Here is a 71709-nt window from a genome sequence, read left to right as displayed (position 1 = left end):
GTGTGTGATTGGTGTTTGTATTACAGTAAACAAGAAAGGAAGCGACTGAGAAAGGAAAAGTGACCAAATAACTCAAGGGGGTGTTTTGTTTTTGAATCTACAGACGAAGTTTGGTGGTTCTACCTTAAAAGATGAAGGAGCAGTAAAATCAGTGCTTGCTATGGAAGGACAGAAGGATGTGTGAAAGAATGGAAAGGTCAGATACATGAGTGCCATCCATACGAACAGCAATTAAGTGCTGCACTTTTACAGTTGAACCCATACACCAAGTTTCGTGACTCTACCTTAAAAGATGTAGGAGCAGTAAAATCAATGGGTTCTAATGGGATGGAGGGATGAGAAAAAAAGAGGAGCAGAGAAAATATTGTACTGTATTGTATTGTAAGGTACCACAACCTAACGACATTTACCAATTTCAATCATCCTAACTTGTAATCTCTACAAGTAGTTAGGCCTTGAATAATGAATGGAAGCCAATGGGACAAAAATCAATAGATGAAAAAAGCAGGAGTGAGAAAGGTATAAAAAGAGTTGGACAAGTCTAGTAAGCTTGGAGGTCTCATTTAGAAAATTATCTGTATGGGAGCAGTTTGAAACATTTCCCATTCAAAGCTAAATGAGAAAAAATGGACGGATAGCAGGATAAAAAAGACAGATATAAAAAAGAAAAAGAGAAGCATACTTCAATGGGCCAGACATGTTCCAGTTGGAATGAAGTTTCGAGCGCAAAACCTGTAGGAAGTGTGTGCTGTAAACAGCAAACAGCAATCAGGCACTTACTGGGGACACAATGGGCTAATGGTTAGAGAAGCAGCTTTGGGACCAAAAGGTCTCCAGTTCAGTTCCTAGGACCAGCTGAAGTGCCCTTCAGCAAGGCACCTAACCCCCAACTGCTGCTCTGGGTATGTTGCTCTAGATAAGCTTGTCTGCTAAATGTGATTGTTGGTACGTTTTCTTTATATTTTAGGGGGAAATGTGATGGTCCAAATATGAAGGTCCAAAGTCCAAAACTCTCTAAACAGGTGAGAACTATGGATGAAGAACTAAAGTGTCAACTCTGTTCTGTGTCAAGAGCACAACCCCAAAAATCACTGTTACACCATTTAATCTGGACCAAACCAGTTAAAGAACCGACAGCAAATCAGCTCTCTGGAGTTTGTGTTTTGTTTTCTTTTTGTCCTCCACTTTCAACAAAAAGTCCTACCATTACAGAAAAACCACATGAACTTCACATGTGATTTCTCACATGAAAGAGAACTGGGTTCTCTTTATCTACTTTTAGGACTTGTGTGAAAATCTGATGATGTTTTAGGCCATATTTATGCAGAAATATAGAAAATTCTAAAGGGTTCACAAACTTTCAAGCACCACTGTATATGCGTCATTTCTTGCTGATTAAGTCTCATCTCATCTCATTATCTGTAGCCGCTTTATCCTGTTCTAGAGGGTCGCAGGCAAGCTGGAGCCTATCCCAGCTGACTACGGGTGAAAGGCGGGGTACACCCTGGACAAGTCGCCAGGTCATCACAGGGCTGACACATAGACACAGACAACCATTCACACTCACATTCACACCTACGCTCAATTTAGAGTCACCAGTTAACCTAACCTGCATGTCTTTGGACTGTGGGGGAAACCGGAGCACCCGGAGGAAACCCACGTGGACACGGGGAGAACATGCAAACTCCGCACAGAAAGGCATTCGCCGGCCACGGGGCTCGAACCCGGACCTTCTTGCTGTGAGGCAACAGCGCTAACCACTACACCACCGTGCCGCCCAGGTCAATGATACATATTAATGATATTCAAAAGATAACGGAGAAACACCACATGAACCGAGAGTCAAACAGTCGATTCACAGACAGGAGGTAAATTTAATTTAAGTGACTTAATCAGCGGGACGGCACGGTGGTGTAGTGGTTAGCGCTGTTGCCTCACAGCAAGAAGGCCCGGGTTCGAGCCCCGTGGCCAGCAAGGGCCTTTCTGTGCGGAGTTTGCATGTACTCCCTGTGTTCGCGTGGGTTTCCTCCAGGTGCTCCGGTTTCCCCCACAGTCCAAAGACATGCAGGTTAGGCTAACTGGTGACTCTAAATTGAACGTAGGTGTGAATGTGAGTGTGAGTGGTTGTCTGTGTCTATGTGTCAGCCCTGTGATGACCTGGCGACTTGTCCAGGGTGTACCCCGCCTTTCACCCGTAGTCAGCTGGGATAGGCTCCAGCTTGCCTGCGACCCTGTAGAACAGGATAAAGTGGCTACAGGAGATGAGATGAGACTTAATCAGCAAGAAATGACGCATATACAGTGGTGCTTGAAAGTTTGTGAACCCTTTAGAATTTTCTATATTTCTGCATAAATATGGCCTAAAACATCATCAGATTTTCACACAAGTCCTAAAAGTAGATAAAGAGAACCCAGTTAAACCAACGAGACAAAAATATTATACTTGGTCATTTATTTATTGAGGAAAATGATCCAATATTACATATCTGTGAGTGGCAAAAGTATGTGAACCTTTGCTTTCAGTATCTGGTGTGACCCCTTTGTGCAGCAATAACTGCAACTAAACATTTGCGGTAACTGTTGATCAGTCCTGCACACCGGCTTGGAGGAATTTTAGCCCGTTCCTCCGTACAGAACAGCTTCAACTCTGGGATGTTGGTGGGTTTCCTCACATGAACTGCTCGCTTCAGGTCCTTCCACAACATTTCCATTGGATTAATGTCAGGACTTTGACATGGCCATTCCAAAACATTAACTTTATTCTTCTTTAACAATTCTTTGGTAGAATTACTTGTGTGCTTAGGGTCGTTGTCTTGCTGCATGACCCACCTTCTCTTGAGATTCAGTTCATGGACAGATGTCCTGACATTTTCCTTTAGAATTCACTGGTATAATTCAGAATTCATTGTTCCATCAATGATGGCAAGCCGTCCTGGCCCAGATGCAGCAAAACAGGCCCAAACCATGATACTACCACCACCATGTTTCACAGATGGGATAAGGTTCTTATGCTGGAATGCAGTGTTTTCCTTTCTCCAAACATAACGCTTCTCATTTAAACCAAAAAGTTCTATTTTGGTCTCATCCGTCCACAAACATTTTTCCAATAGCCTTCTGGCTTGTCCACGTGATCTTTAGCAAACTGGAGACGAGCAGCAATGTTCTTTTTGGAGAGCAGTGGCTTTCTCCTTGCAACCCTGCCATGCACACCATTGCTGTTCAGTGTTCTCCTGATGGTGGACTCATGAACATTAACATTAGCCAATGTGAGAGAGGCCTTCAGTTGCTTAGAAGTTATCCTGGGGTCCTTTGTGACCTCATCAACTATTACACACCTTGCTCTTGGAGTGATCTTTGTTGGTCGACCACTCCTGGGGAGGGTAACAATGGTCTTGAATTTCCTCCATTTGTACACAATCTGTCTGACTGTGGATTGGTGGAGTCCAAACTCTTTAGAGATGGTTTTGTAGCCTTTTCCAGCCTGATGAGCATCAACAACGCTTTTTCTGAGGTCCTCAGAAATCTCCTTTGTTGGTGCCATGATACACTTCCACAAACATGTGTTGTGAAGATCAGACTTTGCTAGATCTCTGTTCTTTAAATAAAACAGGGTGCCCACTCACACCTGATTGTCATCCCATTGATTGAAAACACCTGACTCTAATTTCACCTTCAAATTAACTGCTAATCCTAGAGGTTCACATACTTTTGCCACTCACAGATATGTAATATTGGATCATTTTCCTCAATAAATAAATGACCAAGTATAGTATTTTGTCTCATTTGTTTAACTGGGTTCTCTTTATCTACTTTTAGGACTTGTGTGAAAATCTGATGATGTTTTAGATCATATTTATGCAGAAATATAGAAAATTCTAAAGGGTTCACAAACTTTCAAGCACCACTGTATGTGATATTGTTACTTCCTTTTTAACTTCCCTGTGTTAATTAATAAATGTTCAAGATTTTCTAATCATCTTTCTGTGTTCCTCAATAATGCTGGAATTCAGAAATGTTTTTTTTTTTCTCCCTTTCTATCAGCTCTTAGTTGACAAAGTGCCGAAGTGCTGGGAACCAGTTTGAACAGCTTGAGCTGTGTTTGGACTGACTGGTACAGCAGATCAGCCCTGCAGTGCGAGAACAGTTCAACTAGTAATAAAGGAAATTAAAATGCAACACTGAGAATGTTTAGGTGGTGTGTGAGCAGGCGAGGACTTGTGAAAGTAAAAGGTATTTAAAAAAGGTTAGATTTGGATGTGCTGTTATTTTTAAAAAATTCTGAGGTTATGTTTAGGTGAAAGTCAAAATGAAGTGTGTTCCCGTTATCAGCTGAAAGATTTTTGTGGAATTCGTGTGAAGTTGGTTTACGGTTCTCACTTCTCTCAACCTCAGCAATGTGAACGCTTCCTCCCCCTCCCCCTTTACTCAGGAAACTAATGCTGACTTCAGCGTGCTGGTGTCACACAAAAAGGATGAATCAGAAGGGAATCTTGGGTCTTTTTGTGTGGTCTGTTACACTGCAAAAATTTTTTTTTAGAGCTTTGCACAACAACAGCAGCAGCAACAACAACAACAAATCTTTGTATTAATTTTCCCTTTTTTGTTTGTTTCCTCAACATCTGTAAATAATTAGCTATACTTTGATATTTGTTCAGTACTGAAAAATACTTACTTGAGCTACATAAGAATTGTTGGAGTAGAAAGTGCAATTACTGTAATTTCGAGTTAAGTTCTTCAAGTTGTACTATTTTTAAAAAAATAGCATTATATTTATATAACCATTACAATATTCATTGCTTAGCAACACTTTCAGAAGGTGAGTTAGCAAAAATGTCATTGGAAATATTTATTTTTGTCATGAATATGTTATGCAACATACCATAGCAACATGTTAGCAACCACTTGATGTAACATAACTTTTCAACTGGATTATATATATATATATATATATATATATATATATATATATATATATAATTTTTTTTCACCTTTAAACATTTGTAATATATATCTATTTAACCATTATAACTTTTTAGCATAGGCAGCATGGTGGTGTAGTGGTTAGCGCTGTCGCCTCACAGCAAGAAGGTCCGGGTTCGAGCCCCGTGGCCAGCGAGGGCCTTTCTGTGTGGAGTTTGCATGTTGTCCGCATGGGTTTCCTCTGGGTGCTCCGGTTTCCCCCACAGTCCAAAGACATGCAGGTTAGGTTAACTGGTGACTCTAAATTGACTGTAGGTGTGAATGGTTGTCTATGTGTCAGCCCTGTGATGACCTGGCGACTTGTCCAGGGTGTACCCCGCCTTTTGCCCGTAGTCAGCTGGGATAGGCTCCAGCTTGCCTGCGACCCTGGAGAACAGGATAAAGCGGCTGGAGATAATGAGATGAGAACTTTTTAGCATTTCAACCATCGTGAACATTTTAACAGTTTAATTTCAGTAACAATGTTACAGTGGTAATAGTGTTTTAACTCTTTCAGCATATTTAGAGTCCTCTGTCAAGTTCACTACAAACTTTAGCCCTCTAGTTGAGAAAATATTACTCATATTAATAATAATAATGATAATCATAATAATGGTGTCAATATAGCCTCAATTCTTCCTGCTATGGATTCCACAAGCTGTTTGAAACATTCCTTTGAGATTCTGCTCCAAGTTGATATGATTGCATGATGCAGTTCCTGCAGGTATTTCAGGTGAACATTCATGCCGTGAATCTCCCGTTCTACTACATCCTCAAGGTTATTGGTTTCAGATCCTGGGAAGGCCACTGAAGAACACTGAACTCATTGTCATGTTGATAGAACCAGTTTGTGATGACTTCTTCTTTGTGACATGGTGCATCATCATCATCAGCAGCAGCAGCAGCAGCAGCAGCAGCTGTTAGAAGATGATGAATTGTGGACTCGAAGGGATGCACATGATCAGCAAGAGTAGTCAAGCCCACTGTCAAAAAGCAGCTTTAGATAAAAAAATACACATTTTAAACATGAATTTATCCCAAAATACCCAAATATACTCAGGCTGTGGCATTCCATCAGTGATTGATTAGTATTAAAGTGTGTCAAGAAAATATTCCCCACACCATCCCAGCACCTCCACCAGCCTGGACTGTTGACACAAGGCAGGTTGGGTCCATGGACTCATGCTCTTGGCACTAAATTCTGACCCTACTGTCTGTGTGCCTCAGTAGAAATTGAAATTCATCAGGCTACACTTTTCCAATCTTCAGTCTTCAGCTCTCCAGGTTTGGTGAGCCTGTGCCCAGTGAAGCCTCAGTGATACCTGATGTGGTGTTTTTTCTCCATTCTGATGGTTGGTGTGAACATTATATGATTATATGAAGCTGTTGGTCCATATCTGTGTGATATTATATGAATTGCACTGCTGCCAAATGACTGGCTGAGTAGATAATTGCATGAATGATTAGGTGTACGGTTGTTCCTAATAAAGTGCTCTGTGTGTATATCAGGAGAATATCATATATATTGTATCATGAATATCATATACCTGATTGTAATGCTTTAAAAAAAAAAAAAAACATGAGTGTTGTTTGAGTCAGTATTGAATCACAAGACTTGTGAGGGTTATTGCTCCTGAAATGAAACTTAAGTGTGGAAATTGAACTGTAATCAGGAAGTGATGTCAATGTGATGCACAGTTTCAAATCTACATCTGGATCAGAGGAAAATTTAAGAATAAAAAGCTCACATGGCTCAAATTAAAGATCATGATAGAATGTGTTTCGCCTCGTTCTTAATATTAATACATCTATAATGTGATCATAATGGGGGAGGGGGTATTCTTGGAAATTATTTTACTCTGGAAACAGTCCCTGGATGCAGGAAGTTTGAGAACCCCTGCTTTAGGGAACTAAAAATAGTTCTTCCGTGGAATCGAATGACAATAAAGATGCTTTTGGACATTATTTTTAAGACTGACTTGTAGGTTAGATTAGATAACATTAAATTAGACCTGTTGTCAGTTCATCCCCCCCCCAAAAAAAAAACATTTATTAAATCTACATCAGTTCCTATATTTAAAAAAAATGTGTAGCATTTCAGTCAGCAGTAAATGGGGGGGGGGGACACTTTATAATAATGTACATATATTTAAGTTATTCCACAAAATCGAGTTGTACATGAGCTGATAGGCGATGAGGCGCGTAGCACTGAGTTGTCTATTAGCCATGTACGATGAGATTGAGTGGAATAACTGTTTTATTCTATCCACATTCACTGGATTTTGAGAAACAGAGCATTTTTATTTTTATTTTTCGCAAATTCGGTAAATAAAAACTTTCTCCAAAATGTCAGACAAAATAATTTCCGATCAGAATGTAAACAAACCGGTGAAATAACAGGAGCAATTTGTGAAAAATGTGAAAATAATAATAATTCTTGAAAAATAATTCAAAAAAAGATACATTCTTACCATCAAATGTTTTCATTCCATATTTTGTTGCATTTTTTGTGGTTTTGTTTTTGAGTAGAGTTTTTATTTCGTCCTCGGTTGGTTCAGCAACACGCTCCGCCATTTTGTTTTTCTCTACTCACAGTATATGAGCTGATAGTAGTAGAGTAGCCAATCAGAGCGCACGATTGTTCGTATCCGGTGAATGTGGATAGAATAAAAATATTTATATAAATACATTTATGTAAAAGTAACACATTTCAATTAGTCAGGTGTAATAACGATGTTAATTAAATCAGATAGATAGATAGATAGATAGATAGATAGATAGATAGATAGATAGATAGATAGATAGATAGATAGACACAGCTTCTGATTGGTCTTGGTGAGTTTGTAGTGGATTTGTCTCTGGGGTAGGCCATCATTTGTACCTTTAGTTTGTATATTTTACAAAAAAATAAAAAATAAAATAAAAAAGAAGCCCTCAGTGTTGCACTAACGCTTTAAATAGGTGACCTGAAATCCTTTAAAAGGTACATTAAAGGGTTTAATACGGTACTAAAGGCTTTTGTATATGGGGGGTGTTAGGGTGTGCTGTGATTTTAATCAGCATATATGTGACATGCACTATGACATCACACACAAACGATAGTCAAAGAGATTATGTGTCAATCAATCAATCAATCAATCAATCAATCAATCAATCAATCAATCAATCTTGACTAATTTCCTATAACAGCATCAATCTGAATGTTCACAACTGAAACACAGACAACAGGTTTGGTTCTCATAATCAGTGATGTGGTGAAGTTTTCAGTGAGGAAATGTTGTTTCAACATGGAAACAGTACCAAGTGTCAGCACTCTGTAAAAGTCAATAAGTTTCCCAGCACTAGGGTTTCCGTTCCATGGACTTACATTAGATCTACAGCAGCTATAGTCACTGGCATATTGACATTTACATTTATAGCATTGGGCAGATGCCTTTATCCACAGTGAGTTACATTTATCTCAGATTATTCTATCCAGCTGATCAGGTGAGGGTTAAGGCCCTTTCTTAAGAGTTCAGCACTGGCAGCTTGGCCACTAATTTCTTTGTTGAGTGTGTCTTGGGTTCGAGTCTCAGCTTGGGTGACTGTCTGTGTGAGGGTTAGACGTCCTTCCTATTTATCATTTCAGTGACATATAGTTGACATAAAAAAAAACCTTTAAGTTTCTCATCAACACATGATTTCATTGCTTAAACATAATTTAAACAAGTTTCTAATTAGCCGATGTAGAGTGAGATTTCAAACCTTTATAAAATCTTACGAGGATGTTGGAATGAGAAAAAGACAGGAATGAATAACTCTAGTATTAAATGATGATAATACAGTGTATGTAGGAAGAGTGCAGTGGAAACATCATGGCCTTTACGGCATGGCAGGGATGCAGGTTCACATCTCAGCTCCGGTAAGAGCTCTGGGTTCGACAGGGTTTTGATTTCTGAAGGCCTCTCTCACATTGGCTAATGTTAATGTTCATGAGTCCACCATCAGGAGAACACTGAACAACAATGGTGTGCATGACAGGGTTGCAAGGAGAAAGCCACTGCTCTCCAAAAAGAACATTGCTGCTCATCTGCAGTTTGCTAAAGATCACGTGGACAAGCCAGAAGGCTATTGAAAAAATGTTTTATGGACAGATGAGACCAAAATAGAACTTTCTGGTTTCAATGAGAAGCGTTATGTTTGGAGAAAGGAAAACACTGCATTCCAGCATAAGAACCTTATCCCATCTGTGAAACATGGTGGTGGTAGTATCATGGTTTGGGCCTGTTTTGCTGCATCTGGGCCAGGACGGCTTACCATCATTGATGGAACAATGAATTCTGAATTATACCAGCGAATTCTAAAGGAAAATATCAGGACATCTGTCCATGAACTGAATCTCAAGAGAAGGTGGGTCATGCAGCAAGACAACGACCCTAAGCACACAAGTCGTTCTACCAAAGAATGGTTAAAGAAGAATAAAGTTAATGTTTTGGAATGGCCAAGTCAAAGAGTTGAAGCTGTTCTGTACGGAGGAACGGGCTAAAATTCCTCCAAGCCGGTGTGCAGGACTGATCAACAGTTACCGGAGATGTTTAGTTGCAGTTATTGCTGCACAAGGGGGTCACACCAGATACTGAAAGCAAAGGTTCACATACAGTACTTTTGCCACTCACAGATATGTAATACTGGATCATTTTCCTCAATAAATAAATGACCAAGTATCATATTTTTGTCTCATTTGTTTAACTGGGTTCTCTTTATCTACTTTTAGGACTTGTGTGAAAATCTGATGATGTTTTAGGTCATATTTATGCAGAAATATAGAAAATTCTAAAGGGTTCACAAACTTTCAAGCACCACTGTACCACTTGGGAAAGATAGTCCTGGCCAGCTCGGCCTATGGTTTGACAACGGGAGTAGGTTAGATTGAGGTTTTTTTGTTTGTTTGTTTTTTTGTTTGTTTTTTGATGCAGTATTGTAGATGATCATGATCTTTGTCATACAGCTAAATATAGAAGAACACATACCTGAAGAGGCCTGGTCAAATTTCTCAAAAGCATCACAGCATCAAGATCAGTGTTAAATGGTAGACCGAGCATTACACTGAACTCTCTCGTACTCTCTCATTTGCTCTCTCTCAGGTAAAATGATCTTAAGTTTCTGCGCTTTTGTGAATTTAGGCCCTGGTACCATGTATAATCCACGGGAACCAGTCTGGTTCATGGTCCAGCTTTGATTCCCCCAGTAAATCAAAATCTTCATGAGATGACACAACTTCCCCTGTCGGAAAAAGTTGCATTAAACTGTCCCGTTCCTTGTCTCTGTGGTGAACCATCAAGGGGTGTAGCTTTCACATGAGAATCAGGGTTGGAAATTAACTTTTTTTTAATCCACCTGCCACTGTGGCTGGTGGATTCCAAAATCTACCAGCCACTAATTTTATTTATTTATTTATTTATTTATTTATTTTTAACCAGCCACTGTTTTTGTTTTAACTGGCAGTGTGTAACTGCATGTGAAAAATAATACAGCAATAGCTATAATATTCAAACATGATTATTTAGGTAAATGAGCTATTTTATTTCATAAGTTAAATATTTAAAAACAAGGAAAATGCTGACATATTTTCTCTCTCATACACACAGCTGTGAACTGATGGAAGTTACATTTGATGAGTGTTAATACAGTTGATGTGTTACAGAATACATGTACATACAGGCATTAAGCAGACACTCTTATCCAGTGGGCCGTTGGGTTAGGTCCCTTAAGGGCACTTCAGCCATTCCTGCTGGTCCAGGGAATCAAACCAATGAGCTTTTGGTCCCAAAGCCTTCTCTAACCTTTTGGCCATATCTTTCACATGTGATAGGTAGGATACCTTTAAAACTATTTAATGTAACATTGAGCCTTAAGCACCACTCTTGTGTCTTTAATTAGCTTATGGTCATGAGCTTTGGGTAGTGACCGAAAGGATGAGATCACAGATACAAGCAGCTGAAATGAGCTTTCTCCGGAGGGTGGCTGGGCTCACCCTTAGAGACACGGTGAGGAGCTCAGTCATCCGGAGGGATCTCGGAGTCGAGCCGCTGCTCCTTCATGTCGAAAGGAGTCAGCTGAGGTGGTTCGGGAATCTGATTAAGATGCCTCCTGGACACCTTCCTTTGGAGGTTTTCTGGGCACGTCCAACTGGGAGGAGACCTTGGGGTAGACCTAAAACATGCTGAAGAGATTATATATTTCATTTGGCCTGGGAGTGGCTTGGGATCCCCCAGGAGGAACTGGAAAGCATTGCTGGGGAGAGGGACACCTGGGATACCCTGCTGAGCCTGCTGCCACCATGATAAGCAGAAGAAAATGGATGGATGGATGTTTTGTGCATCACTATAATAATAATAATAATAATAATAAAAAAACGGGCGGCACGGTGGTGTAGTGGTTAGCGCTGTCGCCTCACAGCAAGAAGGTCCTGGGTTCGAGCCCCGGGGCCGGCGAGGGCCTTTCTGTGTGGAGTTTGCATGTTCTCCCCGTGTCCGCGTGGGTTTCCTCCGGGTGCTCCGGTTTCCCCCACAGTCCAAAGACATGCAGGTTAGGTTAACTGGTGACTCTAAATTGAGCATAGGTGTGAATGTGAGTGTGAATGGTTGTCTGTGTCTATGTGTCGGCCCTGTGATGACCTGGCGACTTGTCCAGGGTGTACCCCGCCTTTCGCCCGTAGTTCAGCTGGGATAGGCTCCAGCTTGCCTGCGACCCTGTAGAAGGATAAAGCGGCTAGAGATAATGAGATGAGATGAGATAATAAAAAACCTCAGGTGCTACGGTGGTGTAGTGGTTAGCACTGTAACCTCACAACAAGAAGGTTCTGGGTTCGAGCCCAGAGGCCGACAAGGGCCTTTCTGTGCGGAGTTTGCATGTTCTCCCCGTGTCCGCGTGGGTTTCCTCCGGGTGCTCCGGTTTCCCCCACAGTCCAAAGACATGCAGGTTAGGTTAACTGGTGACTCTAAATTGAGCGTAGGTGTGAATGTGAGTGTGAATGGTTGTCTGTGTCTATGTGTCAGCCCTGTGATGACCTGGCGACTTGTCCAGGGTGTACCCCGCCTTTCGCCCGTAGTCAGCTGGGATAGGCTCCAGCTCGCCTGCGACCCTGTACAGGATAAGCGGCTACAGATAATGAATGGATAGATAATAAACCTCCTCGAAAACAACAGGAAAAACTTTCCAAGTATAAAGACCTAGAAATAGAAATAGAGAGAATGTGGGGGATGAGAACCACAACAATGCCAGTTGTCATAGGTGCTCTTGGGCTCATCAAGAAGAGGATGGAAAAGTCCACCTGCAAAATCCCTGGTAACATCAGAATGGAAGAACTTCAGAAGAAAACTGCTCACATACTCAGCAGGACCTGATTCATCAAATAATCCATCATACTCTCGTGATTGCCCCAAGTTCAAGGGCTGAACTCGGCTCCATCAGAGAAAAGATAATAATAATAATAATAATATTTTTTAAACTTTGCTATTTTCAGAAAAAAAGTCTTTATGGTTTTATATATCTAAACTGTGGGTGGTAAAAGAGAGCAACTGGACTTGCTTGAAGATTCTTGAAGACGTTTCACCTCTCATCCGAAAGGCTTCTTCAGTTCTGTCTGACTGGTAGGGAGCATCAGGTATTTATCCTCTCATGGATGAAAAGCTCATCTCAGATGTCATTGAGACATCCTATTGGTGTGGGTCACTGAGGGCTGGTTGTGAACGGCCTCGAGAGTCATTAGGATGATCAATGGATTGCCCGTTAGGATGATCAATGGAATGCTGATTCTCTCTGTCCTCCTGTGAGTCACTGAAAACAGCTGGGTTTTGGTGTGCGTTCAGTTGTCTGGGAAGTGTGCCAAGGACTGCATTGTAGGTGGCTGATAAATGATGTCTTAGACCCCCAAGATCTTCATCTTAACAACAAAGGACACTCATTTCAGGATTGCAACGTACGCATTTTAGCCAGAGATGATTGTTGGTATGAGCGAGGAGTTAAAGAAGCCATTTTTGTCAACCTGAAACGGCCATCACTGAACAGAGGTGGTGGTCTAAGGCTACGTTTACATTAGATCGTATCTGTCTCATTTTCTTCGCGGATGCACTGTCCGTTTACATTAAACCGCCTGGAAACACCGGGAAACGGGAATCCGCCAGCGTCCACGTATTCAATCCAGATCGTGTCAGCTCCGGTGCTGTGTAAACATTCAGAATACGCGGATACGCTGTGCTGAGCTCTAGCTGGCGTCTCATTGGACAACGTCACTGTGACATCCACCTTCCTGATTCGCTGGCGTTGGTCATGTGACGCGACTGCTGAAAAATGGCGCGGACTTCCGCCTTGTATCACCTTTCATTAAAGAGTGTAAAAGTATGAAAATACTGCAAATACTGATGCAAATACTGCCCATTGTGTAGTTATGATTGTCTTTAGGCTTGCCATCCTTCCACTTGCAAGTAGTAAGTGATATGCGCTGGGATCACACACACAGCGGCTCAGTCCCGAATCACTGCTTGTTCACTTCACTCGCGTGCTGTGTGAGCTGCGCAGGGCCGGAGTGCGCACTCTCCAGAGGGCACTCGCTGTTCAGGGCGGAGTGATTTGGAGCGCAGGATGCCTGCGGAGCCGAGCGTATCCGTGTATTGGTATTGCTGTGTGCACGCAAATCATGTATTGGTGTTGCTGTGTGCACACTAATCGTTTTAAAAACGTTAATCTGATGATCTGCTGATACGGTCTAATGTAAACATGGGCTAAGACACCATTTATCAGCCACCTACAATGCAGTCCTTGGCACACTTCCCAGACAACTGAATGCACACCAAAACCCAGCTGTTTTCAGTGACTCAAGGGCTCTGCATGCTCTTGCGACAAGGCTTTCGCAGATAGCTTTTTGCAGACAGTTGTAATTTATCGTTGAGCGGGGAGTAATAGGCGTGCGCGATGTTATTCACCACCACAACGCAAGGGGGCACAACGTCGCGAAATCGCTAAGAGTAGTTGGTGGGTGTGGTTAGTAGAGTGTTTATCCTCCGGTTACTTATAATGACTAGAACTGGAGTCGTATAGATGTACATACTTCCTCACTTCCTCGATCAACCGTTCTTCGTGCTGCTCCATCTTCGCTCGTGTTTTTAAGAATGGCGGTCGTGAAAACAAACCAAACCGGGAACGTAGGGAAGCGGAAGTGCGTGTACAGCAGATGTAGAGTGGACCAATCAGAGCCCTCTTGTCTGTGACGCTGTCTGCGAGGCTGTCTGCGGTGGTCACAATTTTTGGGAGGTGCACGCAGAGCGTCTGTGAAGGGGGGGGGCTTCGCAGACACCATCTGCGACGTCATCTGCGAGGACTGGGTTGTCAGCATAAATTGGCCTTCACAGGAGCACTGTAAACCCGAATAAGTTGAGTTTACTTAAAAAAAATTGAGGAAAGTGGTTGCCTTAAAAAAAATAAGTAATTATTAATGATTGAATTGAGTACCTTAAACTTACCAGAAGATTGTAAGTTTAAGGTACTCAATTCAATCATTAATAATTACTTATTTTTTTAAGGCAACCACTTTCCTCAATTTTTTTAAGTAAACTCAACTTATTCGGGTTTACAGTGAGGACAGAGAGAATCAGCAATCCATTGATCACCCTAACGACTCTCGAGGCCGTTCACAACCAGCCCCCAGTGACCCACACCAACAGGATGACTCAATGACATCTGAGATGAGCTTTTCATCCATGAGAGGATAAATACCTGATGCTCCCTACCAGTCAGACAGAACTGAAGAAGCCTTTCGGATGAGAGGTGAAACGTCTTCAAGAATCTTCAAGCAAGTCCAGTTGCTCTCTTTTACCACCCACAGTTACTATGACCTGGATGACTGAGAATCTTCACAGACTTTTATATATCTAAATTTCCTCGATAGGTAATTCTGTGAGTGAGTGAGTGAGTGAGTGAGTGAGTGAGTGAGTGAGTGAGTGAGTGAGTGAGTAAATTTCCCATTTAGTCCCAATGATGTAAAGATCATACAGAATTCTAACACTTCATGCAGGTAAAAGATCCACACTAAAGGTCCAAAAGATGTGATGGCATCACCATAGCAACAAGACAAGGTCAAGTTTATTACTTTATTGTTCTGAGATTACAGATGCTCATTCAGCACTGTGGGTTTTGACGTGTTTCTGTCTAATTCTCTCAGATTTGATCTGATAGGGTGATAGATCAGATCCCATGCAGTAAGAGCACGTGATCCCTTGTGTTTGGACAGTTTTGATTCCACGGTATCACGTTGGAATCACCCCTCCTGACGAGCCCGAAGCCATGATTGACATGGGAACGAGTTCAAAAAGAAAGTAAATCCAGTTTCCAGAGAATACAGATGTGTTTAACCTTTCGATCCTGGCGCGAATGTGAAAGAGCTGAGAAAGCGCTTCGCCTTTTCACTTTTCAGTGGCTCTGCTATAAAAGAACATTAAAACCAGGCCTGACTACACTTGAAGGTCCCAGAGACCGTGTGCTGATCATTCTGCGATCTATCCCCCTGCGTGGCTCAGTGTGATGGCAGTGTTAAAGGTGTGGGGTTTCATTCTGCTCTCTCTCAGCTCCTGGAGCTGCGCAGCTGGATGCACCTGGATGAAGACGCAGAACAGAGCATCTCTGAGCAGCTTCCAGGTTTTAAGCAACAGCTCGATTTCTCATCTCGAGCAGGCGGTGAGTAAAGACAGAAGGATCAAGGGCTGTGCAGGAGTCGCGGTGTAGAACCGATGCGCTTCTGCACTCATTAAACCCACAGTTTATTTATTTATTTATTTATTTATCTATTTATCTATCTGTGTTGTGTTGGACCTCTGAGACAGCAGCAACCTCCTGGTGATATAACTCATCACTCTGACGTGATCTGTGTCTTTCTTTTTTTTTTTTCTTTTTTCTTTTTTTTTTCTTTTCTTTGTCTTAGTGCACAAATTCTGCTCCGACCACCGCTACCGCCACCGCCAAGCTCAGCGTGGAGTTTCCGCACAAACACTACAACCGCATGTTTCAGCTCCAGGTAAAGTACAGCTTCAGATGTGCTTACTCTTTAATAACAGTGTGGTTTAAAACTGTTATGATATGATAAAAAGAAATGCACCAGTCAGGGAGGAAATATAGACCTTCAAAAGGTTATACGGTACGTTCATTCGGACATTTACAGAACACCATTAAAAACAATTACATGAAAATAATCACAATGGCACCAGAATGTTAAGTTCAAATCCCAGGACAGGTAGTGACAATTACATCGAAAATTAATAAATAATATAAATATAAATAAGCGGGTGGTATCTTGTCAGTAAACTGTGTACCAATCAGAATAAGTTCAAATCCCACGACAGGTTGCATCTATAATTAACAAATAATATAAATATAAATAAGCAAAATAAGTGGGTGGTGTCTCGTCAATAAATGTTTTGTACTAATCAGAAGGTTACAAGTTAAAATCCCATGATAGGTAGTGACACATCTCATCTCATTATCTCTAGCCGCTTTATCCTTCTACAGGGTCGCAGGCAAGCTGGAGCCTATCCCAGCTGACTACGGGTGAAAGGCGGGGTACACCCTGGACAAGTCGCCAGGTCATCACAGGGCTGACACATAGACACAGACAACCATTCACACTCACATTCACACCTACGCTCAATTTAGAGTCACCAGTTAACCTAACCTGCATGTCTTTGGACTGTGGGGGAAACCGGAGCACCCGGGGGAAACCCACGTGGACACGGGGAGAACATGCAAACTCCACACAGAAAGGCCCTCGCCGGCCCCGGGGCTCGAACCCGGACCTTCTTGCTGTGAGGCGACAGCGCTAACCACTACACCCTAGGTGTAGTGGTTACCGCCCTAGGTAGTGACAATTACATAAAAAAAGTAATAAATAATATAAATATACGCAATAAGTGGGTAGTATCTTGTCAATAAATGTTTTGTGCGAATCAGAAGGTTATAAGTTCAAACTGCATGATAGGTAGTGATAATTACATCTATAATTAATAAATAATAGAAATAGAAATAAACAAAATAAGCTGGTGGTATCTCGTCAATAAATGTTTTGTGCTAATCAGAAGGTTATACATTCAAATCCCAAGATAGGTAATGACAAAATATAAATATAAATAAATGCAATAAGCAGGTAGTATCTTGTCAGTATATATATATTGCTAATCAGAAGGTTATAAGTTCAAATTGCATGACAGGTAGTGATAATTATATCTATCGTTAATTAATAATATAAATATAAATATAAATAAGTGGGTGGTATCTCATCAATAAATTGATTTGTGCCAATCAGAAGGTTATAAGTTCAAATCCCATGACAGATAGTGCTCCACTGTTGGGCGCTACAGCAAGAAGATTATAACTTGAAAATCCCAAGAAGTGAATTATTGTAGACAGAAAAATAATTTAAAGAAAAAATGAAAAAAGGAGATGTGACTCAAAATAAAGTGATGATTAAGGCGATTCAAAACACCTGGACGTGTTACTTCTGTTCACCAGGCACAGGATCACATACTGTTCATTTTGCGGACTCTAAAGAGCATCATGAGGCTCTACAGTGGGAAATATGAGAAGCTGGACTGCAACCAGCATCAGCTGCAGATCTTCCTGCTTGATGTGCATCGCCAGATTTTGGAGCTGGAGCAATGTGTGAGTCAACGTCATTCATCAGCATGAAGTGAAAACAGCAGGTTTATTTACAATGAATAAAATTTAATTTAAAATGTTTCCCTTATTTTCAATGAAGGCAAAAAATATCATCGCCACTGAAGAACAGAAGAAAATATCGAAAAAGATCGAAATGCATTTCAGAAGTCTGGTTTCTCACCTTAAAACCACGGTAAGCTTCCTGCAGCTCCTGATCCTGTCTCGGACCAGAAGAGTTCCTCAGTGTGTTTGTGTTTCCTTTACGGTGCTTTCTGATGAGATCTTTCTCCTGGCAGGATTACAGTCCACAAGGCTGGGATGAGATCACAGAAGTGGTGCTGAAACACCTCAGAAGACTCGACCTTCTGGCCAGCAAAACTAAAATAGACCTTCAGGATTAAAGGCTCTCCAAAAACCTGATTAGATGAATCTAAATACACAAAATTCTGCACCACAGCCCTGCAGTTCCCTTTCATAATTTATATTTAATTTATTTTGTCATTTTTAAAGTCCATTCTGTCAGTATTAATTGTTTTTATGTATTTCTTTTTTCATAGTGTAGTGTGTGTGTGTGTGTGTGTGTGTGTGTGTGTGTGTGTGTGTGTGTGTGTGTGTGTGTGTGTGTGATTGTTAGCATGTCTGTCAACACAATCATGAGGGATGTGTATTTTTTTAACTGCCACATTTTTTAAATAAAAAAGAACTTTTGTAATTAATATTTATTTATGTATTTATTTCTTTATAACAATGTTTATACAGAGGGTCTCGAGAGGTCCTGCACACATATAATCCTATTCATCTAATAAACAAATAATATAAATGCAAATTCTACAAATAAAAACCAATAGAGAAATATTTCTGAAATAATACAAAATATATGTAATATATAAATGTATATGTATGAATAAAATTAAATTAATCTTAGAAATGCTTTGAGGTCATTAAGGTGAGATACCTGTCTTACAGTAAGATCTAAATTATTCCAGTCATTTACTGATTAAATGTGTAATGCATTCAATACAACACACATCCAATAATGTCTCACTGATAATAGACGTCACTTGGTTAAATCTAAGTTCATATCTCTGTTAGACACTGACTTTAAGATAAGATAAGATAAGATAAGATAAGATAAGATAAGATAAGATAAGATAAGATAAGATAAGATAAACTTTATTAATCCCTCGGTGGGGAACTGTACGTGTTCCCCATCGAGGGATTATAGAATGCAATAAAAGTACAGAATATAATGATAAAATAAAGTAAAATAAATGAAAAAAGTAAAAACACAGGCCATGTATGTAATGTACACAGTAAAATAAGAATGGAACTTCAGTAAGAGTGGTACAGGACTTCACCTGAAATAGTAATACTGAACTCATAAAATACTGGCAACTGAAATAGGAATAGAAATATTGTACTAGATAGTGAATGTTATTGCACAGCAGAATATAACTAACAAGAAAAAAACAGGCTATGGACATTATTATTATTATTATTATTATTATTATTATTATTATTATTATTATTATTATTATTATCTCATCTCTCATCTAATTATCTCTAGCCGCTTTATCCTGTTCTACAGGGTCGCAGGCAAGCTGGAGCATTATTATTATTATTATTATTATTATTATTATTATTATTATTATTATTATTATTATCGGTATGGTAGTATCCAGTCCGGTGGAATGACGCGGTGTGATGTTTAAATATGTGTAAACGTTGTTCATTTCTCTGCCCAGTTTATTGTCATTAATTATAAAAGTTTCAAATAAAATGAGCATTTGTGGGAAAAACAAGTGTGCATTTTGTGTTCATTCATCTTTTTAATAGTTTCTGCTGCCCTTGTTTTAAAGACTTTCTCATATTATCAAGCATCAACTGACAATTAAAAAAAATGTGAAAATAATTGTCCATAGTTTTGCCATTTGTTGACTCCCATACCGTACAGGCCACGCCTTCCGACAGAGATCGGCGCATGCGTCCTTCCACCGGACATTAACGCTAATATCGTTAATATTTTTTTTCTATTTTTCTTCGTGAACATCTGCACAAATAAAGACCCACCGAGGACAGAATAAACTGGGAGTGGAAAGCTGAAGGGCATCGATCCACCGGATATATAATGTGTAGTAGACACGTTATATTTTACCAGCCACTCGTACCCAGATCAATCGGTGCCTTACTCAAGCACCTACTCCTACTGATTCAAGGACTCGAACCAGCAACCTTTTGATCCCAAAGCTCCTTCCTAACCATTAAGCCATGACTTCCCTATGAAGAGGATTAATGAGTCCAGTAGTGTCATGTGAGATGAAACTGAAGGTCTTGGGGAATGTTATTAGATTTGTCTTTATAAAACTTTTCCGAGTGATCCTTCAGCGTTTCAGCTTCATTTTGGGGCTAAAATTAGTTTTCGAGCTGTAGATGACGGCCCTATCATCTGCTGTGCTGCTAAAATACACCAACATCTGGCAGGAGTTTGACCCCCACAGTGGGACTGGGACAGGAAAGTAGGACCTGATGACCATTTTACAGGTGCTACAATTTTGAGAAAAATTGAATGGTGCCAAAATATTTTGTTCTGACCTCATTTTAATCAAACCTTTAGTGAAAACATAATTCTAAAGATATATGTATATAAATAGGCTATCAGAGAACAGCCTGGCCCGGTCGGACTGATCTGATCTGATCTGATCTGATCTGATCTTCAGTATTTGATTTGGGGAAACAAGTCAAAGCTCTTTAAACTGACTGCATACTTTAGAATTTTTAAATCTTTATGAAAAGTGAATGGGTTTATTTATTTATTTATTTATTTTTAAATTTGAGTACAGTATAATAACAGAGGTTTTAATGAGGTAACCCTTTCTATACACACTGACTCAGAAACGGGTCAAACAGGTCCAGTCGGCTTCATTAGGACTGGAGGGGGAAAAAAAGACACCCTGCTGGATGACGAAAGAAAATTTCACACACCCGAGTCACTACACAGGAATTATTTACCTAAGCTAAAGCTTCACTACATCATCAAGGTTTTCGAAAATGAAAGTCTCTCTCTCTCTCGGGATCCCTGCTGGATGAAGGAAACTCGGTCCAAAAGCTGAAGCATGAACTCATCGTGGGTGTAAAGGAAAGCATGACCTTTAAAGAGAGATGAACAAGTCTATGGTTTAGTCGGGCTTTCCCTCTGCTCGGGCCATGCACATATAAAACCTCCTGCAGGTAGGAGCTCTGTTCACTGCTCAGCCGAGTCACTCCTGAGAAGACAAGCTCAGATCAGACAGACAGATCAGACAGACAGGATGGTGAGGGCTCTGAGGTGTGTGTTTCTGTGGCTGCTGATTTGCCCGGCTGTGTTTAAACGAACCTCTGAAGATCTAGAGACTCAAAGAAAACGCGAAATCATCCAGAAACTCTGCAGCCTGGTAAGAGTTCACACACACACACACACACACACACTCTCTCTCTCTCTCTCTCTCTCTCTCTGTGTATGAATTAATAAGTGATCGCTAATATAATGACTAATTACTTAAACTAGTCCATGTTAATTTAAATATGTGTTAGAATATTAATTAATAACAGCATAAAGGATTATATTTGTTCTTATTCTTGCACTGATTGTAATAATGAACAGATAATTCTCTAATTAATTTAACTTCAACAAACCATGATCCAGTGCTTAAATATTTATCATCACATTAATTTAAATATGTATGATTATAGTAATTAATAACAGAATAAATGATGATATTTGTTCTTATTTTTTCTGTTGTTTTGTTTTTTCTCTCCACAGGGTGAAATGCGACCGGTGAGATGTAAGACAGAGGCAGAAAATATGAAGATCCAAAGCCCCAAATTCCCCAAACAGGTGATGAGTGTGAAGGTTTAATCTCATTCTGTAACCCGAACAGGAGTGTGTTAAACACATCACACTCACCTGAGTGACAGATCGCACATGGACAGTGTGGAGCTCACACTCATTCACACACTTTCAGCTGTACACATTTAGAACAATAAAATGTGGAACGATAAAACATTTAGAGCAGGAGGAAGGAAAGGAAGGGAAAGAACCCCAGGCAGCCCTGCCCTAATGGTTAGAGAAGCATCTTTGCGACCAGTCCCTCTCTGGTTCGGTTCCCGAGACCAGCAAGCCTGAAGGACCTTAATCAAGGCGCCTAACCCCGCACTGTTCCGGCAAGAACGAACAAGGAAAAATAAATAAATAAATAAATAAAATAACTGATGGTCTGGTTGTCAGTTCGGTTGGTACCCGGCCAAAGCAAACACTGTAATGGGTCGCAGCTTCATGACTTTCCTTGGGGATGAAGATTCTGTACTTTTAAATCTATTTCTGCATTAATCAGTGAACTAATGAAATCTGTTAAACGGGTAAATAATTGATTCATTCAAACATCATCGTGTGTGTGTGTGTGTGTGTGTGTGTGTGCAGGAGGAGAGCAGACTGTCAGTGTTGGAAATGTCATTTCGGATTGTGTCTGATCTGATGAAGAACGCGTCCACCGAGTGGGATTCCAGTGAACTGCAGCAGTTACACAATTTACTGGAACACCAGAAACAATTCTACACACCACTGGTAAATCTAACCTCCCTCTGTACACCTGTCTAACCTCCCTCTGTACACCTGTCTAACCTCCCTCTGTACACCTGTCTAACCTCCCTCTGTACACCTGTCTAACCTCTGTCTGTACACCTGTCTAACCTCCCTCTGTACACCTGTCTAACCTCCCTCTGTACACCTGTCTAACCTCCCTCTGTACACCTGTCTAAACTCCCTCTGTACACCTGTCTAACCTCCCTCTGTACACCTGTCTAACCTCCGTCTGTACATCTGTCTAACCTCCCTCTGTACACCTGTCTAACCTCCGTCTGTACACCTGTCTAACCTCCTTCTGTACACCTGTCTAACCTCCCTCTGGACACCTGCCTAATCTCAGCTCTGGTGTTGTTCTGTGCTCCTGGAGTTATCCAGAAGAAGAACAATAAACTCCGACTTCACTCTTTTGCTTTCCAGAGAAGCTCTTTGGGTTTGTTTGTTTGTTTGTTTGTTTGTTTGTGTCCGATCTCCTCTTTGACTCTGGTCAGTGAGGTGCTGATGAGCTCGGCTGTGTTGTGAGTTTCAGTAAAGCTGTGTGATGATGAAGCTCATGGATGTTTGGTGTGTGTGTGTGTGTGTGTGTGTGTTGCTGCTCCAGGTTCTGGTCTCCATCTCTGCTCAGGCTGAAGTGGAACCCTGGAGCGATTTCTGGAGAAATCTGGCTCATTTTCTTTCGCAGAAGGTGAGAGGGTCGCTGCGGCTGCACTTCGCCACATTTCACTCGCCATGTTCACCATCAGTGCTTTAACCTTTTCTCGATGCGGGTTTTTGTTTTTCTTCCCGCAGAGTTTCAGCTCGTGTGCGTGGGAAAGCGCGCGCCCCATCATTCTACAGGTCATGCGCAGTTTCTACAGATCCACTACAAAACCACCCAGACAAGTCAGGAGCTGCTGACCTCCACTGGGACCCACTGACTATTTATTTATTTATTTATTTATTTAGATAAGTAGAATTAAATTGCAGTGAGTTATATTCTCAACTCAACTCCATTTTAAGTTTTTGATCTTTAATTTTAATATTATGCCTATTATTAGACCTTCTTGATATAATGATGGATTTGATGTTTACCTGTTACAGTAGTTTAAAATTTGGGTTTTGTAAAAAAATATATATATTTTCAGTTTAGATCTCTTATTAGTTGTTACGAGTCTTTGACTCATTGTACATATCGACGATAAATAAAGCTATTATTTATTTATTTATTTATTTATTTATTTTTCTCAGCTATCTATCTGTTTGCTTATTTATTTTCTAATTGATTGATCAATTGACTTTCTCCGTTGTTTTTTTATCTATCTATCTATCTATCTATCTATCTATCTATCTATCTATCTATCTATCTATCTATCTATCTATCTATCTATCTATCTATCTATCTTATTATTTATTTTCTCATTTATTTTGTTCATTTATGTATGCATTCATGGTACAGAATCAGTCTGATGTACAGTATGATAATCATCATCCTGTGAACGCTAATAAACGCTTTTCCACTCGAGGCTGTGAGCGGTGTTTTGACTCTGTGCTCTGTTTCAGTGGAGGCTTTCCCTTTTCTCCTCTGCTCTGCTTCTCAGTGAGTTATGACCCTCCCTGTGGAACTCAATAAGCCAAAGCATCCTGAAGCTCAATTAAATTTATCGGACTATTTAATCAGCACATTTGTGACATTTAGATAGATAGATAGATAGATAGATAGATAGATAGATAGATAGATAGATAGATAGATAGATAGATAGATAGAGTACTTTACTGATCCCTGAGAGAAATGATCCTGGTGCAGAAGTACAATAAACCACAGAAATTAAAGGACACTGATGACGCACAGAGAACAAAATTACAACAATCACAGTTAGTAAACTAATTAATTAAGAATAAAATAAGATTAATCAGATGGTCAGTAGCAACAAAAGCAAGTAAAGTGGTTGTAGTGCTAGTGTCAACAATAACAACAACAAATAATAATAATAATAATAATTATTACGGGCGGCACGGTGGTGTAGTGGTTAGCGCTGTCGCCTCACAGCAAGAAGGTCCTGGGTTCGAGCCCCGGGGCCGGCGAGGGCCTTTCTGTGTGGAGTTTGCATGTTCTCCCACGTGGGTCCCCTCCGGGTCCCCTCCGGGTGCTCCGGTTTCCCCCACAGTCCAAAGACATGCAGGTTAGGTTAACTGGTGACTCTAAATTGACCGTAGGTGTGAATGTGAGTGTGAATGGTTGTCTGTGTCTATGTGTCAGCCCTGTGATGACCTGGCGACTTGTCCAGGGTGTACCCCGCCTTTCGCCCGTAGTCAGCTGGGATAGGATCCAGCTTGCCTGCGACCCTGTAGAAGGATAAAGTGGCTACAGATAATGAGAATGAGATGAATAATAATTACAGTGCAACGGAATCTCCCTCTGTGTGTGTGTGTGGTGTTGGGGGGAGTTATCTCATCTCATTATCTGTAGCCGCTTTATCCTGTTCTACAGGGTCGCAGGCAAGCTGGAGCCTATCCCAGCTGACTACGGGCGAAAGGCGGGGTACACCCTGGACAAGTCGCCAGGTCATCACAGGGCTGACACATAGACACAGACAACCATTCACACTCACATTCACACCTACGCTCAATTTAGAGTCACCAGTTAACCTAACCTGCATGTCTTTGGACTGTGGGGGAAACCGGAGCACCCGGAGGAAACCCACGGGGAGAACATGCAAACTCCATACAGAAAGGCCCTCGCCGGCCCCGGGGCTCGAACCCAGGACCTTCTTGCTGTGAGGCGACAGCGCTAATCACTACGCTACCGTGCCGCCCCATCATCATCATCATCATAGCAGTAAATAACATAAGTGTAATATACACTGAAAAAAGTAACCTATAGAATTTACCCAATAAATCTGAGGTAACAATTTGCATTGACTTGTTTGGGGTAGATTTAATTCCGAGTATAAAATAACTGAAATAAAAAGCTATGAAATACTTAAATAAATTGGGTAAAATTTACCTCACATTTATGGATCTATTCAACAGCTACTTTCTCATTGGAATTGGGTAAAATTATCTCTTGTTTGCTAGTAGGTAATACCTGATAATTACTAATCAAAGGTAATTAATATCACTTAACCATTACTTATTCGGAGAAGGTAAGATGTACCCCCCAAAAAAGACTTTCAGATGGTTCATCATCTCAATGTTTTTAATCATCAAAAAAAAAAAAACAGAATAAAGTGCAGTACAACAGCTTCACACAACATTTTTAGTAATGAACCTGTTTTATAACTCACTAACTAACAGCCGGAGAGAGGAAGACGGCAGTCCGAGAGTTCCCTGTCCCGCTCACTCAAACGCGCGGTCTGACGCATGCGCAATTTGGAGCACAGGACTCAAGGCTTTGGGGTAGATTTTACCGTATTTTTCCATCTAACGGCTGTAATTGTTAACGAATAGGTAGCATATGTATAATTTACCCATTACTTTATAATTCCTTGGCTGACTGCAATAATCGAGTAAATTGTATCTGGTTTGCATAGATTATCTCCAAAATCACTTCTTACAGTGTACACTATTGACTGCTATGCACTTCTGGTTAGATGCAATCTGCATTTCGTTGCCTTGTACCTGACATGTGCAATGACAATAAAGTTGAATCTAATCTAATCTAATCTAATCTAATCTAATCTAATCTAATCTAATCTAATCTAATCTAATCTAATCTAATCTAATCTAATCATCAGCAGCAGCACCAGCAGCAGCAGCATGCTCGCGTACCAAAAACAACATTAATGAAAAGATTTCCCCAAACAGTAATGAAGGCTCATTAAAACACTGTGACCCTGTGCTGGAGGTCTCGCACTAAACACCATCATGAGTAATTAATCCCGGCTGTTATTCCTGATGATGGACTGGACTCTGTTCCTCATTCATTCACCGTTTTGTTTCAGACCTTTGGAGCACAAGGTTCGGAGAGCTGAAGCACCTGGGCTCTGGGCTTTCACTGACCCTCACAGGAGCCTGGGCTGAAGCCTGAGGAGCTCCTCTGTGGGACTCAGTCACACTCCTTCTGCTCAGGCTTCAGTCCTGGACGCGTTTGGACAGAAGTTCAGCAGTCCGGGTTCGGAAACTAAAGGTTTCACTTTCACTGATCTGCCCAGAAAATTAAAGCTGCTGAGTTTATTTCAGCCACCTGATGAGTGCATCCAGCTGAACTCATCCTGCGGGGCAGAAGAACATGAAGGACACAAATAAAATCAGCGATGACGCAGTGAAAAGGTGCGGCGCTGCAGAGTCTGAAAACCACGTGACTCACAGCTTCGTCACAGGGAGAGGAAAGCGGTGAGACGAGTGTTACACTACACCTGCTGTGGTATTCCGAAAATGAATGTGAGTCACGTGCTTTTCGCGAGCAAAAACACAACACACACAACAGAACACAACATAAAAACACAACACAACACGGCATAACACAACACGGCATAACACAACACAGTATAACACAACATAAAAACACAACACCACACAGCATAACACAACACGGCATAACACAACACAGTATAACACAACACAGCATAACACAACACGGCATAACACAACACAGTATAACACAACACAGCATAACACAACACGGCATAACACAACACAGTATAACACAACACAGCATAACACAACATAAAAACACAACAGCATAACACAACACAGCATAACACAACACAGTATAACACAACACAGCATAACACAACACGGCATAACACAACACAACACAGTATAACACAACACAGCATAACACAACATAAAAACACAACACAGCATAACACAACACGGCATAACACAACACAGTATAACACAACACAGCATAACACAACATAAAAACACAACACAGCATAACACAACACAGTATAACACAACACAGCATAACACAACACGGCATAACACAACACGGCATAACACAACACAGTATAACACAACACAGCATAACACAACACAACACAGCATAACACAACACGGCATAACACAACACAGTATAACACAACACAGCATAACACAACATAAAAACACAACACAGCATAACACAACACGGCATAACACAACACGGCATAACACAACACAGCATAACACAACATAAAAACACAACACAGTATAACACAACACGGCATAACACAACACAGTATAACACAACACAGCATAACACAACACGGCATAACACAACACAGTATAACACAACACAGCATAACACAACATGGCATAACACAACACAGTATAACACAACACGGCATAACACAACACAGTATAACACAACACAGCATAACACAACATAAAAACACAACACAACACAGCATAACACAACACGGCATAACACAACACGGCATAACACAACACGGCATAACACAACACAGCATAACACAACACAACACAGCATAACACAACACAGCATAACACAACACAACACAGCATAACACAACATAAAAACACAACATAACACAACACAGCATAACAACATAAAAACAACACAACACAGCATAACACAACACGGCATAACACAACACAGCATAACACAACACGGCATAACACAACACAGCATAACACAACACAACACAGCATAACACAACATAACACAACACAGCATAACAACATAAAAACAACACAACACAGCATAACACAACACAGCATAACAACATAAAAACAACACAACACAGCATAACACAACACAGCATAACACAACACAGCATAACACAACACAGCATAACACAACACGGCATAACACACAGCATAACACAACACGGCATAACACAACATAAAAACACGACACAGCATAACACAACACAGCATAACACAACACAACACAGCATAACACAACATAAAAACACAACATAACACAACACAGCATAACAACATAAAAACAACACAACACAGCATAACACAACACGGCATAACACAACACAGCATAACACAACACGGCATAACACAACACAGCATAACACAACACAACACAGCATAACACAACATAACACAACACAGCATAACAACATAAAAACAACACAACACAGCATAACACAACACAGCATAACAACATAAAAACAACACAACACAGCATAACACAACACAGCATAACACAGCACGGCATAACACAACACAGCATAACACAACACAGCATAAAAACACAACACAGCATAACACAACACAACAGAACACAGCACAACACAGCATAACACAACACAGCACACCTTTTCATTTCATCATCGTCCAAAGGCGGAAATTCGGCCCAAGTTCCTGCGACATAAACACTTTCACTTCTGATTGAGAGAATGTTTTCAGAGCGCAGAGACTCACATCAACACCATAAACATGACTAAGAGCAAATAATAATAATAATAATAATAATAATAATAATAATAATAATAATAAATAAATAAATAAACTAACGCTACGTTCACACTGCAAGGCTTAATGCTCAATTCCGATTTTTTTGTGAAATCCGATTTTTTGTGAGGTCGTTCACATTAACAAATATATGCGACTTGTATGTGATCCTCAGTATGAACGAAAAGCGACCTAAAAGTGTTCCGCATGCGCATTGCAGGATACGACGACGTCACACGCAGTGAGCATGGCCAGTGTTTACGGAAGTAAAACCGCCCGGTTGCGGTATGACCCATCCAATCTAGCTTGAATAGCTGCATCCCCCCAAATGGAAATCAGCTCCCTAACCTCTGCGTCCTTCCATTGAGAAGATTCAGAACCTTCACAGCCCGAAGCGTCCCTCGCATTGATGTCATGCGCAGGGGCGCAGATACGTTTTTTGAACTGGGGGGGACAAAAAACTGGGGGGGACAAAGCTGCCAGCAAACCAACCCCAACCCCGATATGCCTGTCAAACTTGTGGGTTACCATAGCAACCAAGCTCGAGCTCGCAACTAGAGGTCTGCGCGGGTCGGATTTTTCAGTCCCGCTCCCGCCCGCAAAGAATTATGATTTTCAGTCCCGCTGCCACCCCCGCCCGCGCCCACAAAAAAATTATGATTTTCAGTCCCGCTCGCGAAGAATTATGATTTTCAGTCCCGCTCCCACTCCCGCCCGCGCCCACAAAAAAATTATGATTTTCAATCCCGCTTCCGCCCGCGGCTGCCATATTTTGTCCCGCCCGCAAATCCCGCATGATGCAGACGTTCACGTTATTTCTCAGGAAAGTTCTTGTCTTGTCCCCCTACTTTGAGCGGATTTCAGTATAAATACCTTCAGCATAAATACCTACAGCTCACGTTATTATTTACCTTGTTTTAGAATTCAGCATATACTGTCTCTAATAATAATAATTAGTGCTGTCAAGCAATTAAAACATTTAATCGCGAATCACACATTTCTATCATATGAGAAACCATTGTAACTCACTGATCAGCATAAAAAAGTGAATGGGCTCGCTTTGTACCAATGAGCAGGGTGTGTATGAGATGATTTTTTTTTCTTTTTCTTATTACAAAGCGGAATTAGTAAGAGAAGTGAATTGTTTACTGTTTGAGTTAGTCTACAACTTTAGTCAGAGAGACATGTTACACATTGACGGCAGGCTTGACTCAATGCTATCCCAGAAATCCTTCCTGTAATATGCAAATTTGTCCGCCTCTGATTGGACAGCCAAATTTGCATATTACAGGAAGGATTTCTGGGATAGCATTGAGTCAAGCCTACCGTCACTGTGTAACATGTCTCTCTGACTAAAGTTGTAGACTGACTGCTTCTTTTGCTAGTTGAGTGTAAGCTGTAAATCATTTTACTCATGCTTTTTTTGCTAGTTGGGTGTGAACTGTGAGTCATTACAGTGGATCAAAGTCAATGGCCAGTTTAAGATACCATTCCTCTAGCAATCTAACTCTCTCTATAAATTTAGGCATCTTGAAATGTTTTATTAACGCTAAATAAAATATCCAGCACAAATTATATGTGATGGACATAAATTAATAATTTATGCATTTTATTTCACATTTTTAGTTAGCGGGACTGCAGCTTATCAGCGCTCCCGCGCGCGCAATGAGCTTTCAAAATTTGTCCCGCGCCGCACTGCTTTGCGGCGGGTCCTGCGAGTCCCGCGGGACTCTACTCGCAACCTGTGCAGTCTGCGCAGCTCAACCAACCGAATATCAGTCTTTGTTTTGTTTTATGTGAATTGTTGCAACTATGTATACACTGCTGTGCACCTCAATAAACCGAATGGTAATTAGTCTTTTGATTTTTCCGTGAGGTTTGCCTTATGCAAAGAAAGACAGCATAGACGTTTTTTCCTCCCTATAAGTGGGGGGGGGGACCGAGCGAGGTGAATTTAAATCTGGGTGGGACGAGTCCCACCCTCTGTCTGCGCCCGTGATTATGCGCCATGTTGTTGTAACTTTTTTTGAGAGACCCGCCGCCTACTTCAGCGCAGAATAGTGACGTTTGTGGCTTGTTGATGACGTGTAAGTCGGATGAATGCGACCTGGCGGTTCAGACTGAAGTCGCATATGAAAAGAGCGGATAGGAATCGGAATTAGGACCACATATCCAAACGGCCTGGGCCGGATTTGAAAAAATCGGATCTGTGTCGTTCATATTGTTAATAAAAGATCGGATACAGGCAGGGGCGGTTTTAGGAAATCTGAGGCTCTGGGCAAAGGACAATTTGGAGGCTCCCCTCAACCCCAACCCATACATCTGTAATAATAATGAGATGATGAATCATACGTACTGACGAACAATATTTATTGTGAACACATGGAAATGATTGAAAAAAACCCAATAAAGATCACTGAATATCTGAATATAAGCTGTGTGTGTGTGTGTGTGTCAGTAGAGGAGAGAGTGTGTGTGTGTGTGTGTGTCTGCCTGTCTGTCTATGTGCGCTGCTGTCGGTGTGCCCATCTATCAGTCTCATGGGTGGTGGTGGCTACAGTGGATGAGACCTGCACAGAAAGACAGGGAGAGAGAAAAACCAAACGTGGATTAATATACAGTGTAAGATTTAAATAAATGAAATTATTAGTTATTAATTATTATAATTTTACTTACTGTGTGCTTAAAACTTGATTTTTCTTGCTTTAGCATTGGCAAATGCAGTGATGACATCTTCCATGTCCAGTTTCCTTCTCACGGCTTGCTCAATGGATATCACCGCCAGATCTGACAGTCTCTCCTGACACATGGTGGACCTGAGATATGTCTTGATTAATTTCAAGGCAGAAAAACTCCTTTCCCCAGAAGCCACTGTGACAGGAAGTGTGAGGAGTACTCGAACTGCAATACTTAGATTTGGGTAACAATCCAGCAGGTTTTCTCTGAATATGTAGTTAAGCATGTGTGTTGGAGAGGAAATGCAATCAGGGAAGCCTTTAACTGCAGCCGTTATCTTGTGTGGAAGAAGGTTGTTAATTTCGGTAGCTTTTCAACAAACTGTTCGCTATCCTTTTTCCTCTTCCTTTTCTCACTGCCACTTAGAAATCGTTTCATTCTGATTTGACTTCAACAAAAAATTGTACGAGGGCTCTGCAGCTACAGCTAGATGGCGCTGGTGCATGTATTCAGCCCGCTCGCGTCGTTGCCTAGGTTACTTCAGACACTACGGCTCTGAGAAAGAGCGGAGCCCGATAGCTGTGGGTGACGTCACATACTGGTGATTTTGCTTGTGAAACTACTGTAGCTGTAGGATTACACGTGAATCATGCTTCAATGCTTTTATTATTTTCATAGCAATGTGGTTCATGTCGAGTGGAAAATATGTATAATCACAATGAATTATTACAGAGTAAATGATGTATACTAACATGCAGGAAAACAGGAATACCGTAACGCGACGACGAGGCCCCTGATTGGACGAGGCTCAGGGCAATTGCCCGACTTTGCCCAATGGAAAGACCGCCTATGGATACAGGTCACATATGGGCGAAAAGATCGGATTTGAGTCACTTCAGCCTGCTGTGTGAACGTAGCCTTAGTCACTCAAACACAGTCCTGAAGAAGGGTTCTGTCTGTAATATTTGCCCGTGTCTGTCACTGACTCCAGTGAACTTGCGGGATTTTTCTCAGGACTCCGGAATCCGTCCCGCCAAAACTCCCACTGTCACTCATTCATTCCTCCACACAGCGCTGAGTGTCTGCAGGCTATAAAACCTCCTGCAGGTAGGAGCTCTGTTCACTGCTCACCTCAATCACTGGGGAGAAGACAAGCTCAGATCAGACAGACAGATCAGACAGACAGGATGGTGAGGGCTCTGAGGTGTGTGTTTCTGTGGCTGCTGATTTGCCCGGCTGTGTTTAAACGAACCTCTGAAGATCAATTAGAGACTCAAAGAAAACGCGAAATCATCCAGAAACTCTGCAGCCTGGTAAGAGTTCACACACACACACACACACACACACACACTCTCTCTCTCTCTCTGTGTATGAATTAATAAGTGATCGCTAATATAATGACTAATTACTTAAACTAGTCCATGTTAATTTAAATATGTGTTAGAATATTAATTAATAACAGCATAAAGGATTATACTTGTTCTTATTCTTGCACTGATTGTAATAATGAACAGATAATTCTCTAATTAATTTAACTTCAACAAACCATGATCCAGTGCTTAAATATTTATCATCACATTAATTTGAATATGTATGATCATAGTAATTAATAACAGAATAAATGATGATATTTGTTCTTATTTTTTCTGTCTGTTGTTTTGTTTTTTCTCTCCACAGGGTGAAATGCGACCGGTGAGATGTAAGACAGAGGCAGAAAATATGAAGATCCAAAGCCCCAAATTCCCCAAACAGGTGATGAGTGTGAAGGCAGGCCCGGCGCCATGGGGGGGCGTCGCCCCCTCGTGGCTACAGCCCCGCCCCCTCAACGGAGACTCGGATCACTAAATTGTTTTCTTATGAAAATATAATGTATTATAGACGTATTAATAATTTGCATTTTCAAATACGAAATATTAAGTGGTTGCGCATTGCACAAAAATACATTTCACATAAATCACTACTAAAACTGGCACGGTAGAACAAATCTGATTGGTTGTTATGATTCTTACGTTGCAATCGTAGAATTCAACTGTATTAAGGTAGGATTATTTCAAAAAGCCTGACTTTAATATTAACCCTGTTTTAGACATATGTATCAATCCTAACTACTGGGGACTAGTTATTGTGGGTGTATGTGTGAAATGCTGACAGCCGCGCACACACAGACCTGTGATAAGGACAAGGGGCGGGGTCGTGCGGGCGGGCGGGCGGGGGTTTTACATGCACACTTACAAGTGCACTGTCTCTGCAATATCCTGCACTATGCAGTCAGTTTCCGGGAGTAGTCTTTCCCCCTCCGAATTAAACGAATTCAATCACAATATTGTGAATCCATTTTCTTTCTTTGTAGGCTAAGTTTATCTCCGTTTATGTTGGTGTATGTGTTCATATATGGTCCGCTTTGTGCGCAAATAGCGTAAGAATATGTGTCGTTGACGTCACCCCCCCATGCAGCGGGGGTGAAAATTCATCACTTCAGAGTGTTTAGTCCCCTACACGCCTAAACTGGGATCGCGGATTAAGTGGTTAGCGTTGACTCGGTGCGAGTCAGGAAGGCTATTACTGGTGCAGCCGCGGGGTCTGTTGATTTTTTTAAATTATGATTTTGGCCGCCGAGCCAAGTACCTTAGACTTGCATTGACGTTTTGTTTTCATGCCGCGGAGCTATTTGTATGTATTTTAAATGTAAAGGACTTGCCTGTAGGTTTGTGTGTGTGGTTTTATGTTTGGCATCTTTCCGGTTGTACTGCGTGTCTGTGAGAAAATCGGAGGGGAGGGTTAACAGGTGGGCACGGGGGCTGATAAAGCGCAACTGCCCTGGTAATATGTCACATGATTTTCCCGGACTAAAGCAACCTTCGGGGCCGTGGTTTTGTGGTTGGCGCAGTTAATTGTTTGAAACACGTTGTCAGACCGCCATCACTACTACACACTATATGAAAAAATATTTGCCCCCTTGCGATTTCTAATTGCCCCCTTAGTAAACTGTTCCTTGCGCCAGGCCTGTGTGAAGGTTTAATCTCATTCTGTAACCCGAATAGGAGTGTGTTACACACATCACACTCACCTGAGTGACAGATCGCACAGGAGGGACAGTGTGGAGCTCACACTCATTCACACACTTTCAGCTGTACACATTTAGAACAATAAAATGTGGAACGATAAAACATTTAGAGCAGGAGGAAGGAAAGGAAGGGAAAGAACCCCAGGCAGCCCTGCCCTAATGGTTAGAGAAGCATCTTTGCGACCAGTCCCTCTCTGGTTCGGTTCCCGAGACCAGCAAGCCTGAAGGACCTTAATCAAGGCGCCTAACCCCGCACTGTTCCGGCAAGAACGAACAAGGAAAAAAAAATAAATAAATAAAATAACTGATGGTCTGGTTGTCAGTTCGGTTGGTACCCGGCCAAAGCAAACACTGTAATGGGTCGCAGCTTCATGACTTTCCTTGGGGATGAAGATTCTGTACTTTTAAATCTATTTCTGCATTAATCAGTGAACTAATGAAATCTGTTAAACGGGTAAATAATTGATTCATTCAAACATCATCGTGTGTGTGTGTGTGTGTGTGTGCAGGAGGAGAGCAGACTGTCAGTGTTGGAAATGTCATTTCGGATTGTGTCTGATCTGATGAAGAACGCGTCCACCGAGTGGGATTCCAGTGAACTGCAGCAGTTACACAATTTACTGGAACACCAGAAACAATTCTACACACCACTGGTAAATCTAACCTCCCTCTGTACACCTGTCTAACCTCCCTCTGTACACCTGTCTAACCTCCCTCTGTACACCTGTCTAACCTCCCTCTGTACACCTGTCTAACCTCCCTCTGTACACCTGTCTAACCTCCCTCTGTACACCTGTCTAACCTCCCTCTGTACACCTGTCTAACCTCGCTCTGTACACCTGTCTAACCTCCCTCTGTACACCTGTCTAACCTCCCTCTGTACACCTGTCTAACCTCCCTCTGTACACCTGTCTAACCTCCCTCTGTACACCTGTCTAACCTCCCTCTGTACATCTGTCTAACCTCTGTCTGTACACCTGTCTAACCTCGCTCTGTACACCTGTCTAACCTCCCTCTGGACACCTGTCTAACCTCCCTCTGGACACCTGCCTAATCTCAGCTCTGGTGTTGTTCTGTGCTCCTGGAGTTATCCAGAGGAAGAACAATAAACTCCGACTTCACTCTTTTGCTTTCCAGAGAAGCTCTTTGGTTTTGTTTGTTTGTTTGTTTGTTTGTTTGTTTGTGTCCGATCTCCTCTTTGACTCTGGTCAGTGAGGTGCTGATGAACTCGGCTGTGTTGTGAGTTTCAGTAAAGCTGTGTGATGATGAAGCTCATGGATGTTTGGTGTGTGTGTGTGTGTGTGTGTGTGTGTGTGTGTTGCTGCTCCAGGTTCTGGTCTCCAGCTCTGCTCAGGCTGAAGTGGAACCCTGGAGCGATTTCTGGAGAAATCTGGCTCATTTTCTTTCGCAGAAGGTGAGAGGGTCGCTGCGGCTGCACTTCGCCACATTTCACTCGCCATGTTCACCATCAGTGCTTTAACCTTTTCTCGATGCGGGTTTTTGTTTTTCTTCCCGCAGAGTTTCAGCTCGTGCGCGTGGGAAAGTGCGCGCCCCATCATTCTACAGGTCATGCGCAGTTTCTACAGATCCACTACAAAACCACCCAGACAAGTCAGGAGCTGCTGACATCTATCTATCTATCTATCTATCTATCTATCTATCTATCTATCTATCTATCTATCTATCTATCTATCTATCATTTATTTATTTATTTATTTATGTATTCATGGTGCAGAATTATTCTATTATGATAATAATCCTATGAGCACTAATAAATGCTTTTCCACTCGAGGCTCTGTGTGTGTGTAAGTGTGTGTGTGTGTGTGTGTTTACTCTGTGCTCTGGACGCATTTCCTTTTCTCCTCTGATCTGGTTATCAGTTAGTTATTTCCCTCCCTGTCACAGTCTCATTGTGCAGGACATAAAGTTCTCATCCCAGACCACCAGCTCCCAGAGATGCTTCTGTATGGTGAACTATAAGAGGGTGCACGCTCTCACAGAGGTCAGAGAAAACATTTCAAAGACACAAAAACGTCGCTGAAGACTTTCAGCAACAACCCCCTTTAATGGGAGCAGGCTGCTCAAGACAGAGGACAGTTTCATTCTGTGTTTCACAAAGGGGTGAATTCCTGGGAAGGCAGGAGGATCACTGCAGCTCAGGACCGATGGCAGGCCCGCAAAATCTGAACCACAGATCCCTGATGGCCGACACCATTACAGATCCCAAACAACTGACACCATTACAGATCCCCAGCAACCGACACCATTACAGATCCCAAACAACTGACACCATTACAGATCCCCAGCAACCGACACCATTACAGATCCCCAGCAACCGACACCATTACAGATCCCAAACAACCGACACCATTACAGATCCCCAACAGCCGACACCATTACAGATCCCCAGCAACCGACATCATTACAGATCCCCAGCAACCGACAACATTACAGATCCCCAGCAACCGACACCATGACAGATCCCCAGCAACTGACACCATTACAGATCTCCAACAGCCAATACCATTACAGATCTCCGACAGCCAACACCATTAAAGATCCCCAGCAACTGACACCATTACAGATCTCCAACAGCCAATACCATTACAGATCTCCGACAGCCAACACCATTAAAGATCCCCAGCAACCAACACCATTACAGCTCTCCGACAACTGACACCATTACAGATCTCCAACAGCCAATACCATTACAGATCTCCGACAACCGACACCATTACAGATCCCCAGCAACCGACACCATTGCAGATCTCTGACAGCCGACACCATTACAGATCCCCGATGGCCGACACCATTACAGATCCCCAACAACCGACACCATTACACAGCAAATTCCCCAGTGTTGAATTAACACTTTCAGAGTTAATTTGTGTCCAATTGGACACATATAAACACAGTAGGGTGTTAATTCAACACTGGGGATTTTTCTGTGTACAGATCCCCGGCAGCCGACACCATTACAGATCCCCAGCAACCGACAACATTACAGCTCTCAGACAGCCGACACCATTACAGATCTCCGACAACCGACACCATTACAGGTCCCCAGCAACTGACACCATTACAGATCCCCAGCAACTGACACCATTACAGATCTCCGACAACCGACACCATTACAGATCTCCAACAACCGACACCATTACAGATCCCCGACAACCGACAGCATTACAGATCCCCAGAAACTGACACCATTACAGATCGCCAACAGCCGACACCATTCCCTTTCCTCACTACCAGAAAGATCCCATGCGCGGATTGGCTTGACAAGTCACCTTCACACTCACAGACCCCGCCCCCATGTCTAGGACGACTAGATGGTCTTCCGAAGACGGACGAAACAACAACAACAACAACAACAACCCTCCCTGTGGAAGCGCACGCGCTGTCATTTTACTGGTCACGCGCAGTTTCGACAGACCCGTGACAAAATCTTCCAGACCAATCAGAAGCTGCAAACATCTCCTGTGACTGGGGGTGGGGTGGGGCGCCCCCTTATGGGATGTGTGACTTTGTTGTAAAACAAAAGGTGTAGGGTTGTTTTCCGAATCTGAAAAAAAAAATATCCAAAGTATTTTTTTTTTTGCAGTGGGAGAAAAAGCCCCCCATGCGGGGTAAAATCCCCCCAGCCAAAGCAATTCTCTTCACACATTCATACCAAAATCACAAGATAAGCAATTTTATTAATTACCTAATCATCCATCCATCCATTATCTGTCACTGCTTATCCTGTTCAGGGTCGCGGGCGGGCTGGATCCTATCCCAGCTCACTCTGGCTGAAAGGCGGGGTAAATAATCATTCTTATTTATGTATAATTATAGGCTATTAAATCAGTATATTACTGCAAGTCAGTTTTCCTCGCGAGCCGATAAACTAACTAACTGCCTAACATTAACTAACTTGAGGTAATTTTTCATGTTAAGTTAAAATCTTTTGACCCAACCACCAGAACATGTGAACCACAGTAATTATGACAGTAAGGAATGATGCCCTCTGGGGGTGTTTTACCCCACAGGCTATAGCTCAAAAAAAAAAAAAAAAACGTCATTTTTTTAACATTTAATCATGCTTCCGGTTAATAAGATGAACTCAGACCCGGTCCACTCTCCTGTATCACTGAGGTCACATTTCGGCAGGAATACAGAAAATTCAAAAGGGTTCACAAACTTTCGAGCACCACTGTGTGTGTATGCCGTATTAGTAATATAATGGAACGCATAATAACAATCTGCATGCGTGTAAAAATCAATATTTATTTATTTGAAATGAGACTCTGTGTGTGTGTGTGTGTGTGTGTGTGTGTGTGTGTGTGTGTGTGTGTGTGTGTGTGTGTTGTCCATGCTTCTCCTATGCAAATAATTGAAAATTAAGCTACAGGAAGTCGGGGTTCAATCAGTTTCGGTGATTAAATGTTCAATATATTATTTTTATTTATTTCTCTTCATTTATGTCTTTCTTTTTAATCTATTTAATATAATAGCAGCCAGTGTGTTCACTTTGTGTTTACAAGATTCGTTATATAATTGAAATATAAAGATTAATTTGTAATGTGTCCACATATTGTGTAATAATAATAATAATAATAATAATAATTATTATTATTATTATTATTATTATTATTATAGTGGAAAATGGACTGTTCAGTTCCTCTTCTGGAGAAAGGAATAATTGTTGATAATTAGTATTAATTGATCTGACTTTACCAGCTGGAAAAATTAGCCTTCCGGTAATAAGGTTTATACCCAGTGATCAGTAAAACCCGTGATGCTGTTGCTGTTATAGTTTTGCAGGTTTCACCTCTGGTTTCACTGGATGCTCTGCTCGCTGCTGGTGTCTGTTTCACCAGTAAACGAAAGCACTCAGTTTTCTCTCCTTTCACAGAAAGAGGAAATATGAGAGGCAGGGCAGAGCAAAGCCACAGAGCTTTGATGCGGTGGGTCAGTCAGTAGGGTATGGATCAAACAAACATGTGGTTTTCACACAAAAGCGTCAACAATCAGGTGGAGTTCCGTGCTTTAGCTTCTGGATTAAATTCACTCCTGGAAGCATGTGGCTCAAACCCCAAAATCTATCTCGGGGGGCTGGAATGGAAACAGTTCTGTAGAGTTTAAATGAATTCACTGTATGAAGCTGAAAGTGCTGTAATAAAGTCCGCAGTGTGTGTGTGTGTGTGTGTGTGTGTGTGGTTTGTGCGCGCGCGTGTGCAGGTTGGAAATGGTGTCATAAAGTAAAATAAAGAAGTGAAATTTACTGAAAGAAAGAAACACAAGTTTGAAGTTTGTACTTGTTTTATTTCTGCAATATCAGCAATCAAGTAGATTTAACTTCAGTGTTAGTGTTAATTGAGAAGTAAAAGCACAGAGTTCCCACAGGAATGTTCACTGAAGCTTCTTCACTGGAGCTGCAAACACCAGACATTACCTCTTTCATTTTCCAGTCAGTGTGTTTCACTCAAGACTTTTGTTCTGCTACAATTTACTTTCATAAATATGTCTTACACTATGGAGGAGAAAAATCTACCAAGAGCTCGACAAGGACACTATTAGACTATTAGGGTTTACCAATAAATTACATCCAATCATCATCATCATCATCATCATCATCTGTAGCTCTGCATCAGGGCTTTTTTAGAGACTGAAAACGTTAATAATATTTGGTGGAAATTATATATATAATATACATAATATATTAAACTTACTTTTTTGTCGTCTGTCCTTTGTACATCAAAAAAAAAACTGTGTACAGTCTATTAACCCCGCCCCCAACCCCAGCCCGTCCATATCATGCCAAACGTCATCCTACACGTCATTTCAGCCCAAATGGGCGTGATTTGATTAACCACCTGCACTCGGCTGTCACTGATTGGCTGCATGAATGTCCAGCCAGGGGCTTGTTGTCTGTTCTTATCAATCTGTTTGTTTGTTTGTTTGTTCGTTCTTATTATCACTGGTGGCGCGGTTGCATTTGGTTTCACATAAAAAAAGTCTTCTTCAAAACATTTGTTTACTGTAAAGAAGATGATGTGGATGAAAAACAAACAAACAAGCAAACAAACCTTTATATTGATTATTGAAAGCCAGGGCCTTCTCACTCAAGCTGCTCTTTGATTAGTTTGATGTTTGCATCTGCGACCAAACGATCCCAAACCTTCTCAACAGAATTTTAGACTTAAACAGAAGTATTAATGCAGAAGGAAAGAAAAAAACCATACCCAAAAACAAGAATAATTTCACTGATGTAACCAATAATAGAAAGATTTGAACAGGTTGTGTTTATTCTAACACACTGTAAACCCGAATAAGTTGAGTTTACTTAAAAAAATTGAGGAAAGTGGTTGCCTTAAAAAAATAAGTAATTATTAATGATTGAATTGAGTACCTTAAACTTACCAGAAGATTGTAAGTTTAAGGTACTCAATTCAATCATTAATAATTACTTATTTTTTTTAAGGCAACCACTTTCCTCAATTTTTTTAAGTAAACTCAACTTATTCGGGTTTACAGTGCAGACAGAGACAGGTCCTGCTCTCCAGTTCTCCCTCTCACTCCATATCTGATGGTCCAGCTCTATCTTCATCAGCTCTCAGTGGTGTTTTAGGTTCTCTCACTGGGATTCCAGGCTGTGTCATGTTCCGACAGTAGCTTTATCATCAAACCAGGAAATACCTACATGTTTAAGTTGGCGAAATGTTTCAAGAAGACCAGATTTCATGGAAATTGTACTAATTTTCAGCAAACAGATTTTTTTGTTTGTTTGTTTGTTTGTTTGTTTGTTTGTTTGTTTGAGCAGGACATCATACTTATCGATGACGTGAATAGTTTGGCCAGTGGATAGTGAGTTTATCTTATTAACGGGAAACATAATAATATTTTAAGAATGGCATAAAATTTTTGGAGCCATGGCCTGTGAGGTAAAACGCCCCCAGGGGGCATCATTCCTTCCTATCATAATCACTGTAGTTCACATGTTCTGGCCATCAAATCCATTGTTCTTCATTAAATGCAGACGAACTCAGTGGATGCATTAAAATATTTAAAATTATATGAAGTTAGCATTAGCTAGCTAATGTTAGCTAGTTGGCTACCAGTGATTTATTGATCTAATAGCGATAATCTTGTGATTTTAGTATTAGTGTGTGAAGTGAATTGCTTTGGCTGGAAACCCCACACTGGAGAGGCAAAATGTCCCTTTGGACAAATTCATTTTGTTGTTAAAAAGTTGATTACATATAAACTCTGGACAGTTTTCAGATTTGGTTTATACTTCATCTCATTCAAAATGTCACTCAAAACTAGGATCAGAATCTGACCTACATTTACCTGTTGTTTCACATCAAAGTTACACAGCCCTTAAAGGGGAACTGACGTCATTTTTAAACTTGCTTTATTTCTTAATTAACATGTTATTCAATTATGTTTTCAGTTTTAGTAACCTTATATCGTGACTCGTATTGGCAACTAATTGCAATTAAATATTAGACTTATCGGCCTATTCGGTTTTTAGCCGTGTTGAATTTAGTTTGTTTGGTCCACGGCAGGCGTCGCTTATCCGCGCGAACTTCACGAGACTTGTGCGAGACTTCGAAACGTGAAGTGTCAGCCAGGTGTCAGTGCCGCCATTTTGAAAACTGTTTTCCCAAACGAAGTATTGCACAAAAACGAGTTTAAATGACAATTACTGCCTACTTTTTTCAAACTTTCCTGATTGCTATCAAAACAAACAAAACTTCCGGGTTGATTACGTCAGCATTCGAAAGATGGCGCGCGCGTCTTTTGACAATGTTGGCAGATGTTGGTCACTTTGATTTCCACTGTACGTTTTACTTCCGTCCTACGATGTCTCGCACAGGTCTCAGTGAATCTCGTTTATGGCCATTGCTTTGTCATATGGACTTATATATTACAGAGCATATTTCAAACACTCATAACTTGCTATAGCAGTGACAAAATAGTGATCAAATATGCATTCCTATATTTAATAAAATGAGAGAAATAGAATTTTGATAATAAAAAAATTGCCTTCAGTTCTACTTTAAAGGAGGAGTTTTCCCCCAAACTACCCTACTGTACCCTTCAAGCTAATCAAATGTCCACCACATGCACCTTCTCAGGTACAAGATAAAGGACAGACAACAAAAATAACAAGGAACAGTCCAGTTATCATCTTTCTATCTGTGTGTGAAGAAGCAGAAGAAGCCTTTATTTGTCACATGCACTCTCAAGCACAGTGAAATTCATCCTCTGCATTTAACCCATCTGAAGCAGTGAACACATGCATTCACACACACAAGTGAACAATGAGCACACACACATACTCAGAGCGGTGGGCAGCCATGCTACGGCGCCCGGGGAGCAGTTGGGGGTCAGGTGCCTTGCTTAAGGGCACTTCAGCCCAAGGCTGCCAAAAATTTATTGGATTATATTAAACAAGAACAAGTCAGGTGCAGTGTTAAGGTAATGAAATCAGTCAATTGACCGTTAACCTTCTGCAAGTCACAAGTTGATTTTTCAGCAAAAAGAGGTGTTTAAATCGGGTGGCACAGTGGTGTAGTGGTTTGCACTGTTGCTTCACAGCAAGAAGGTTCTGGGTTCAAGCCCAGCAGCCGATGAGGGCCTTTCTGTGTGGGGTTTGCATGGTGTCCGCGTGGGTTTCCTCTGGGTGCTCTGGTTTCCCCCACAGTCCAAAGACATGCAGGTTAGGATAATCGGAGGCTCTAATCTGACCATATGTGTGTTGAATTGTTCCGCTCCAGATGATTAAACTCAACACATAAAGAATTAATTCAGCACTGTAGTTGTTCATTTAACACAACAACGTTTTAAGTGTTAATTCAACACTGTAAAGGGCGTTTCATTAGCTGTGCTCACAAAGTCCAGAAGGCATTATTTCTGGACCATATGACCTTAATGTACACTAGTTTATAGGATCAAAAGTGAAAGACTAATCATTGTGTACAGGGTGTAGTCTGCTCTTGTGGTGTGTGTGTGTATAGCCTGCAGCTATAAATGACATATCAGTGTACTAAAAAAAGAAACTAGACCAGTAATTCAAATATCCAAAGAACATAGATGGTGTTTACCAACGTGTGCATGTGTGCATATGAGCGCTCCACCTTTTCTCAGTTTACACACACAGGCGAGTAGAGCCGGTTCAAAACACATGACATCTTATTCATCAAACAATTTCTTGATTTACTTTGTGCCTGTGCCTTTCCCTGGCAGTATGATGGCAGTGTTAAACGTGTGGATGTTTATTCTCATCACGCTGAACAGCTGGAAGTGGGCGAGTGGATGCACATGGATGAAGACACACAACGAAGCATTTCTGAGCAACTTCCAGGTTCTAAGCAAAAACTCAATTGTGCATCTTCAGCATGCAGTGAGTACAATGAGAGATTCAATATGCAGATGGTACAAAGAGTACAGAGGATAGGCACAAAGTGTTTTAAGGTGATCTGTGTTTTGTGGTTTATATTGTTTCAGTGCAGAGGTGTGGTGCATGACCATGGACATCTGAACATGGAGTTCCCAAACACACTGTACAACCTCATCACTCAACTACAGGTAAGAACATGTCTTATAAAGTGTACTTTTATATTAAAGGTCCCATGGCATGAAATTTTCACTTTCTGAGGTTTTTTTAACGTTAAAATGAGTTCCTCTGACCTTCTTAAGTCACCCCAGTGGCTAGAAATTTCATAATGTGTAAACCAAACTATGCCCAACATTTGAGAATGGCGCGTCAAAACGGCGCGTTGATAAACTCTTCCCTTTACTACGTCAGCAAGGGAGATGATCCCCCCCCCCGGATTCCCACCCACTGTATGGATTGCCCACCCAGTTGTAGTGAGGAGACCATAGAGGGAGGACACAACAACATGGCATCACCTAAGCGAGCGAAACATGGAAATTGCGCTGTACATGGATGTGACAACACAGAAAAGAGTCTGTTTTTACTACTGACGGGAGAGACCCTGAAGACGCAGTGGCTTAATTTTATTTACTTCAATAATATGCCGTCGAGTCTACCTAAGACGGTGTATGTTTGTCGGAAGCATTTTCCTGAGGAATGTTTCCACAACTTGGGACAGTACAGGGCAGGTTTTGCACATCAACTGTCACTGAAGCCTGGGTCCGTACCAAGAATCCCTGCCGCATCAGCCACAAACACCGAACAAGTAAGTGTATAACTGTTAAGTCGTTATGCCGTGTTTTAAAATCGGTGCGTTTGCAATGGCTACATTAGCTGTGCAGCTAACCGCTTCTTGCAATTAGCCAGGTACTCTGCGCTACCTCTGTTATAATAACCAATCAAAACAGTTTTTACAAAGACACCCACATTCTTTTTTTAAGTCACTCGTTCATTTTATTTGTTTGTTTGTTCAGTAAAAACCCAAACATTTGTTGAATTTATTTTATTTCCTCGCGTCGCACCTTAATGACGTCAGCGCGCGATATTTTTCCCTGATTCTGGGCCGGGGTGTCGTGAGTGGCAGAGCAGCTCCATCGCTGCGATCCATTGAAAGTCAGCCCTAGATCCAATCTTTTGTCGGGAGCCGAGGTCGCGCGGGCAGCCCTCCAGCGGCACCGGCCACCTGTGGAGGCAGCGGTTCTCCCAGGGGCTAGTTGGGGGGAGGAAATGGCAAAGTCCCCACTCCTCCATGGTAAAACTGCTCAGTTTTACCATGGGCCTCAGGCTGAAAAAAACCTGACAAAGTCCCAGTTTTACCATGGGCTCGAGTTGTACCATTTTTTTAGACAGGGCGGACAGACCAGGGCATTCGCCTGCCTGGCCGTGCCCGACGAGGAGCGCTCTCGGCCGGCTTGAGAGGCAGACGGCAGCCCCCCCCCATGGCACACCCCCACCCTCTACCCTTCCCTGCCTCCATGCTTTTCATTAGCAAAATGACGCACTGGGAAAAGGGCTGAAATGGGGCTTTCTTCCAGGAGGCTATATCTACGTTCCGAGGGTTCATTTCGAGAAAGGCTGCGGATATAACATCCGGAAGCCTCCACGATCCCGTTTAAAGCATCAACAAACCACCATGCCATGGGTCCTTTAAATACTTAAAGAAACGAGAGCATCAGTGACGGCTTAGCTCAAGCCGGTCCCTTCTAGTCCAGAAGGCACGATCTAAAGTGGGCCACCTTGCACAATAAATGTTGCAAGCTATATACAGTGGATATTAAAAGTGTACACACACCGTTAAAATGATCGATTTTTCTGATGTAAAAAAATGAGACCATGATAAATCATTTCAAAACTTTTCCCACCTTTAATGCGACCTATAACCTGTACAATTCAATTGAAAAACAAACAAATCTGTTTGGGGAAAAATATAAAAAATAAAAAACGTACAATAATCTGGTTGCATTAGTATGCACACCCTTAAAGTAATACTTTGTTTGAAGCACCTTTTGATTTAATTACAGCATTCAGTCTTTTTGGGTCGGAGTCTATCAGCCTGCCACATCTAGACTTGGCAATATTTGCCCACTCTTCCTTGCAAAAGCGCTCCAATCTTGTGCACAATCCTCTTCAGGTCACCCCACAGATTTTCAATTGGATTTAGGTCTGGGCTCTGGCTGGGCCATTCCAAAACTTTTTTGGGGTCATTGTCGTGCTGAAAGATGAAATTCCTCTTCATCATCAGCTTTCTAGCAGACACCTGAAGGTTTTGGGTCAAAATTGACTGGTATTTAGAACTGTTCATAATTCCCTCCACCTGGACTAAAGCCCCTGTTCCAGCTGAAGAAAAACAACCCCAAAACACAATGCTGCCACCTCCATGCTTCACCGTGGGTATGGTGTCCTTTTGGTGAGGTGCAGTGTTGTTTTTACACCAAACATACCTTTCGGAATTATGGCCAAAAAGTTCAGTCTTGGTTTCCTCAGACCATAACACATTTTCCCACATGCTTTTGGGAGACTTAATGTATTTTTTTGCAAAATTTAGCCGGGCCTGGATGTTTTTCTTTGACCCTACCTCATAGTCCAGACATATGGAGAATATGGGAGATTGTTGTCACATGTTGTACACAACCAGTACTTGGCAGAAATTCCTGCAGCTCCTTCAGTGTTGCTGTCAGCCTCTCGGCAGCCTCCCTGACCAGTTTCCATCTTGTCTTTTCATCAATTTTGGAGGGACGTCCAGTTCTCGGTAATGTCACTGTTCTCCCATATTTTCTCCACTTCTTGATGACGGTCTTCACTGTGCTCCATGGTATATCTAATTCTGTGAAAATGTTTTTGTACCCTTCTCTTGACTGATAGCTTTCAACAATGAGATCCCTTTGACGCTTTGTAAGCTCTCTGTGAACCCTGGCTTTTGCTGGAGGATGAACTGAGTAAATGTCTGAACTTTATTTGGGGTTAATCAGAATCATTTTAATTGATGGCTGGTTTGAACCCAAAAAGACTGAATGCTGTAATTGAATCAAAAGGTGCTTCAACAAAGTATTAGTTTAAGGGTGTGCACACTTATGCAATCAGCTTATTGTACATTTTTTATTTTTTATATTTTTCCCCAAACAGATTTGTTTGTTTTCTAATTGAATTGTACAGGTTATAGGTCACATTAAAGGTGGGAAAAGTTTTGAAATTATTTATCATGGTCTCATGTTTTTACATCAGAAAAAAGCAATAATTTTAACAGGGTGTGTACACTTATTATATCCACTGTACACTATGTACAACCTATATATAGAAGCTACAGTTGTGGTCAGAGGTTTACATACAGTGAGATGAATGTCATCTTGGATATGAAAGCCATGGGGTGGGACTACATATGCACCTGAGATGTGACGTGAGCTATTACATAGTTTCCTTAAAATTACTTAATCTAACTGTTTCTTATCTTCAACAGGCAAAGGATCACATACTGTTCATTTTGCAGACTCTAAAGAGTGTCATGAGGATCTACAGAAGAAAATATAAGAAGATGGACTGTAACCAACATAAACTGCAGATCTTCCTGCTTGATGTGGATCGTCAGATCTTGGAGCTGGAGCAATGTGTGAGTGCCTACTGTCTATTCATGACAGGGTGATGATTTAAGAAAGCATCTCAAAATTATTTATTGAAATTTATCTGCATTTTTTATTTCCTAATCCAGGCAACATATATAGTTGCAGGTGAAGTGCATAAGAGAGTGTTCATGGAGATGGAAATTCACTTCAGAAGTCTGATGTCTCACCTTAAAAATACAGTAAGCATCAGAGAAGTGTAGCACATCTGTTGGAAGTCTTCTTCTTCTGGCTGCTCCCATACATTCGGGGTCACCACAGTGGATCTGTTCTGCATATTTGATTTGGCACAGGTTTTACACCCGATGCCCTTCCTGACGCAATCCTCTCCAATGTATCCAGACTTGGGACTGGGGCTAAGTATGCACTGGGGCTAAGTATGCACTGGCTTGTTCAACCCCAGTGGCTGGGTATTTTATCTACTCTGCATGTCTTTGAACTGTGGGGGAAAGCAGAGCACCCAGAGGAAACCCACATAGACATGGGGAGAACATGCAAACTCCACACAGAAAGGCCCTCATCAGCCATGAGGTTCAAACCTGGAACCTTCTTGCTGTGAGGCGATAGTGCTAGGGTGGCACGGTGGTGTAGTGGTTAGCACTGTTGCCTCACAGCAAGAAGGTTCCAGGTTTGAACCTCATGGCTGACGAGGGCCTTTCTGTGTGGAGTTTGCATGTTCTCCCCATGTCTATGTGGGTTTCCTCTGGGTGCTCTGGTTTCCCCCACAGTTCAAAGACATGCTGTGAGGTTAACATGGGGTGGCTTTGGGCTGAAGTGCCCTTGAGCAAGGTACCTAACCCCTAACTGCTCCCTGGGTGCTGTAGTATGGCCACCCACTGCTCTGGGTGTGTGTGTTCACTGCTTCAGATGGATTAAATGCAGGGGATGAATTTGAGTGTGCATGTGACAAATAAAGACTTCTTCAAATCACTACACCACCCCATCTGTTTGAAAAGTGCAAGTTGTAATCAAAAGACTGTTTTGAAATCACAAGAGCATTCAAAGTTCCAAAAGTATACACAAGTACTGTTATAGATGTTGCAGGTCAAAAATTTTCAATCTAGGTGATTTTTTTGACCTGGGTTAAATTTTTTTAAACCTAGTTCATAATTTCCCAACTATGTAAAATTTTAATAGGTAAAAAAAATAGGTAAAATAGGTGACCTTGGGGGGAAGCCATGGCCAAATGTTTAGAGAAGCAGCTTTGGGACCAAAAGGTCACTGGTTCAATTTCCTGAAGCAGCAGGATTTGCTCAAGTGCCCTTGAGTAAGGCATCAAGGCACCTAACCCCCAACTGCCCCAACTGCCCCAGCAAGTGTGGTGGTGTAGCTTGTGTCTGATTAGCCAAAGGAAAACGGATGATGAGATTATCAGTTTAGGCAAGAACCTGGCCATTAAAAAAATATAAAATTTTGGATTATCTAAGATTCTTAAAAGGGAATTTCCATCACTTCTTTTATCTCACTTTCTTCCATCTACTTCCTCTCTGTCTATTCCTATCTACCTAATTAACACTTTTTTACATATCTTTTTCATACTTAATCAGGATTCCAACTCAGAACTTTTAGATTCTTAACCCAACATCTCAACCACTAGACAAGCAACAATTGTGATGGAAGGCATGATATATATTTTGAATTTATGAATGAGTCCAGTCTTATTACATCATCAAGTAAAGTATAAAGTCTTCCCAAATCCTAACCCTAAACCTAATGCTAGATATAATAAGTTTTCTGAATACAAGTAGCGAATTATGAACTGAGTTAAAAATTCTAACCTACATTGAAAAATTCCATCTGACCTACAATTCTGACCTGTAACTTAGATGTTAGAAAACAACCTGTGGTGTCAGGGGTGGATCATCGGCAGGGGCAGGGAAGGTAGAGCTACACCATATATGTCACCTGTTCAACATAAAGTCCTCATTTACAATACAAATCACATTTACTGCCACACTGTTCGAATACTAATCCCCTACTTAAGGGAATCATGGTACTGTCTGCTCACTGCCCCATTTAACTCCATACAGTAAGGCCTGTTATTGCACCCAGCCTTCAAACATGGCAAGTGCTAATAGAGCTCCACTGGGGCAGGAACCCCTCTGCTCCATGTTCAGTGGATGAGTGACAGGACAGTTTAATGACAGAGTTGCCAGATTGGGCTAGTTTCATATTATGCAATGACCAAGATTGTTTTATAATAATCAAATAATCAGAATTGAAACCAACACATGTCTGCAAAAGGCAAGGTGTAAATATAGACAGTGTACTTTTGAAGTAAACACTCATTTCTATTGAAAGATATCTTGGTAACATTGGGAGAGGGAAATGTAGATTATATAGTGGATAATATCTGGACATCAGAAATGCATGTGCACCACAGTGACCTTGCACAGATTTTAGAAAAACAAAGAAGAACAAGTGTTGCCAAACCTCGCCCAGTAGCACTTATGATGACTATGAAGGAAGATATCGTAAAAAAAAAATGATTTTGAGCTTTTTGGTGACCTTAACCTCGATTTTGACATTGTGTGTGAACATACTTGGCCAATAACCATGGTTCTGAACTGCTGACTGCACTATACTGCTTACTATTCTCAGCCAATCAGAACACACCATACTGCTCTCAGCCAATCAGAACACACCATACTGCATGGTTGTTACACTCTTACAGTGGTGCTTGAAAGTTTGTGAACCCTTTAGAATTTTCTGTATTTCTGCATAAATATGGCCTAAAACATCATCAGATTTTCACACAAGTCCTAAAAGTAGATAAAGAGAACCCAGTTAAATAAATGAGACAAAAATATTATACTTGGTCATTTATTTATTGAGGAAAATGATCCAATATTACATATCTGTGAGTGGCAAAAGTATGTGAACCTTTGCTTTCAGTATCTGATGTGATCCCCCTGTGCAGCAATAACTGCAACTAAACATTTGTGGTAACTGTTGATCAGTCCTGCACACCGGCTTGGAGGAATTTTAGCCTGTTCCTCCGTACAGAACAGCTTCAACTCTGGGATGTTGGTGGGTTTCCTCACATGAACTGCTCGCTTCAGGTCCTTCCACAACATTTCAATAGGATTAAGGCCAGCACTTTGACTTGGCCATTCCAAAACATTAACTTTATTCTTCTTTAACCATTCTTTGGTAGAATGACTTGTGTGCTTAGGGTCATTGTCTTGCTGCATGACCCACCTTCTCTTGAGATTCAGTTCATGGACAGATGTCCTGACATTTTCCTTTAGAATTCGTTGGTATAATTCAGAATTCATTGTTCCATCAATGATGGCAAGCCGTCCTGGCCCAGATGCAGCAAAACAGGCCCAAACCTCGATACTATCACCACCATGTTTCACAGATGGGATAAGGTTCTTATGCTGGAATGCAGTGTTTTCCTTTTTCCAAACACAACACTTCTCATTTAAAGCAAAAAGTTCTATTTTGGTCTCATCCATCCACAAAACATTTTTTCAATAGCCTTCTGGCTTGTCCACATGATCTTTAGCAAACTGCAGATGAGCAGCAATGTTCTTTTTGGAGAGCAGTGGCTTTCTCCTTGCAACCCTGACATGCACAACATTGTTATTCAGTTTTTTCCTGATGGTGGACTCATGAACATTAACATTAACCAATGTGAGAGAGGCCTTCAGTTGCTTAGAAGTTACCCTGGGGTCCTTTGTGACCTCACTGACTATTACACGCCTTGCTCTTGGAATGATCTTTGTTGGTTGACCACTCCTGGGGAGGGTAACAATGGTCTTGAATTTTCTCCATTTTTACACAATCTGTCTGACTGTGGATTGGTGGAGTCCAAACTCTTTAGAGATGGTTTTGTAACCTTTTCCAGCCTGATGAGCATCAACAACGCTTTTTCTGAGGTCCTCAGAAATCTCCTTTGTTCGTGCCATGATACACTTCCACAAACATGTGTTGTGAAGATCAGACTTTGATAGATCCCTGTTCTTTAAATAAAACAGGGTGCCCACTCACACCTGATTGTCATCCCATTGATTGAAAACACCTGACTCTAATTTCACCTTCAAATTAACTGCTACTGTAATCCCAGAGGTTCACATACTTTTGCCACTCACAGTTATGTAATATTGGATCATTTTCCTCAACAAATAAATGACCAAGTATAATATTTTTGTCTCATTTGTTTAACTGGGTTCTCTTTATCTACTTTTAGGACTTGTGTGAAAATCTGATGATGTTTTAGGTCTTATTTATGTGCAGAAATATAGAAAATTCTAAAGGGTTCATAAACTTTCAAGCACCATTGTATTTCCAAGAGCCAGCAACACTGCAAGCTATTAACATACATTTGTTGGCTTTTGTATTTATATTGGAGGGATCCATCCATCCATCCATCCATTGTCTTCCGCATATCCAAAGTCGGGTTGCGGTGGCAGCAGGCTAAGCAGGGTATTCCAGGTGTCCCTCTCTCCAGCAACACTTTTCAATTCCTCTTAGGGGATCCCAAGGTCCTCCAAGGCCAGATGTGATGTGGATGCATAAAAGGGAAAATCTAAAAGCAGTCAAAATGAGCTGCTGGACTGTACGCAGGATGAAGTGTGACAGACTCTCGACTCCATTTTCTTTGAGGCTATGTTATTATGTCATTATGTCCTCATGTCATCTTGCAACATCAAACTCTGGGGTCATGTGTATTAAAAGTGGGAAGTGAGTTCATTTCCATTTCATGCTTAAAACATGATAAATGTTGGTCCATCATTATGTTTCTCCTTGCAGAAGTACAGCGCACAGAGCTGCAATGATGTTGCAGAAGTGACATTGAGACATCTGAGAAGACTTGACTTACTGGCCGCCAAAACGAAAACTGACTCTGAGTTCATCTGAATCCGTCTGAGATGGTGCTGAAGAACTGGTTCAAAAAAACTTTAATCGACTGAATTGTGTATCATAAGTTTGTAAATAGGAAAATATAAATATGAATTATCTTGCATATACTTGTACATGCTAGTTTTTTTTTAAAATATTTATTTCTTCATGTACTGTGTTGTCTATGTGGACCTGAATAAAGTTCATATATATATAAATTACACACACACACACACACACACACACACACACACACACACACACACACACACACACACAAGAAATTCATGATTATCATGTAATCTTTATTTCTTCAGATAAAGACACATATCTTAAGTTACAAACATTAAACAACTAAAAGCATTAAAATATAGACAACACACAAAAAACAAAAACAGAAATGATAAAAATATCCTGTTCACAATTTCATCTCATTCATCTCATTATCTCTAGCCGCTTTATCCTGTTCTACAGGGTCGCAGGCAAGCTGGAGCCTATCCCAGCTGACTACGGGTGAAAGGCGGGGTACACCCTGGACAAGTCGCCAGGTCATCACAGGGCTGACACATAGACACAGACAACCATTCACACTCACATTCACACCTACGCTCAATTTAGAGTCACCAGTTAACCTAACCTGCATGTCTTTGGACTGTGGGGGAAACCGGAGCACCCGGAGGAAACCCACACGGACACGGGGAGAACATGCAAACTTCACACAGAAAGGCCCTCACCGGCCACGGAGCTCGAACCCAGACCTTTTTGCTGTGAGGAGACAGCGCTAACCACTACAACACCGTGCCGCCCCTGTTCGCAATTTATCCTTAAAAATAATTCTATAACAAGAATTCTTAAATCTACTGGAATGTATTTGTGGTAGATGGTTACTGCTGTTCCTGAGGTTATATGATGTTTCTTTCCTTTTCAGTAAAACAGCATATAACATCTGGGACGGGTCTAAATTACATTTCTTAAAAATATTAATATCTGCTGCCTGCGATGCTGCGCAGGATAAGCGGCTACAGAAAATGGATGGATGGATGGATGGATGGATGGATGGATGGATTAACATCTGCTTTCTCTAAGAGATTACGAATATTTATTTAAGGGCGGCACGGTGGTGTAGTGGTTAGGGCTGTCGCCTCACAGCAAGAAGGTCCGGGTTTGAGCCCCGTGTCCGGCGAGGGACTTATTGTGTGAAGTTTGCATGTTGTCCACATGGGTTTCCTCCGGGTGCTCTGGTTTCCCCCACAGTCCAAAGACATGCAGGTTAGGTTAACTGGTGACTCTAAATTGACCGTAGGTGTGAATGTGAGTGTGAATGGTTGTCTGTGTCTATGTGTCAGCCGTGTGATGACCTGGCGACTTGTCCAGGGTGTACCCCGCCTTTCGCCTGTAGTCAGCTGGGATAGGCTCCAGCTTGCCTGCGACCCTGTAGAAGGATAAAGTGGCTAGAGATAATGAGATGAGATGAGACTTTATTTAAGATTTTCATTGATCATTTTGTAAAAGAAAAATACCAATCATTTTTACTGTGGTTCTCCATCACATCTCCTGCTCCTTCACCTGAACCCCAGGTCAGTTTTGGGTTGAGTTTTTTTTTTCTCTTCACCTTGTTCTTCTCATGTAAGCCCTGTAGCATCTGGACAGTGGTTTGTCCAAGCAGTCTCTGGTGTTCTGTTCTCCTTCCAGTGCTCTCACTCTGAACCCAAACTGACCTTCATCTCTTAGTAAACCTGGTGCTTGGTGATGTTCTCCAGGAACATCAGGTTTGACGTTCCTCTCCTCCATGTCCTGCTTAACCTTTTCTATTTCCTGCTTTACTCTGACATCCAGCTGTTTGATCTTCATCACCAATTCCCAGATGTTCCATTCTCTCTTTTTTTCTCATCTCCTATTCTTTCATGTCTACATGCTTGTCTTTTAACACCTCCTAGAAACCCTAGACTTGAATTTCCTTCTTGGATATCTTTTGCTTCTAGGTTCAAATTCCTTCTTCATTTTTTCCCTCCATAATACCTGAAAATGACTTCCTCTTTTCACGCTTGGCCATTTCTTTTACAAAATTGTCAAAGTTTCTGTAAAGTTTCAGTTTAAAGTGTTTCAGGTGTGAGGACCTGGATGGAATCAGTATCAGTGACGGTGAGAGATTTCTGTCACATTTGATCACTTTCTGATCTTCTCAGGAAGTGCCACCTTTGTGATGGAACAGTGTGGATGGAGAATACGTTCTCACAGTAAACGACGGCTTCCTACCTTGAGATAAATGGTTTTATATGTTATATAAATATGCTTAATGTTGAATATTTATTATGTTTTAATGTTTATACTGTTTAGGATTTATATATGATGATATAGTACAGGCTATGTAAAAAAATAGGAGTTCTATTATTATTATTATTATTATTATTATTATTATTATTATTAGTCCGACTGTATTTTTTTTATATTATTATTGCATTTACTTGTGTTGTGGTTGTGTCAGGGAAAGTTTCCGGAAGTGATGTAATCTTTACTGTTTTGTTGTAATATCACTTTGCTCTTGTATGCAGGTGAGCGCACTTTTGCTACGTCACGGGAGGAATTCCGCGTGTCGTCATCCCCTGGGTCACGTGACAGAAGGAGGCGGCGACGAGCCCTGAGAAGCGAGTGAGCGGTGTGTGTGTGTGTTCTCTCTTTCTGGTTGTTTTTGTCCCGCAGGTGAGCTGTAACTCTTTGGGCTTGGTTTGGATCAGATGTGCTGATCGGTTCGGCCCGTGTGCTTCAGTGGGCCCTGCTGCTGTTCACTCCACAGGGAGGAGTCTTACAGGAGACACTGGGGGCATCTGGAGCGGATTTCAGCGCGTCGGAGAGTCAACTGGGCACAAATCAGCTCCAGGTCCAAAACAGCTGTGTGCTGACGGTACCATGGTGTGTGAGGGGTTAGTGTGCGGTTCTGGGCCGAACTTTCCTGTGCTATGCGGTGCTCTGAGGGCTGAGAGGAAAGTGAAAGCGAAGGGGGGGGGTGATGAAGGAGCGCGGGGGCTTTTACTTTGGGCCCCGGGACTCGAAATGGGAGCTCCGGCCTCCCTTCGTTTTCCTTTTCCATATCTGCGGATAAATCCAGCGAGCTGCAGCATGAAGCCAAAAAGCTCCCCGAGCAGCCAGCGGGAACATGAAGAGCGGACAGTCGGGGACGGCGCTTTACTTCCTGCTCTTTCTCATCGTGCACGAGCGCTGCGACGCCTGCGACTGGATGATGAGCCAGTACAGCATGAAGAGCCGCTCGAGTCTCTCACTGCTCAAGGACATGGTGAGTCCCTCAGGGGCCCTGATTTCTCCATCACTCCATCACTCTGTCTCTGACTTCTGCTCCGAACCTGGGGCTCAAAATACTGACCGCATCACTGACATCATCACTAACATCACTAACATCACTATCACTAATAATAATAATAATAATGAGAAACTTTATTCAGAAGACCTACGTCATACAATATGATTTTCAGTCGGGCTCTGGAAAAAAAAAAAACACTTCAACATTTATTAATTCATTATGATAAATAATGTGATAAAAAATGATAATGACCAAAAATAACATTCATCTCCATAAAATTTATTTAAAAAAGAAGAAACAGAGCCTAATTATTGACTATAAAGGAACTTTTCACAGCTCGTTTAAGTTTATTAATATCTGACAGTGATTGAATATTATCCAGTAAAGAGATCCAGCTGTGGAGACACGAGATGAGAGATCTGAACAGACCCCAGTTCGTGTTCGATTTTACGGATCTCAGCATATTTTTATTACACGTGTTGTACTTGTGGAAATCTGTACCTTTAGAAAAACTTGATGCATCTTTCTCTACAGACAAATATTTCCACAAGTGTAATAACAATAATAATAATAATAATAATAATAATAATAATAATAATCGTCATCATCATAAGAAACCAGCAGATAAATGTTCTGTAGTTCTCCTTGGTGCTGCAGTGGTACCATCAACTGGGCAAAGAGTCCAACAAAAAGCATCAAAACATTAAAATCATCTGAGCTGTTAGAGAGAGTGTTCAGTGTGATGTTGAATCGACCATGGAACGATCATCTTTGTGCTGCGATGCTTTTGAAAAACTCAGCCAGGTACCTTTAGGGTGTATCTCAGTACCTTTAGAGAGAATGTCTATACCTTCATCAGAAATAATTTCAGTACATATTTGGATCTTAAGTCCCACCGATGCAGCTTTAAATCTTTATTCAAAAAGTAAATTAAATGAACACCACATGCTCCGTCCTTCTGACCTCCACGTTCCACACTAAAGGTGTCCTTGATGGTTCCACCTCAGCACCAAGAGAAGCTACAGTTTGTGTTTAAGCTCTCATTTTGCAGATCAGAGTAAATCTACAAGTTATTGTTCCTCTGTTCCTCTGTAAATTCACCCGGCTGCTGCCGTTGTCCTCATTGGATTCAGGAGGACATTTGTTCAGATTATTAGTTGAATTGGTGATTAAATTTATCACTGTTTTTTTCTGGGATGTTGATCCTGTTAGATGCTGCATTCATTGTGTTAAAACTGTTCCATTCTCTTTTTTTTTTCTTAGGGTGGAGAGATGACTTCAGTGAAAGGACCATTTCCACGGCTGGTGTACAATGAAGTCATGAAGGCCAAGGTAATCTGCGAACTTTACAAATTAAACTGAAGCTCTACTTCACGTTCGAATGCTTTTGTAAGGAGCATCAGTTCACTTTAGTTCACGACGTTCACACCATGTCTTTTTCCTCCAGGCAGAAGATCAGGTGAGGTTTCTGGCTGAGGCCACGGAGCAGATCATCGCTCTCTTCAGCCCTCTCACAGCTCATGTAGATGAAGTGAAATGGGACGGCAGGGCACTGGATAATTTCCTGAACATCCTCGATACCCGACAGTTAAACGAGCTGAAACAATGTGTAAGTGACGGCAAAACGTCTTCTACTAATATATTAGAGTAAATATACTGGAATAATTCTGAACCTTGGCATTAGGGACTAAAACTATCGTTAAAAAAAAAGTCAGTTATCATCAGTCTGACGGAAAGAAATAATGATGTTCAGTCAAGTAACTTTCCTGTTTTCCTCTGAAACAGACAGCAGCGTATGCTGAAAGATCAGGACGCTCGTGGAGTGAGAGGAAACTGAGAAGACACTTCAGGAAGTTGAAGGAAATTCTGAAAAAATCAGTAAGTTACTTTCATATTTTATATGCTTGGAAAAGTTTAACGCTCAGGAATTCCAGATGTTTATGACCCGATTAATGTAAATTTTAAGGCGCAATCTGTCAAACAAAACCCATAACTGTAAATGTACAGAAACAGAGCGGAGATGTTTACTAATGTGTGTTGATCGATATGTGTTTGTGAGACACTCAGTGTTTTTATTTGTGTTGCAGAACTACAGCGCAAACTCTTTGGAGCGAATCAGGAATGTGGTGCAGCAGCACCTTGGAATGATGGACATCATCGCTGCCAACGTGAGGCACAAACTCTGAACAGGACCAACGGGGGGAAAAAGGATTTTTTATTAAAGAAGAAACAGAACATTTAACCACAGGTGTTATTACTGTCCAAAAACTGGACCAAATATGGGACGAGGATTCCTGAGTCTCACTCATGTTTAAATATTTCAGTGATCAACTGAAATGATGTAGCTTTTTTTTTGTTTGTTTTAAATTAGTTGTTAGCATTTATTTATTTATTTATTTATGAATGTTTGTGTGTATGTCTGTATTTATTTATTTAATGATCTGAATTTGAAAAGGAAACATTGTTCCGTTCTGGAATGTTATTTTTCTATGGGTTTGTTTTGATGGTCAATTTCACTGAAACCAAAAATAAACAAACAAAAAAATATATCATATTGATAAATGAATAAAAAAAATTACCAATGAAATCAGACATCGTTTGATGATTCATTTTTTCTGTTTTGTGACATGTCATACATCATGATTCTTCATCTTCCTCTTATTATTATTATTATACTCCCGCAAAGAAATGGTCTGCCTACCGACATTGTTTCAGACTGGGGTCCTTAGTTCACTGCACAGTTCTGGAGAGCTTTCTGCAAACTCATCGGGGTCTGGAGACCAGAGGTTTAAGCTGAGATACTGCACATGAAATGTAGGGTGAACACGTTGCATGGTGAGTGGTAATGCCAGTCTAACAGAACATGGGTTTATTACCTTCTTGATGAGGAAGGGTCCAAGGAACCTTGGTGCTAGCTTGCGAGAGACGGTCCTAAGTGGCAGGCGGCGCATGGAGAGCATAACTCGTTGACCGACTCGGTAGGTGGGTGCCTTGGAGTGACGTTTGTCGGCCTGCCTCTTGGATGCAAGTGCGGGGCGAATGAGTCTTCTCTGGGCCAATGCCCACGTCCTCCTTCAGTAGCGTATAAAAAGCTGGGCTAAGGGTATGGCGACCTCCTCCTCTTGGCTGGGGAACAGTGGTGGTTGGTAACCTAGTGAGCACTGGAATGGAGAGAGACTTGTGGCAGAGGAAGGGAGAGTGTTATGTGCATATTGGATCCAGGGTAGGTACCTGCTCCAAGAACTGGCATCCCTGGATGCCATGCACCTGAGTGCAACCTCCAAACCCTGGTTCGCCCATTCTGCCTGGCTGTTGGTCTGTGGGTGGAAGCCTGAGGAGAGATTACAGGTGGCCCCGATGAGTTTGCAGAAGGCTCTCCAGAACTGTGCAGTGAACTGAGGACCCCAGTCAGAAACAATGTCAGTAGGCAGACCATGTAGACAGAAAACATGGTGGACGAGTAGTTCTGCAGTCTCTTTGGCTGAGGGGAGCTTGGGCAGAGGAATGAAATGGACGGTCTTAGAAAAACGGTTAATGACAGTGAGGATACATGTGTTGCCACCTGAGCTGGAGAGGCCTGTGATGAAGTCCAAGGCAATGTGAGACCAAGGTCGATGCGGAGTCAGGAGGGGTCTTAGCAAGCTAGCAGGGGTTCGATTGGCTGTCTTGTACCGGGAGCATGTGTTGCAGGCCTTCCATGAACTCCTGGACATCCTCCTTGATAGATGGCCACCAAAACGCTGGTGGATGAGTGCCAGGGTTCGGGCGGCTCCCGGATGACAGCCCAGCTTGGAGGCATGACCCCACTGCAGCACCTGGGTTCACACAGGACAGGGAACAAACAGAAGGTTAGGAGGAGTGTTGTTGGGGTTACCTTCACCGGGGTCCTGCTCCAGGGCTTTCTGCACGAGTGTCTCAACTTCTAGAATGGCGGGTTCCACCAGGCAGTGTGGAGGAAGGATGGCCTTGGGTGGCTTGGACTCCTCTTGGTGGGAAGAGAACATCCTGGACAGGGCATCGGGTTTGCTTTTCTTGGAGCCTGGGCAGGAAGAGAGCATGAAGTTGAACCGGGAGAAGAAGAGAGACCAACAGGGTTGATGGGAATTGAGATGTTTGGCGGACTTGAGGTACTCCAAGTTTTTATGGTCAGTCCAGACAAGGAAAGGGAGATCAGACCCCTCGGGCCAGTGCCTCCACTCCTCCAAGGCAAGTTTCATGGCCAGTAGTTCACGGTCGCCGATGTCGTAGTTTCGTTCGGCTGGGGATAGCCAGTGGGAGAAGGAGCATGGGTGGACCTTGCTGTCATTGGCCCTCTGGGATAGGATGGCTCTGACCCCTGACTCGGAGGCATCAACCTCGATGAGAAACTGCTTGGTAGAGTCAGGTATGGTGAGAATTGGTACTGTGGTAAACCTGCGCTTGAGACTGGAAAAGGCTTTATCTGCTTCCTCCCCCCACTTGAACTTGGTCTTGGTCGAGGTCAGGGCTGAGAGAGATCTGGCCACCATGCTGAAGTCACGGATGAAGCACCTGTAGAAGTTGGTGAACCCCAGGAAGCGCTGGAGCTCTCGTCTCGAAGATGAAGTGGGCCAGTCAGTGACTACCTCCAGCTTGAGAGGGTCCATCTGGACCTTAACTGGAGAGATGATGAACCCCAGGAATGAGACAGAGCCTTGGTGGAACTCGCTCTTCTCTGCCTTAACGAACAGCTTATTCTCCAGCAGGCATGGAAGAACCTGCCAGACATGACCCCGATGTTCCTCAAGGGAGCAAGAGAAAATCAAGATGTCGTCCAGATAAACAAAGACAAAGGTGTTAAGAAAGTCTCTCAAGATGTCGTTAACTAACGCCTGGAATACCGCGGGCGCTTTAGTCAGGCCGAAAGGGACTACAAGGTACTCATAGTGGCCTGTGGTGATGTTGAAAGATGTCTTCCACTCCTCCCCTTTCCTGATCGTAATTAGGTGATAGGCGTTGCGTAGGTCCAGTTTAATGAACACCTTAGCTCCCTGGAGTAGTTCGAAGGCTGTGGTCATGAGCAGTAGTGGGTAGCGGTTCTTGACCATGATGGCATTGAGACGTTGATAGTCAATGCAGGGGCGGAGCGACTTGTCCTTCTCCACAAAGAAGAATCCCACCCCTGCTGTGGAGGAGGAAGGGCGGATGATCCCAGCTGCCAGACACTCCGTGATATATTTCTCCATGGCTTGTCTCTCAGTGGGGGAAAGAGAGATGAGACATCCCTTGGGTGGCGCCGTCCCGGGCAGGAGGTTGATACCGCAGTCATAGGGCCTATGAGGAGGAAGGGACACTGCTCGGGTCTTACTGAAGACAGGCTTGAGGTCCAGATATTCTGGAGGCACAAGAGAGAAGTCAGGAAACTCGCTGGCTGAGTGCTGTGGTGGTTTGGCGGGAGGCAGAGCAGAGTTCAGGCAGGAGGCCAGGCAGGAAGGACTCCAGCCTAAGATCATGTGGTCAGTCCAGTTTAAGTGGGGGTTGTGCTGCATCAACCAGGATAATCCAAGAATAACAGGAACGTGAGGGTTGTTCATGATGTGAAGTTGTATCGTTTCGGAGTGATTGCCTGAAATTCTTAGGGTGAGTGGGGTGGTGAGGTGAGTGATGGTGGTCAAGCCAGTGCCATTGAGTGTCAGGATGCTGAGAGGGACCTCGAAGGCAAGTAATGGGATTCCAAGATCCTTGGTGGTGGCGGAGCAGATCAGGTTCCTGTCTGCCCCCGAGTCGACAAGCACCTGAAGATGGTGATGCTGGTTGTTGAGAGTGATGATAACAGGGAGCAACAGTCAGTCAGCAGGGGACTGGTTCTGAGCATTGCCCACCAGGGCCACTCGATTCACTGGTGGGCTCGCTCTTTTAGCGGGCAGGCTCGGCAGATGTGTCCCTGCTGACCGCAGTAGAAGCAAGCCCCCGTGCTCCATCAGCGCAGTCGTTCCTCTGCTGACACCCATACCCGATCTACCTGCATGGGTTCAACGGACGAGGCGGGAGGTGGAGAGGGGTTGAAGTTGAGGCGGCTACTCTCTCCTCCGTTGTTGAACCTGCACATAAATACGAAGGGCAAAGTCCATCAGGCTGGAGAGGTCTGGCGGCAGTTCCCGAGAGACAAGTTCATCCTTGATGGCGTCAAATAAGCCATGTAGGAACGCATCGACCAGGGCACTCTCGTTCCAACCGCATGACGCTGCCAACGCCCGGAACTCGATGGCATAATCTGAGGTAGATCAGGACCCCTGCCGCAGCTCCATGAGCTCTCTTGCCACCTACCAGCCAGACAGAGAGCGGTCGAATGTTCGCCTCATCTCCTCAGAGAATTCCTTGAAGCTGGAACAGCAGGGTGCATGGGCATCCCAGACCACTGTTCCCCATTCCCTGGCCTTGCCGGTGAGGAGCATGATGGTATAGGCTACCCGGGAGCATTCTGTGGGGAAAGCCAGAGGTTGAAGCTCCAAGATCAGTGAACAGTGACAGAAAGGATCTGCAGTTACCTGGTTCCCCACTGTAGGGCTGAGGCAAAGGAAGTCTCAGTTCGTGGTGAGCGGCGGTGCCGGGAGGTGAAGGAGGCAGCTGGGCAAGGGTAGGCACGGCTTGGGAATGCTGGAGTTGTGTGGCTAGAAGATTGAGTGAGTTGGACAAGGTAGCCTGGCTCTGGGTGATCTGTTTGAGTTCCTGTTGGTGGGTCCCGAGCAGGGCTCCTTGCTGCTGCACAAATGTTCTCAGATGGTTCAGTTCCGTTGGATCCATGTTGGCCAGAACGTACTGTTATGGGTGGTGAGATTTGGTGAATAGGATCCAAAAGCAGAACGCAGACCAGTAACTCCAATAATAAAGAAGATTTAATAGGAAAAAATAAACCAAAAATAATCCAAAAGACTAGGGAAAAAAAAGAGGCAGGCAAGGACAAAAAATGCTAGGATAAAAAAATAGTCCAGACAAAAAAACTTGACACAGAAACGTAGTGCAACAAACATGAAAAAAAGACAAAAATGTAGTGCAAAACACTGTGACAAGAAACAGGCAAAAATAGAGAGCAAAAATCCAAGAAGCGATAATGGTGCAGAGACAACGTGAAAAACCAAGAAGTGAATGCCGGCAAGATGAAAGTCCCGTCCCGGATCCAGATTGGCGCTGAACTGGGAGATAATGAATCTCCGGAGTGGAAGTCCGGGGCAGATCATGACAGAATCTTTGAATGATATTATGGACCCTAGATGATGTGATCCACAAACTCTTTGCAGTTTTACGTTGATAATGTTGTGTTATTCTTAAATTGTTTCACTGCTTGCTCATGCAGTCTTTCACAGAGCGGTGAACCCCGCCCCATCTTTACTTCTGAGAGACTCCGCCTCTCTGGGTGCTCTTTTTATAACCAATCATCTTACTGACCTGTTAACAATTAACGAAATGAGGGTTTTTTTGTTTTTCTTTTGTTTTTAGCATTACACAACTTTTTCAGTCTTTTGTTGCCCCCGTCCCAACTTTTCTGAAACGTGTTGCTGACAATAAATTCAAAATGAGCAGATATTTTTCAAAAAACAATAAAATTTCTTAGTTTCAACATCTGCTGTGTTGTCTTTGTACTATTTTTAATTTAATTTAGGGTTTTCATGATTTGCAAATTATATTCTGTTTTTATTTAGGTTTTACACAGTGTCGCAACTTTTTTGGAATTGGGTTTATTATTATCATTAGGGCGGCACGGTGGTGTAGTGGTTAGCGCTGTCGCCTCACAGCAAGAAGGTCCTGGATTTGAGCCCTGTGGCTGGCGAGGGCCTTTCTGTGTGGAGTTTGCATGTTTTCCCCGTGTCTGCGTGGGTTTCCTCCGGGTGCTCCGGTTTCCCCGACAGTCCAAAGACATGCAGGTTAGGTTAACTGGTGACTCTAAATTGAGCGTAGGTGTGAATGTGAGTGTGAATGGTTGTCTGTGTCTATGTGTCAGCCCTGTGATGACCTGGCGACTTGTCCAGGGTGTACCCCGCCTTTCGCCCGTAGTCAGCTGGGATAGGCTCCAGCTCGCCTGCGACCCTGTAGAAGGATAAAGCAGCTACAGATAATGAGATGAGATTATTATAATTATTATTATTATTATTATTATTATTATTACTTCTGTTGTGGTTGTGTAAGGGAAAGTGCCCGGAAGTGATGTAATGTTACTTTGCTATTTTCTGTAATGTTTCTTTGATCTTGTCTGCAGCTGTGTGCACTTTTGCTACGTCACCGGAGGAATCCCGGGTTTCGTCATCTCGTTACATCAGCAGTCGATTCACTCGGGTCACGTGACTGAAAGAGCCCTGAGAAGCGAGTGAGCGGTGTGTGTGTGTGTGTGTGTGTGTGTTCTCTCTTTCTGGTTGTTTTTGTCCCGCAGGTGAGCTGTAACTCTTTGGGCTTGGTTTGGATCAGATGTGCTGATCGGTTCGGCCCGTGTGCTTCAGTGGGCCCTGCTGCTGTTCACTCCACAGGGAGGAGTCTTACAGGAGACACTGGGGGCATCTGGAGCGGATTTCAGCGCGTCGGAGAGTCAACTGAGCACAAATCAGCTCCAGGTCCAGAACAGCTGTGTGCTGACGGTACCATGGTGTGTGAGGGGTTAGTGTGCGGTTCTGGGCCGAACTTTCCTGTGCTATGCGGTGCTCTGAGGGCTGAGAGGAAAGTGAAAGCGAAAGGGGGGGGTGAAGGAGCGCGGGGGCTTTTACTTTGGGCCCCGGGACTCGAAATGGGAGCTCCGGCCTCCCTTCGTTTTCCTTTTCCATATCTGCGGATAAATCCAGCGAGCTGCAGCATGAAGCCAAAAAGCTCCCCGAGCAGCCAGCGGGAACATGAAGAGCGGACAGTCGGGGACGGCGCTTTACTTCCTGCTCTTTCTCATCGTGCACGAGCGCTGCGACGCCTGCGACTGGATGATGAGCCAGTACAGCATGAAGAGCCGCTCGAGTCTCTCACTGCTCAAGGACATGGTGAGTCCCTCAGGGGCCCTGATTTCTCCATCACTCCATCACTCTGTCTCTGACTTCTGCTCCGAACCTGGGGCTCAAAATACTGACCGCATCACTGACATCATCACTAACATCACTAACACTACTACTACTACTACTAATAATAATAATAATAATGAGAAACTTTATTCAGAAGACCTACGTCATACAATATGAGTTTCAGTCGGGCTCTGGAAAAAAAAAACACTTCAACATTTATTAATTCATTATGATAAATAATGTGATAAAAATGATAATGACCAAAAATAACATTAATCTCCATAAAATTTATTTAAAAAAGAAGAAACAGAGCCTAATTATTGACTATAAAGGAACTTGTCACAGCTCTTTTAAGTTTATTAATATCTGACAGTGATTGAATATTATCCAGTAAAGAGATCCAGCTGTGGAGACACGAGATTTGAGATCTGAACAGACCCCAGTTCGTGTTCGATTTTACGCATCTCAGCATATTTTTATTACACGTATTGTACTTGTGGAAATCTGTACCTTTAGAAAAACTTGATGCATCTTTCTCTACAGACAAATATTTCCACAAGTTTAATAACAATAATAATAATAATAATAATAATAATAATAATCGTCATCATCATAAGAAACCAGCATAAAAATGTTCTGTAGTTCTCCTTGGTGCTGCAGTGGTACCATCTACTGGGCCAAGATTCCAACAAAAAGCATCAAAACATTAAAATTATCTGAGCTCTTAGAGAGAGTGTTCAGTGTGATGTTGAATCGACCATGGAACGATCATCTTTGTGCTGCGATGCTTTTGAAAAACTCAGCCAGGTACCTTTAGGGTGTATCTCAGTACCTTTAGAGAGAATGTCTATACCTTCATCAGAAATAATTTCAGTACATATTTGGATCTTAAGTCCAACCGATGCCTGCTTTAAATCTTTATTCAAAAAGTAAATTAAATGAACACCACATGCTCCGTCCTTCTGACCTCCACATTCCACACTAAAGGTGTCCTTGATGGTTCCACCTCAGCACCAAGAGAAGCTACAGTTTGTGTTTAAGCTCTCATTTTGCAGATCAGAGTAAATGTACAAGTTATTGTTCCTCTGTTCCTCTGTAAATTCACCCGGCTGCTGCCGTCGTCCTCATTGGATTCAGGAGGACATTTGTTCAGAATATTAGTTGAATTGGTGATTCAATTTATCACTGTTTTTTCTGGGATGTTGATCCTGTTAGATGCTGCGTTCATTGTGTTAAAACTGTTTCATTTTGGGGGTTTTTAGGGTGGAGAGATGACTTCAGTGAAAGGACCATTTCCACGGCTGGTGTACAATGAAGTCATGAAGGCCAAGGTAATCTGCAAACTTTACAAATTAAACTGAAGCTCTACTTCATATTCGAATGCTTTTGTAAGGAGCATCAGTTCACTTTAGTTCACGACGTTCACACCATGTCTTTTTCCTCCAGGCAGAAGATCAGGTGAGGTTTCTGGCTGAGGCCACGGAGCAGATCATCGTTCTCTTCAGCCCTCTCACAGCTCATGTAGATGAAGTGAAATGGGACGGCAGGGCACTGGATAATTTCCTGAACATCCTCGATACTCGGCAGTTAAAAGAGCTGAAACAATGTGTAAGTGACGGCAAAACGTCTTCTACTAATATATTAGAGTAAATATACTGGAATAATTCTGAACCTTGGCATTAAGGACTAAAACTATCGTTAAAAAAAAGTCAGTTATCATCAGTCTGAAGGAAAGAAATAATGATGTTCAGTCAAGTAACTTTCCTGTTTTCCTCTGAAACAGACAGCAGCGTATGCTGAAAGATCAGGACGCTCGTGGAGTGAGAGGAAACTGAGAAGACACTTCAGGAAGTTGAAGGAAATTCTGAAAAAATCAGTAAGTTACTTTCATATTTTATGTGCTCAGAAAAGTTTAATGCTCAGGAAATCCAGATGTTTATGACCCGATTAATCTAAATTTTAAGGCACAATCTGTCAAACAAAACCCATAACTGTAAATGTACAGAAACAGTGCGGAGATGTTTACTAATGTGTGTTGATCGATATGTGTTTGTGAGACACTCAGTGTTTTTATTTGTGTTGCAGAACTACAGCGCAAACTCGTTGGAGCGAATCAGGAATGTGGTGCAGCAGCACCTTGGAATGATGGACATCATCACTGCCAACGTGAGGCACAAACTCTGAACAGGACCAACGGGGGGAAAAGGGACTTTTTGTTGAAGAAGAAACAGAACATTTAACCACAGGTGTTATTACTGTCCAAAAACTGGACCAAATATGGGACGAGGATTCCTGAGTCTCACTCATGTTTAAATATTTTAGTGATCAACTAAAATAATGTCTTTTATTTTATTTTTTTAATTAGCTGTTAGTATTTATTTATTTATTTATTTATTTATTATAAATGTTTTTGTATGTATGTATTTATTTATTAATTTAATGATCTGAATTTGAAAAGGAAACATTGTTCCATTCTGGAATGTTATTTTTCTATGGGTTTGTTTTGATGGTCAATTTCACTGATACCAAAAATAAACAAACAAAAATATATCATATTGATAAATGAATAAAAAAAATTACCAATTAAACCAGACATCGTTTGATGATTCATTTTTTTCTGTTTTGTGACACGTCATACATTATTATTATTATTATTATAAGCACACTATTGTTCTTATTAAGTTTGCGTATTCTGCCTTATTCCGACACGTTTTTTGGATCCATTACTACTCCTAGGGTGTTCGAGATAGAGACACCGTTCCAAGTCTGCGATGTCTGGCCTGAAGTGGTGTAGTGTGCTTGTATACAGCTTTTGGATCAAGTGCCCGTTCTCTTGTTCTTGTCATTTTTCTTTTGTTTTTTTCCCTTAGAGAATGAATAGGGCTCATGAATCGAATCGTCCTACTCGGACACGCTCCATCGCAGATGCACCAAACCTCATGTGATACTTCAGGCCAACTCCACCGACACATACATGCAATCAGTTCTGACCCGCACTCATATTTTTCCTTTCTTTTTGCTCATCCCTTTTTCCTCCATAGGCTTGCATTGATTTTTGGCCCCATTGAAAATGAATGGTGTTTCAGGAGAAAAACTTTCACTCTCCATCAATTTTTTTAACCAAGTGACCAAACTTCAAGAAACTTCACTTGATGCCTCAGGCCAAATCCCCGCACAGATCCATCCCCTCACCTGAGACCTGCACTCGTCTTTTCCTTGGTTTTCACCCATCTCTTTTTACCTCCATAGGCTTCCATTGATTTTTGGCCCCATTCAAATGAATGGAGTTTTGCTCAGTAACACTTCACCACACATCCACCAAACTTCATACGGCACCTCAGGCCAAATCACCATCACACACATGATATCGGTTCTGACCCGCACTCAGCTTTGTCTTGCCTTTCATCCGTCCATTTTTTTTTTAAAGATTTTTTTTGGGCTTTTTTTCACCTTTATTGGATAGGACAGTGTAGAGACAGGAAGTGAGCGGGAGAGAGAGACGGGGAGGGATCGGGAAATGACCTCAGGTCGGAATCGAACCCGGGTCCCCGGATTTATGGTATGGCGCCTTATCCACCTGAGCCACGACACCCCCATCCGTCCATTTTTTTCTCCATTTTGCCACTAATCAATGGAAGCTTGACTGAGTCATTCCTCCCTTCCCCCATAGGTGATGATGCATTTGGCAAGGATCTGCTCATTTGACACTTTGACAGCAAATCGACTTCAACTCAATGGCCACTTTATTAGGAATACTTACACGCACACACGATAGCAATTAGCATATAAGCATTCACGTGTTACCACGCTAGCTGTTAGCATGTTACCCATTACGATATCATGCCTGCTGTTAGCGCGTGAGTTGTTAGCATGTTCACCATTAGCATGTTATCGTGACAGCTGTTAAACAGAATCACAATCCCTTTTTTTATTGCCAGGTATGTGAACACACACGAGGAATTTGACTCTGGTTTCACTTCGCTTGCTTAGTACAAACAGATAAAAAAAGCGTAGACAAAAAACAAAACTAAAACCTATGTACATGTAGAATCTTTTGGTGCAAAATGGTGCATAGTGCAAGGATGACTTAGTAAATATAAATAGAAATATACAGTGTGCACAGAATGATGGTATGAGTGTGCAGATATTTCACAGCTGATGTTACTGATATTTGAGTCCGGTTTTCGCTGTTCATCACAGAGACAGCCTGAGGGAAAAAAACTGTTCTTTTGTCTGGTTGTTTTTGTGTACAGTGATCTGTAGCGTCTCCCAGAGGGGAGAAGTTTAAACAATTTGTGACCAGGGTGTGATGGGTCTGCAGATATGTTACCTGCCCATTTCCTGACTCTGGACAGGTACAGGTCTTGGATGGAGGGCAGGCTGACACAAATAATTTTCTCTGCAGACCTTATTGTCCATTGCAGTCTGTTTTTGTCCTGCTTGGTGACCGATCCAAACCAAACAGTGATGGAAGAGCAGAGAAGAGACTGGATGATGGCAGAGTAGAATTGTGTCAGCAGTTCCTTAGACAGGTTGAGCTTCCTGAGCTGGCGCAGAATGTACAACCTCTGCTGGGCCTTTTTAATGATGGCGACTGTGTTGGTCTCCCACTTCAGGTCCCAGGTTATTGCGGAGCCCAGAAACCTGAAGGTTTCAACAGCAGTCACAGTGTTGTTGGTGATGGTGATGGGCGGCAGGGTGGGGGGGCTCCTCCTAAAGTCCACTGTCATCTCCACAGTTTTGAGCGTGTTCAGCTCCAGATTGTTCTGACCGCACCAACAGACCAGCGGTTCAACCTCCCATCTGTATGCAGACTCGTCACCGTCTCGTATGAGGCTGATGACTGTTGTGTTGTCTGCAAATTTCAGGAGTTTAATAGATGGGTCTCTTAAGGTGCAGTCATTGGTGTAAAGGGAGAATGGCAGTGGGGAGAGCACACACTTCTGGGGGGCGCCAGTGCTGATAGTCCGGGTGCTGGATGTGATGCTCTCCAGCCTCACCTGCTGCTTCCTGTCAGTCAGGAAGTTTATAATCCACTGGCAGGTGGAGGAGGGCACAGTGAGCTGGGTGAGCTTGGTGTGGAGGATGTCTGGAACAATGGTGTTGAATGCCAAACTGAAGTCCACGAACAGGATCCTGGTGTACGTCCCTGCAGAGTCAAAACCAAAATCAAACAAAGTATCCAAGACAGTGAAAATGTTGATCAATTCCTTATTAACAAACTGTGCTCTCTTTTTCTTTCTATAGCAAACATTAATGATATCAATTGTCTTAACTGAAAAATGAACACACTGACTGCTGATAAAAGAAATGAAATAAAGTGCCCTGCCCACTCAGTACTAAAACATTAAACCGAAAAGCTCTTGTTGAGTTGCAGCAGGAGCTGATTCTCAAAGTGTGTTGCACTAATCCGTGCTCTCTCTGCGGTAAACAATAACCCAGCCGAGCTGAAAAGGCGCTCACAGGCAGCTGAGGCCGGAAGGCCCTTGTTGAGTTTCAGGGAAAGTATTTTTATTGTTTGAAAGGAGTTAAGAAGGTCCATGCTCTCTGAAACACAGGCAAGGTAGCCCTGATAAAACAAATTTGTAAACGTGAGGTGATTCATTTCATTTAGGCTACTTCAATTGAAACATTAGTGATCAGTATGGATGCTAGGCGGCCAAAAGAATTGATAATGAAGGCACATGTTACTCAACAGTGGAAGGTTTTAACCAAACAATAGAGTGCTTCGAGGTCAGCGTGAACCCAGCGGCGGCCATATTGGAAGTCAAAGGTCACTGTGTCAGTGCATTGTTGTTGTTCAGCGAAGCAAAAAGGGGTGACAATGCCGAATACATGTGTCATTGTTGGCTGTAGTAGCCGGGGGGAAAAGGGTGGCAAAAGCTTCCACAGACTCCCTAAAGTCGTGACTCACCAGGGAATTGCAGCACAGGAGAAAAGCAAGCGGAGGAGACGACAGTGGCTGGCTGCCATCAACCGATCAAATTTAGGACAACTCGAGTGTATCCGGATTTGTTCTGATCACTTTGTGACAGGTAGGTTAAATTGTCTTGAATTTCATAGTTACTAAAATAAATGTGATACAAACTATTATCTTTTCTATGTACTTTCAGCAATGATTAATGGATATATTTGTCACATTAGATAGCTTATGTCTACTGCAGTGCATTGTTGCATCAAATGGCATTTAAGATCTAGGCCTAAAGCAGGGGCGGCAAGTGCTTATGGGCCCATGACCTCCTAGGGGCCCCATCACTGACACCTAGTGGGCCCTAACGTAATTTAAAGGTTGACTTTCTGAATGAGTCTTGTACATTATCTTTGAAGATGTAGAAAACTCATCAATAAACCATTAAACAGGAGCATACAGTGATCGGACCCTATTTATAGCCCAGCAGAATGGCAGACTCCAACACTATGGTGGGATGTTTAAGCACTATACCAATAGCAAAGTGGTGGTACTTTTAATTACTATATATCTATAGGTCATTACAAAAATTATAAAATGGTAAAAAATTATACACACAAAAATGTTTCAAATAGCAATAAAGATCTTAAAAGAACAATGTATTCATGTATTTTATTTTTTACATTGCGACCTGGAATTGTGGGATATGGTAGTGAACTGAACATGCGTAGATGCAAGACATTAGACTAAACTGTTACCATTCATTGTGTTAGCAATGGAGCCCAAGAAAAAACACCTAAGTGGCTTTCAAAAACGAAAAAGAAAAGAAGAGCTGCTGGAAGAACGAAACAAACTTCCGAAAATAAGCACTTTCTTTCAAAGGACTGAAGAGGGAGAGGTCGAGGTTGCTGCTACCAGTCCAGCAACCAGTAAAGATTGCAACCAAGAGGGTGAGAACAATGGAGAAAACGTAGGTGAGGAGGGGGTCAGTGAACTACTAGCTAGCTCGGTGGCTTGTTGTGCTAACAGGAGGGGGTCCGACTCTGACAGCACGAAATGGTGCGCCGTCACCAATACGTTTTCATTCATTTGGTGCACCGTCACCATTTTTTCTGTGTGTGTTGAGTTTATTGGGTGTTTATTCTGGCCTAAGAATGCAGTGTGCGTTTGTTATGGTGCACCGTCATCAGTGTGTATATGTTTTCATGGATATGGTGCGCCATCACCAATGTGCTTTCATGGATATGGTGCGCCGTCACCAATGTGTTTTCATGG

At 42.1% G+C, this 71709-nt stretch overlaps 4 protein-coding genes across 6 annotated transcripts; all 4 read left to right on the top strand.

The window, feature by feature from the left end:
- The first annotated feature begins 15516 nt into the window (after positions 1-15516).
- Positions 15517-18041, top strand: LOC132899922 (interferon a3-like). Its single transcript, XM_060941972.1, has 5 exons — positions 15517-15669; positions 15914-16006; positions 17494-17643; positions 17741-17833; positions 17937-18041. Exons 1-5 carry the CDS (start codon positions 15517-15519, stop codon positions 18039-18041), a joined length of 594 nt encoding a protein of 197 aa, XP_060797955.1.
- A 25522-nt stretch (positions 18042-43563) lies between these two features.
- LOC132899921 (interferon a3-like) lies at positions 43564-52586 on the top strand. 3 transcript variants are annotated; one of them, XM_060941971.1, is made up of 5 exons: positions 43564-43725; positions 43830-43910; positions 47213-47362; positions 47462-47554; positions 52131-52586. In XM_060941971.1, the coding sequence occupies exons 1-5, from the start codon at positions 43570-43572 to the stop codon at positions 52236-52238; spliced, it is 588 nt and encodes a 195-aa protein (XP_060797954.1). In that variant the 5' UTR covers positions 43564-43569; the 3' UTR covers positions 52239-52586. The 3 variants fall into 3 exon arrangements, with proteins under 3 accessions (XP_060797954.1, XP_060797952.1, XP_060797953.1); XM_060941969.1 differs by lacking the exons at positions 43564-43725; positions 43830-43910 and adding an exon at positions 43963-44524; XM_060941970.1 differs by lacking the exons at positions 43564-43725; positions 43830-43910; positions 52131-52586 and adding an exon at positions 43963-44524 and having other exon boundaries at positions 47475-47548.
- Positions 52587-54632: 2046 nt separating this feature from the next.
- On the top strand, positions 54633-57990 carry LOC132899919 (interferon a3-like). Its single transcript, XM_060941968.1, has 5 exons — positions 54633-55512; positions 56800-56868; positions 56984-57145; positions 57322-57414; positions 57624-57990. The coding sequence occupies exons 1-5, from the start codon at positions 55375-55377 to the stop codon at positions 57720-57722; spliced, it is 561 nt and encodes a 186-aa protein (XP_060797951.1). The 5' UTR covers positions 54633-55374; the 3' UTR covers positions 57723-57990.
- Positions 57991-63847: 5857 nt separating this feature from the next.
- LOC132899918 (interferon a3-like) lies at positions 63848-66888 on the top strand. Its single transcript, XM_060941967.1, has 5 exons — positions 63848-64508; positions 65789-65857; positions 65973-66134; positions 66310-66402; positions 66612-66888. The coding sequence occupies exons 1-5, from the start codon at positions 64371-64373 to the stop codon at positions 66708-66710; spliced, it is 561 nt and encodes a 186-aa protein (XP_060797950.1). The 5' UTR covers positions 63848-64370; the 3' UTR covers positions 66711-66888.
- Positions 66889-71709: the final 4821 nt, after the last annotated feature.

Source organism: Neoarius graeffei, chromosome 16 (assembly GCF_027579695.1).
Source record: "Neoarius graeffei isolate fNeoGra1 chromosome 16, fNeoGra1.pri, whole genome shotgun sequence".
Lineage (NCBI taxonomy): Eukaryota > Metazoa > Chordata > Actinopteri > Siluriformes > Ariidae > Neoarius > Neoarius graeffei.
This window is presented reverse-complemented; position numbering and strand designations above follow the sequence as displayed.

What these genes read in the sequence shown, in the direction of transcription:
- LOC132899922 (XM_060941972.1), top strand. Translation starts at nt 15,517, where the DNA reads ATGGCAGTGTTAAAGGTGTGGGGTTTCATTCTGCTCTCTCTCAGCTCC. An exon ending in ACCGCATGTTTCAGCTCCAG is followed by an intron (nt 16,007 to 17,493) that starts GTAAAGTACAGC and finishes TCTGTTCACCAG; the next exon opens with GCACAGGATCACATACTGTT. An exon ending in TTTTGGAGCTGGAGCAATGT is followed by an intron (nt 17,644 to 17,740) that starts GTGAGTCAACGT and finishes TTTTCAATGAAG; the next exon opens with GCAAAAAATATCATCGCCAC.
- LOC132899921 (XM_060941969.1), top strand. Translation starts at nt 44,048, where the DNA reads ATGTGTAAACCAAACTATGCCCAACATTTGAGAATGGCGCGTCAAAAC. An exon ending in TCTTGGAGCTGGAGCAATGT is followed by an intron (nt 47,363 to 47,461) that starts GTGAGTGCCTAC and finishes TTCCTAATCCAG; the next exon opens with GCAACATATATAGTTGCAGG. An exon ending in TGTCTCACCTTAAAAATACA is followed by an intron (nt 47,555 to 52,130) that starts GTAAGCATCAGA and finishes TTCTCCTTGCAG; the next exon opens with AAGTACAGCGCACAGAGCTG.
- LOC132899918 (XM_060941967.1), top strand. Translation starts at nt 64,371, where the DNA reads ATGAAGAGCGGACAGTCGGGGACGGCGCTTTACTTCCTGCTCTTTCTC. An exon ending in ATGAAGTCATGAAGGCCAAG is followed by an intron (nt 65,858 to 65,972) that starts GTAATCTGCAAA and finishes TTTTTCCTCCAG; the next exon opens with GCAGAAGATCAGGTGAGGTT. An exon ending in AGGAAATTCTGAAAAAATCA is followed by an intron (nt 66,403 to 66,611) that starts GTAAGTTACTTT and finishes TTTGTGTTGCAG; the next exon opens with AACTACAGCGCAAACTCGTT.
- LOC132899919 (XM_060941968.1), top strand. Translation starts at nt 55,375, where the DNA reads ATGAAGAGCGGACAGTCGGGGACGGCGCTTTACTTCCTGCTCTTTCTC. An exon ending in TCTCACTGCTCAAGGACATG is followed by an intron (nt 55,513 to 56,799) that starts GTGAGTCCCTCA and finishes TTTTTTTCTTAG; the next exon opens with GGTGGAGAGATGACTTCAGT. An exon ending in AGGAAATTCTGAAAAAATCA is followed by an intron (nt 57,415 to 57,623) that starts GTAAGTTACTTT and finishes TTTGTGTTGCAG; the next exon opens with AACTACAGCGCAAACTCTTT.